The 72,089-nt window shown below is 32.8% G+C and overlaps 4 protein-coding genes across 4 annotated transcripts; 3 read left to right on the forward strand and 1 right to left on the reverse strand.

Moving 5' to 3' along the window:
• The first annotated feature begins 24,768 nt into the window (after nucleotides 1–24,768).
• On the forward strand, nucleotides 24,769–26,842 carry LOC131639844 (uncharacterized). Its single transcript, XM_058910291.1, has 3 exons — nucleotides 24,769–25,338; nucleotides 25,433–25,917; nucleotides 26,014–26,842. Exons 1-3 carry the CDS (start codon nucleotides 24,769–24,771, stop codon nucleotides 26,840–26,842), a joined length of 1,884 nt encoding a protein of 627 aa, XP_058766274.1.
• Nucleotides 26,843–28,466: 1,624 nt separating this feature from the next.
• Nucleotides 28,467–29,369, forward strand: LOC131639853 (uncharacterized). Its single transcript, XM_058910298.1, has one exon. It carries the CDS (start codon nucleotides 28,639–28,641, stop codon nucleotides 29,152–29,154), a length of 516 nt encoding a protein of 171 aa, XP_058766281.1. The 5' UTR covers nucleotides 28,467–28,638; the 3' UTR covers nucleotides 29,155–29,369.
• Nucleotides 29,370–38,689: 9,320 nt separating this feature from the next.
• LOC131639842 (uncharacterized protein At5g01610-like) lies at nucleotides 38,690–39,553 on the forward strand. Its single transcript, XM_058910289.1, has one exon. The coding sequence runs from the start codon at nucleotides 38,784–38,786 to the stop codon at nucleotides 39,273–39,275; it is 492 nt and encodes a 163-aa protein (XP_058766272.1). The 5' UTR covers nucleotides 38,690–38,783; the 3' UTR covers nucleotides 39,276–39,553.
• Nucleotides 39,554–55,246: 15,693 nt separating this feature from the next.
• On the reverse strand, nucleotides 55,247–55,870 carry LOC131639845 (AT-hook motif nuclear-localized protein 29-like). Its single transcript, XM_058910292.1, has one exon. The coding sequence runs from the start codon at nucleotides 55,868–55,870 to the stop codon at nucleotides 55,247–55,249; it is 624 nt and encodes a 207-aa protein (XP_058766275.1).
• Between the last annotated feature and the right edge of the window lie 16,219 nt (nucleotides 55,871–72,089).

Here is a 72,089-nt window from a genome sequence, read left to right on the forward strand (position 1 = left end):
CTCTCTATATTATTTTTTTCAGAATTTTATCCCCCCTTTTATTTAAATGTTATTTTTTATATCATTGCAACTAAGTTGATTATGTGGCAGAGGTTATGTGTCACGTTATCAAAAATTAGACTGAAATGAAATCAGAAACTAAAATTTTAAAAAAATTAAAATTGAGGATTAAAATTAAAAAAATTAAAAATAACAAGACTAAAATTGCAACTTCATCGTAAGTAAATCTATAATTTTAATAAAAATATTTTTTTCTTAGGTTTTCTTCAATTCTAAAACACACATAACCTTTCTAATTCAAACCAACAAAAGAAAAAGCTGCAAACTCATATATAAAACTTATATACTATGAGCTATATTGAGAAAGAAAGATTATCTTAAAGCTTGTATGTAAATTGCAGACAAAAACCTTACCCTTTTTTCTAAATAAAAATTTTAGTTAATGATTAATGCAACTAAGAATAAAATTAAGTGTTTAACATTCCATGCATTAAATAAATAAATAAATGCTCATTATGTAATATCGTGTAAAACACAAGAAAATATAAAGATAAAAAAAATATGAAGAAAAATAATTTAAAAAGTGGGAGGACGCCTAGTCATTAGAGGTAGAAATAAGCTAGGTTAAACTTTATAAGACTTGACCTATGATAAACTTGAAAGGCCTGAGTCTGACCTGTGGCCTATAATAGGCTCTCTTTTTGGACCTGACCTGACCTTTTTAAAAGTCTGACCTGACTTGAAAACCTATTTAGAAGCCTATTTGTCATTATGGTTTTCAATTAATCCAAATTATTTAAGAAACTTTATAAGTCGTCTTATATATGCATATATAGGCCGACCTATTTAGCATTTATTCTAATATATTTGCATATATAGATTTACCTATTAAGCATTTTTTCTAATATACATGCAAATATAGGCTATCTATTTAGCATATTTTTAATATACATGAAAATATAGGCCGACCTATAAGGTTTCATAGGCTTTTTTAATAGCCTAATTAGCCTGACCTATTTTATTAAATAGACTTTTAAAAAGTCTAAGTCTGACCTTTTTGTTAAATAAGTCTGACGTAGTCTTATATATAGGCTAGGCCATAGACCCTTATAAGCCGACCTGACCTATTCTCACCCCTATTAGCCATAGTCAATCATTTCATTGGTTTTTTCTAAACCTATTATTGAATAAAATTTAGGATAATTAATCTCACAATCACATTGAAAATTTATAAGTAGAGAAAAAAATTATAATTGACTGTTAGGGTCAAAAATAGCCTAAACCTCACCAATATATTGAGTATCAACTAGTTTTTTTATAGGAAACACAATTTTATTAAACGAAAAGCCAAGAGACATTACAAACATCAAGATACTTATGACATTGGATCTCTACAAATAAAAATTGTATAAGCATAAAAGATATTACACATAAATTGATTACAAATTAAAAGACCACAGCCTAACCAGAAACAACAACATATCAATCATCCATCAACTCTCTTAAGAACACCAATAATGACATTATAAGAATGAGAATTCATAGTCTTTTTCTAAATCCAATTAAGAATGATTTTTATGACTTGAGTCTGCACATTTCGACTTCTATTGTTCTCAAGATTGTCCATTTTCATGGAATGCTCATAACTTAGTTGATGACTAGAGATAGTGTTGCTCCAAAACACAAAAATTCTTTAAGGCTTTTTTATCAAATAATGAGAGCAGATTTAAATCCCAAATGACAAAAGCATAAAATAGACAACATTAAAATGATGTTGGATGAAAGAGGAATTGCCCTTCATAGATGGAAGGATAACCACCATAAGAGTGGTAGATGGAAGTTACCATGAAATTGGAGGTGGTCACCGACAAACCCTAAAGGTTTGGGGGAGGTTTTCTAGAGAGAAGAGAGAGCATGAAACTTGAGCTAAATTTCTATCTTTTATTGTAAGTTATTAACTTGTACATCTATAAAAAAAATTCCTACATGTTTGGTTTTAAGAAACACTAAAAACTAAGTAAAATTAAGTATTTATTAATAAGCAATTATTTTAAAAATATGCGATGCAATTATCAATTATTCTACAAGTCGTAAATCTGAGTGGTATTGTCTTTCCATATTGAACTAATAATATACCCGTACGTTCGTACTTGTAAAAATTATTTAGTAGTGTAAAATTGTAATGCAAATTGAAATTTATGTTTATGTATGTTTAGATAGCATATTTGGATTGACTTTTGGAAGACCTAGAATCAATTCTAGAGGTGTAGAATTGATTATGGATAATTTTAAAATGTTTGTTTTATCAAAAGTAGAATTGATTCTGCCTTCAGAATTGATTCTACTTGAAGCTAGAATTTGTATCTTCAGAATTGATTCTGGATGATTTTTATGTTGAAATTTATTGTTCAACTCACTTTTACATAAATGTATTCAAACATAAAATATGTGTTTAGATGTTATTTTTATATATTTAAATACTAACTTATTTTTTGACATAGTAAAATGTGTTTAGATGTTATTTTTATATATTAATATGAAACTATGTTTGACTTTCTTTTTTTTTTACATAATAAAAATAAATTAATAGTAAAATGTGTTTAGATTTTATTTTTATATTAATAATAAATTAATACTTAAATGAATAATTATATCATATATCAAAATAAAAAAATATGTGTTAATTGTGTTTGAATATATTTGGATGTGTTTTGTAAATTATTTAACCATAAGAAACTTTATTTTGGTTTATATATAAACGTATTTAATTAGATCGGGTTTAAATAATTCATACAATTTAAAATTAATTTTTTTTAAATGTAGTTGAATACTACCTCCGTTTTTTATTATAAGTTGTTTTGGACTTTTCACATATGTTAAGAAAAATAATAACTCTTATATGAAAATAAGAATTATGAAGTTTTTACAAAATTGTCCTTTATTAATGACATGTGGAAGATATATTTATATAATTAAAAAGAGAGAATAATAAATATTTAAGGATATAATAGCAAAAATATCATTAATTATTTATTGAAATTGTAAAACGACTTATATTAAAATACAAATTTTTTTCAAAGCGACTTATGATAAAAAAACGGAGAGACTAATATCTAAATGTGATTCGGTGGATGCAAATTTTATTTAAAAATTTATTATCAAAATCATTGTTTCTTAAAAATTATATATTTATAGATATTTTTTTAACACGATTAACATATTTATATATAAACACATATTTTATTAATGAATTAATACCATCCAAATATATTTAAATACTCAAATAAATATTTAACATGTAAAATATAGTAAAGAGCCCAAACAAATAGTTAACATTGTCAATAAAATTTGATTAAAGTTAGGAATGGTAGAAAAAAGTGAAGCGGAAGAAAAATGCAAACTTTGAGATGTTATAAAAAAATTGAAACATCATACTTTTTTTAAGAGACTAAGCTAAAAGTGTTGATATCACAATAGTTATGATTATTATAAGATTAACTAGAGCAAAACATATGATGGAGTATTATTTTCGTTATTTTTATTCTTCCATCTGCATAACTTTCAAAGGATAATATTAATACATTATGACCATATTACAAGTTAAAGAGTATTAGGCTTCCAATTAAAGCAATCTGTAACATTTCCCTTAGCAGTGGCCTTACAAGGTCCAGATTCTCTAATTAGCCAATAACAATTTTCGTCGCATAAATGCTGATCTCGTTTTTGGACATAAATATCAAAGTAGTGAGCTTCTTTATTCCATGAAAAATGACAAAAATATAAGGATCTTCTAAACATGTATGCAGGCACAAATTGGAAGATATAACTTTCGCCAGATTTTAATGTTTGAGTTCCCAAATCATGATTTTTGTCTTTACAATACATGGTGAGTTGTGTGTTGGTCATGTTGTTGGTAACATGAATCTTTACTTTTGCCCAAATGACAGTTTGGATACCGTTGGGTTGAGAAGCAACAAAAATTGTTGGTAGCATAAGAACAACAAATAACACAAATTTATGGATTGTAATCATCTTGCTTGTTAAGAGATGAATTTGATACAATAATATTCAAGTAGTTATTTTCTTGTTATATATATTTTCTTGCAAGTTCTAGAAACTTCATTTGAGACAAAATAGACAGAAAAAAAAAGTTAAAGTATGTTTTTTTTTAAAATACACTTTTATAATTTATTTTTTCTATTACAGTAGTATGAAAAAAAATTTCACGAAAAGAAATACAACGTATGGTTTTATAAATAATCAATCACAATTTTTTATTAATTAAAAATAAATATTTTTTTTCTCGTCTACTCGATCACAACTATTCCATGAATCCAATTAAAAAAAAAATTAAATTTAAAATAAATTAAAAAATTTATCTCTTAGTTGTTTCTAACACTAATGATTTAAGTTCGTATCCATACAAGTTTTTCTCTAAAAATATGCTCCTTTCATTTTTTATTATAAACAAATTTTAAATTTTTTATTCAATGAATAATTAGTATATATAATTTATATATATAATCTAAACATATAATTTATTCAATGAACATAAAAAATTAAAATTTGTAAAATGGAGGGAGTATAAAATATAAAATAAATAAATACTCAAGTTTTCTTTCAACGTGTTTATGTATTTTTTTTTTACAATGGAGGGTCGAGGCCCAAGGAAGGAAGGATTACAATGAGGCTAACCTCAGAACCGAATTATCTAATTTATCATTGTAAAGTAATTGCGATATGAAAATCAGATGCTCATCGTCGAATCTAAGTTCTTCTCCACAAGTGGCTATAAATTTAACTAACACGTTTGCACAATAATTTTCTTCTATATATCAGTGAGAGACTTTAATGTCTCTCGTATCCTTAACAATTAGTGATTTTTTAATGCAAGTTATTCTTTTTTATATTATTATTTATATATTTCAACAATAACTTATTTATATTAATATATAAATATAAATAAATAACTTTCTTAATTTATCTTCATTAGTGGAATTACCCCACACAAAATAAAAACTACCTCTTCAACTATTGATAAAATTAAAAAAAAAAAGTATTTCTATATTTCCCTATAATGTTTCAAATTCTATAAATATACTTTTTGATGAATATATAGTCAAAATATGTTTTCTAAAATAAATAAAAAATCAAACTTATAAAAATGCTTAAATAATTTAAAATCATATAAATAAAAACTCAAAAAAAATTAAAGTAAAAAGAACCTTCTTCAATTTGCTTACTTTTGTAAATGAAAATTGCTATTATCTTATTATATATATATATATATATATATATATATATATATATATATATATATATATATATATATATATATATATATATATATATATATATATATATATATATATATATATATATATTTCAATTCAGTATTTTATGAAAGTCATAAAATAATAAAATATAATAAGTTTATTCTAAAATTTTAGGTTTAAATAGTCTTTTGATCCTTGTAATTTGGCGTGTTTTTTGTTTTTTCGTCCCTGTATCTTATTTTTCTTGGAAAAGATCCTCAAATGTTAAAATCCTTTTGGTTTTAGTCCTTAAAGTTAAAATCCGCAGAAAAATATGCAGGTTTCTTGCGGATTTTCCTTTGAATTTTCCTGCGGATTTTAATTTTAGGGACTAAAACTAAAAGAATTTTAACATTCAGGAATCATTTCCAAAAAAAATAAAATACATAGACGAAAATAAAAAACACGCTAACTTATAGGGACCAAAAGACTATTTAAGTCAAAATTTTATTTATCCTTCCTCTTTAGTTGAAATTCTTTTCATAAATATTTGAGCTGAATTAAAAATCAATATGATAGATTATAAAAAAAATTATTGATTTGTTCATATACAGAAAATGATACTCAATATGATAAAAACCAAAAATAAATTGAAATAACAGTAAAAATTAAAAATTATTTTATTGAAATAAAATATTTAAAAATAAAATTACAAGAATAACAACAACCAAGTCTTATCTCGATAATGGGACTTTTCTTTTTATTTTATTTTTTATCTGTAAACTAAATAATCTATCCCTTCGATTTCTATAACAATTGATGGATAAAATAATTCGATTTTACTATAAAACACTCGTTAAATAGATTTTGACCTAATCCTTACTTATATATATCGTTCTTTGAGATAGATTGTAAGACAGGAAAAATCTTCAATGTTATGTGTTCTTCTATCTTGAACAAAATATTTTTTCTGCCCTTGCAATCTATCTCACATAATGGTGTTGATGTTGTTGTTGTATTTTTAGAATAACCTTCCTATCTTGTCAATCAAAGAAAACAACATTGCTTTCCTCGGTTGAAAATATTGAGAAATTTATTCCTAAATATATGGTGTAAATTGCACACAAAAAATGGTGACTGATAAAAAAATTGAAATGCAAACATGACATGTTACTATCAATTCTTTATCATTTATCATTTATTTTCATGAAATTTATTACCTCGATTTTTTTCTAAAACCGAGGGGTTTCCTTATTTTATTTTATTTTTCTATTTAAAAAATAAAATACTTTTCTCCTCGGTTTTTTTAACAAAATTGAGGGGTTTTGTTACACAACTACAACAACAAATCTCTACCCTACATTCATAAAGGAACAACACTCAAGATATTGCCAAGACATCAATCCACAACAAACTATCTACATCCACCACTAGTTCGCTTTCTTGTGAAAGCATTTGCCATAAAAAAAATTCTCTATGATAGATTGAAAGTGCAGAAAAAATATCTTTGCTTCAAGTTATACAAAGAAGGTAAACCAACCTTAAATAACATATTAGAAGTTGGATGCATACAAGGTATGCAACAAAACCTTGATTACATCAAAAATTTATTTTAATATTCTGTGTTAACAATGTAATATTTTTTTTAAAAGAAAAAGCTTATTCACCTCGGTTTTCAACTGAAACCGAGAGGTAAATACTTTTTACCTTGGAACCGAGAGGTAAATACTTTTTACTTTGGTTTTTGCCATACCGAAGGAATAATTAAGCGTGTTTATTGAGATATTCACCGTGCTTAAACAAATATTTACAATCCATTTAATGAGTATCAACGCTCAAGATACTACTATTAGAGATCCGCGTGAAACATAAAAAACTTTCATTATAAAAGTATTATGAATATAAAAAAATTGATAATCAAACATCATGAAGCCCTTGAAACTATCTACATCCATCACTAAAGTTCTCTATGATGGATTGCAAGAGCAGAAAATTATTTGGGTTTAATATTTATGTTCTTAAATATTTATTTGAGCAGAAAATTATTTAATTAGCTAATTTTTTTTATAACAGAAATAAATGCAAGCGAAAGCAATTGAAAATATTCTGGCACCCAGCATTTGTTCTTCTCCAAAATTCAATGATCCGAAGATCCAACTTCCAATCTTCATTGACAAATTAATTTTTACTTTAATATTTTGTGTAAACAATGTAATATTATGGGTAAACAATGTAGTTTGTAAACAATGTAATTTGTAAACAAATTAATTTATTAAAAATGAGTTAAAAAAACAATATATCTTACCCATCGACTTTATTGATAAATTGAGAGGTATAATGCGCTAGTTTTGAAAATAAGAGTGCAGATATTGTGTTTGAATCCATGTGCAGATAACTTTATTCCTCGGTGTTTTTAAAACTGAGGGATAAAGTGACAGCTTTATGCCCTATCGGTTTTATTGGTAAACTGGGAGGTATTATGTGTATCATATGTTTCAATTGATCAACCACCATGTACTCGCTCTTTTTGATAATCCTTAAAAACTCTTCCGCTTCATCTTAGGATACGACTTATTTAGAGGACCCTTGCCCCTTGTCTGAGCTAGATACCTCTATCCCCTTAGAATGTCCTATTGGTGCCTCAACATCCTATTTCTACGGCTGATCAAGCGCAAATACCCTACCACTGTGACACTACAATTAATAATACTTTTTATGACGAAGCTTTCATCTCGGACATGCTAAAAATTAAGAGTATATGTCCTGGAAGCGCCTCGTTTGATTTTTTTAATAAAATAAACAACATTTTACCTCAGTGTTATAAAAAGTGAGGTAACAAAGCTAAGTGAGCGTCATTTTGTATACATGAAAATAATGATAAACATGTTCTCTTGATTTTTTTTTGGGAACCAAAGTCATATAGCTATAAGGTATCTCGCTTCGAATCCCCTTTGTCGCATTTAAATTTTTTTTAACGATTTACCACTTGGCGTCTTTTCTAGATTTTATGTTTTTCTTTTTCAATTAGCAATTCTCAAAATCTTTGTTATCAATAAACAAGAATGAGAAATAATAGAAAAAGAAAATATTTCATTGATAATAAAAAAAACAAGACAACAAAAAAAATATATTCCACATATTCATTTTAAATGGGGTGGGAGTAGGTGTAGAGAAATCCAATTTTTAATTATGGAGCGGGAGTGGAGAATGCTAGCACCCGCCTCGTACGACCGCGTCCTTCCTCACCTATTAAATTTAATTATTATTCTTATTTTTAATAACCTTATTATTTATTTATTTTTCTCAATTTTAAGATATCAAATTTATTTAAATTATTATTATTATATAATTAAATATAGATTAAATAATAATGGTCAAGTATTATAATTATTATGAAAAAAAATAAAAGAGTGGGCGCGGGGCGAGCTAATTATTATTACTTTTTTATTTTTTTTTTATTTTTTTAATGTTGAGAGCTCTTGGAGTTCAAACTTTAACTTCAAAAACTTTTATGATAACAAAATAAAACATATAGATGGAAGAATTGTTGACAGTATTGTTCCACACCAAAATAAATAAGAAATTTTTTTGAGAATGAAAGATAGATAAAACTCACACTAGTAAAGATCAATATATTATTAACTATGGCAAAACTTAAGATGTATTATTTTCATAACTTTTAGTCTTCTATCTGCAGAAATTTCAATGGATAATACATTGACCCTAATACAAATTAAAGAGTATAACCAAGTTGTCTTCATCCTGTAATCATATTAGGATTTCCAATGAAAGCATTGTATAGCTCCAGTTGTCCCAGCTTTAATCTTACAAGGTCCAGATTCTTTTACGTGCCAATGACATTCTTCGTCGCAATCACTCTCATCTCGTTTTTGAACATAAATATCAAAGTAGTGAGATTCACTATTCCATGAAAAATGACAAAAATATAAAGATTTTTTTATGAGGAATGCAGGTACAAATTTGAAGATATAACTTTCTCCAAATTTTATAGTTTGTGTACCGAAATTTTTATTTTTGTCTTTACAATACATGGTGAGTTGTGTGTTGGTCATGTTGTTGGTAACATAAATGGTTATTTTTTGACCAATCGGAGTATTGATGCCAATGAGTTGAGAAGTAACAAAAATTGTTGGTAACATGAAAATAAATAACATAAATTTATTGATTGTAATCATCTTGCTTTCTCAAGAGATTAATTGATATAAATTGAAACTCATGGTAATTATATATAAACTATCGAGTCGGATGAAGATAGGCACTTTTTTAGATTCTTGAAGTTTCTAGTGAGAGTGGACCATAATTTAAAGAGAATAAATTTTTTAGTAATAGATAAATAATAAGTCAAAGTATATTATTTAAAATAGAAAAGAATCTGTCACATTCATAATTTTCAAAGATTTTAAATAAAATAATATAAGATTAATCAACTCTTCTTTCCAGTTGTTAATTACTTTGCTTTCTTATTAAGTTTGAAATTTTATTATATTTTTGGTAAAAGTTCTATTTTCTTTTACTAAAACAATTTTTATAATTATTACACTGTTTTTCGTCTTCAATTATCAATTTTATCTCATTCACCAAACAAATCACTCTATTTTAAATTCAAATGTTTTACTCATTCTCATGCATTTATATATTTAACATTGATGGTATATCAATTTTTTAATGACATGGACTTATATTTTTAGGTTTTTAAAGTTTCGCAAATGTTCGAATATAATAACAAGTCATTTTTGGTCAAAAAAAAAAAAAACAAGTCATTTAAAATTTAATTTATCGTTAATTTTAAATACAAATATTTGAGAGGAGATCAAGCTTGAATTAAGAAGACTAAATTCATGAATTGGATAAAAATATAAGGACCTAAAATTTCAAAAAATAGTTTTAATATTTTTCATTTAAAATTTTAAGTATTAATTAAATAAACAGTAAAAAAATATGTCTTTTAAAATACAAAAAACTAATTTAAATTTATGAAAAAATGATTTAATAATTTAAAATCATATATGAATAAAAATAAAGGTTTAAATACATTTTTTATCCCCCAACTTTGATTTTTTAAAATTTTTAATCCTCTTTTAAAAAAAATCAACTTTTTTTTTTTTGGAAATCTTGGTACTGACCCAACATAAAAATTGATAACACTTAGTGGGATTCGAACTCAGAACCGTAAGAGGAGCACACCATCAAGACCGAATTCTCCTTTAAAAAAATTTGCTTTGTAGGCCAATTTTTTTTTCCTTTCAAATTCGCAAAGGTGGCAGTGATGTGGCAATGCCACTTGGCGCCACGTCAAACAAATAGTATATAATATATACTCTCTCTGTTTCAAATTAAGTGTCACATTTATAACTTTTTTTTCCAGCCAATAGGAATCAAACTGATAAGAAGATTAAAAGGCCCATTAGGGAAAAGAAAGAACTTTTCTTAAAGACTATTATCATTAAAAGGGGTGTCTTTAGTAATAGTTTTATATTTCATGTTTATTTACAATTGCTGGCCCATGGCCCTTTTAATATTAGGAAAAACCCTACCTATATATTGTATGCATCTTCTTCATTAATGTTATGAAAACTAGGTAAATTACCCGTGCGTTGCACGGGTTTTTTCAGAATATATAGTTTACGTTTTTTTAATTATATAAAAATGATAATTTTAATAAATTAAATTAAATTATAAAGTAATTTTTTAAATATTGTAATGTACATGTATTTAATATTAAACTTTATAAAAAATATAATAAATTATTTAAAATTCGAGAGTGCATCTAAATATAGATTGTAAATTTTATAAATGTTTTAAAGTTAATTAACATAATTTTTGTTAACTATAAATTGTTCAATAAATTTAAATAATATATTATATTTAATTATAATATTGTACACATAAACACTTTAAGTATATTTTGGTTGTTGTAATTGTTTTTATATTTTATCTATTTATTATTATTTAAATTTTTAATAGTAACTCATTTGTGTTACAATTTTTTAGGAGACATTCAGTGTGCAGTGCATTACTTTTAACCTCCTATAATAAATATTAACGAAATAAATTACAATGTTTATTATTGATTAAATGATATGATATAATATTATAAAATAATAAAATAAAAAATAGAAGATAATTTTTAGGATTCCATATAAATAAAAGGCGGGAGTGAAATATTTAATGTTTTTAAAGATTATATTAATTTCTTTTAGTATAATAAACTTATTTGAACTTTTTTATTATCACTTCTCAAATGTTATATTGATCAATGTAAATAAATTTAATTAATGTTACTATTAAATTTTTTTAATAATCATTAAACTTTATTAATACTCGTTAACTTTTATAAATTTTATAACCATTTATATATTTCAGAAAGTGAATATTTCTACTCATTAAATTATGTGTTAAAATCCCAAAAATTTTACTTACATCATTATAAACATTTTTTAATGTAATTTAACATTTTTTTTTTCTTATTTTAAAAAAGGTAAGAAAAAATATTTAAGAAATTTTATTTCACTATTATAAGCCTCGATTATTAGAAATTTACAAACTTAAAAATTATAAATTTCTAAATATAGGTTACAATAAAAGTAATAATCAAAATCCTTCACTTTAATCGTAAGACGAAATCAAGAATTGAGCCTCATGATTAGAATATTTTATTACTGTGTCAATTTTGTTTATTATGTTATTCTATTTTTCTTACATATCCTTCTATAATATTGTTTCTATTCGTTATTTGATATGAACTCTTCATATTTTTAACTCTTAAATAATATATCAAAATTGTATTTTTTTTATTAATAATGTTATTATTATTAAATTTTTATTTTTCAAATTATTATTAACTTTTAATTTTAATTATCATTAAAATATTTAAGACCCAATCTCTTTACTCTAAGATCTTACTGTATCTGAATATTATCACAATTAATTATTAAAATACACACCAACTATACATTTTTATGCCAAATAATATATTTTGTAAATTAAAAATTAAAAATATTATACATGACATGACTCTTACAATGATAATAGAAGTTACAAAGAACAATTCATTACTAAAATATGGACCAATTATACCTTTGTATGCAAAATAATAAATATTAATAAGACGATAAATTTTATTAAAAATTATAACTCACAGTTTTATTAATTAAAATTTATTATTAATTAATATCATTTTAAGTGATTGATTTAATATTTAAAGAATAGAATTGAAAAATATTTAAAAATTAGTGTAATTAACAAATATTATTACTAAGATTTTCTTATTAATCATATAATAAAACACCAAATAGCGTTACATATATACCTGTAACAAAGTAACCAAATATTTTTAAAAATTGATATGTATGTATAAAATCAATGGAGAGAAAAAATAGTATACAAAAGATGGAATATATTAGCAACCAAAAGAAATAATGAATGTGTTATTTGATGATTAAAAAATAATATATTCTCACTTACCCAATTTACACTCATGCCAATTTAAAAAAATTAGTTTGTGATCATGTGATTCAATTCTTTTTTGTTGATAAATATGTAATTCAAATATGAAAAGGTTAAAAATAATTAAATTATAGTGTATTAAGTCACTTATATTTAAAATAAAAAAGGTAAAGAAAGACCAAAAAGGTAAATTTCCAGAATTACGATAATATTTCTACTTTGACATGAACATTTATTTTTTCTTCAATTGGGTTTTATATCAATGATAAACCGAACTACATATAACTAAAAAAAATTAATATATTTTGTATATAATAAAAAAACTATTAAATATAAGGCTAAATAGTAACACAACAAATAAATTCAAAAATGTAGCGAGAGGTTTTTCTGTAGTCGCATTTTTGAGCAGTCACTTTTGTAGCACCATATCATTGAAGCCTTGAAGAATTATTTTCAACATCATATTTTGTCTTAGTCTTTAATACCTTAAAACCTTCGATAACATAAATCATCTCTTCTTCCAAAACTTTTTTTTGCATGAAAACTTTCTTGGTATCATTGCATGTATGTAATTGCTAAAAAAAAATTAAAATTAAAAAAGCAAAAGAAAATATTAACAAAAAATAATTTAATAAAGAAATAGATGAAATGAGAGTACCTTTTCATCTATTAAGATCATATATGTGCTAATTAATTCTTTTCTTCTAGTAATGTTCATATTATCCCACATCTGACTGATTCTAACTTTAATCATAGTATTTGACGTAGTATTAGTAAGATTGTTGAGAAATATATGACGGGAATTCGTGGTGAGAATAAATAGGATAGTTGAGAAGCAGGAAAGATGTGACAGAATATATAGAATTGAAGAATAAAATGAGAATTCATTGAATATGTAAATGAATTTTGTAACCGAAGATATGGAATAAAAGGCCATCTTAATGAATAAGAGTAATTGAAGAATAAAATTGAAAATTAATTGAATATACAAATAAATTTTATAACCGATGGAATGAAAGGTCTAATGAATGGTAGGTGGTTATGGAATAGGAGAGATGAAATAGATTAATTAAAAAAATTAAAAATTAGAGATTTAAATAGATTAATAATATAGTACTATTTAATATTTTGTTGAGATATTTTATTAGAGATTAAAAAATAAATCAAATACTACACAAATAGCATATCAAAATAGTAATTTTATGATTTTTGTTTTTAAATAATTTGTTTTTAGTTTTATTAGAGATTAAAAAATAAAAAAAATTATTTATATTTAATAACTAATAGATTTAAGATTGTGGCAATAAATATATATTACTTAATTATTAATATTATTTTTGTTATTATTATTATTATTATATTATTATTATTATTATTATTATTATTATTATTATTGTTATGATTATTATTATTTTAATTATTTATATTTTGTCAATTTAATAACTAATAGATTTAAGATTGTGGCAATAAATATATATTACTTATTATTTATTTATATTATTATTAATATTATTTTTGTTATGATTAATATTATTATTATTTTTGTAATATATAGTACTTATTATCTATATTATGATTATTATTAATGGTATTATTATTATTATTATATTTATTCTTAATGCAGGGTTAAATTAGTAAAGTTAAAATTAGGGTGTGGGGTCAAATTAGTAAATTTAGAATTAGGGTTTGGGCTTAGAGTTGCTATCAGGTTGACATGTGGCTAGGGTTGCCATCATGACAACCTTGCATTTGTATATATTAAGATTAAGATTAAGATTAAGATATATTGTGGCAATAAATATATATTACTTATTATTTATTTATATTATTATTAATATTATTTTTGTTATGATTAATATTATTATTATTTTTGTAATATATATTACTTATTATCTATATTATGATTATTATTAATGGTATTATTATTATTATTATATTTATTCTTAATGCAGGGTTAAATTAGTAAAGTTAAAATTAGGGTGTGGGGTCAAATTAGTAAATTTAGAATTAGGGTTTGGGCTTAGAGTTGCTATCAGGTTGACATGTGGCTAGGGTTGCCATCATGACAACCTTGCATTTGTATATATTAAGATTCTGAAGTGTTTTATTATTTCTTCCTTAGAAATTTAGATCTAGTTTAATTTGAGCAAATATCTATCACAAACCCATGCTCTGTAAGGGAAGAAAAATGAACAAGTCTTTCACGTCGCCATATGTACCACAACACAATTCTGGTGATTTTATACTTTGGTTTATATATGACAATTGCCGCAGCATACCGGATTTTGAATAGTAGTAGCTTGCTTGAAGAGGATCTAATTCAATAATTGTAACATATAGTTTCATAAATATATACCACTGTCTTTAATATATAGTTTCATGAAACAAAAATACTAAGGATTACTTTGGATACGCCAAACATAAACCACTGCCTTTTTTACCAAAACATTACAATTAGAAGAAACTAAACATGATACTAAATTAGTTTACCAATTAGGTAATGGAAGATGGTATACGATGATACATTACTAAAGTTGTTTATAAGCCTTTCTTGGGCCAAAGATAATTCATACTTGTAATGATTACATAGTTACCTGCATCATTAACTAATAGGCTACCCATTGAAATTCCATACCAGTTTTGTTTCTTCTAGAATTTATGTTTGTAATTTGCAACTTGCTTTATGATAAAATCAACTCTATAATGTATTGTGGGATTTCACTTTATATTTGATAGTTGTATTGAGTACTCTTATATTTTAACTTTGCTAATGTTCTAATTTATATCATATGAATTTTTAAATTTGGCATTTTAAAAAGCTGGACTAAAAAATAAAATAAAAAAAAATCAAAGTTGGGGGACCAAAAATACATTTAAACAAAAAAAAAATTTAACTGTTCTTTAAATTAAAGTAAAATAATCCTTCATGCAATTTACTAAACTTTATAAAGGAAAATTGCTACAATCTTGTTATTATTATGTCTATTTTTTTTTTTTTGTAAATAAAACTCTTTGATGAGAAAGGCAAAAAGAAAAGAAACAAACAGAGAGGATGGGAAAATGTACTTAGCTCATCAACACTAACAAAAATTGTACTTAGTTAGACCAAAACAATCCCTAAAAAACCTATCCCATGCATATTTTGGAAACTAATCCACCACGTCGCATGATCCACAAAATGTCATGATATAAGTGATTTTAAATATAAATAAACGAACATTGTGCAATTGTGCAAGTTATTTCTCCAACTAGTCAAAAACTTTCAAATAACTAACTCAATTCTAATCATAAGTGATTCCATTCTCTTGTGTTTTTATGGTTGATGGCTAAGATAGTACCATGGAGCTCCGCTCTAAAAGAAGTAGTTATTCCTATTTTAGCCACACAAAAAAATTCAAAGGAAAGTGCAAAAATAATCTCTGAATATGCCACCACATGTTAAGGTCCTGATATTTCCTCTACAGGTCTATAAACATGATACTTAAATATGGGTTTTATGGGTTTTCCACATGCAAGCACAAATGAAAAATCATAAATTCAAAAGAGAAAGAAGGGAATGCCTTTGTGTAATGACATTAATCTAAAGAAATTGGATGAAGATGTATGTGGTTCTTTCAAATTCAAGTGAAAAACAATATGTGAAGAATCTCCAACAATAAAATAAGCAAATAAATGTTATCAGGTTACACTATTGAAATAGAAAATATGTCAAAAAGTGAGAAGGAATCCCATGTTCCCACTTTATAAGAACAATTGAATTTGAGTTCAACGGTTGTGATTCCTTAAAAGGCCAAAACCCACATACAACGATTCACATAGATTCTCGAAGCAATGTAAGCACTTGAGTACACTCATGTAGGCCTAGGCTCATCACTTTTTCCCCTAGACACGTGGGAGCACGTGGAAGCCATCGATGTCAAAATTTTCTACTATACGAAGTACATTAAATAAAAATCTTCCACATGCCAACGAATAACATTCAACATCATCCCAAAGTTCCTTCTCCTTAAGTCGCATTATCAACATAAAGTTTTCCCTAATGGACATGATTCCTATACTGGCTTCACTAACTTTTGCCTTAACAATCCTCATTTCAAAGTTGATAGTAAGGAAATGGGGATGATTGTTATGAGCTAGCAAGTAGTCAAAATAGATTGACCCAATCCATGAGCAAAATTCAATTATGACGCATCAATGCATCAATTTACTATAGTAAGAGCTAACTGAAAACCAATTATTATAAGGCCAAACAACAACTTCACTTTATTGTAAAATGGGATTTACTTCCAAAAGTAGACTTTATAAAACCTTCAGTTGAACTTGCTCATCAGAGTCAACATAAATAACAATTCTTGCAGCATTTCACGACTAAACCGCCCCAACCAATCCCTTATCTCAGCCATTGTCCCGTCTTTGACTTATATTGAAAAGTTTCACCTCATTGATATATTGACTTGGGCGTCATATTGCTAACCTTTTGCAACTACCTCTCCCCCATCCTCAGATCACCAGAGAAACATAACTACAATTATGAAAGTCACACCACCGTGGTCATCATCAAACTATCATCTATTTTATACTCCAGTATGAAATATTATCTAACCAACCATGGGATCCTAAATATAGTCCACACTATCAGTATAAAACTCTAAATACCAAGAATGCACACATTAAGATAATCAATTAATTGTTGTTCCTCAATGTGTCTTTTCATAAGATAAATAATATAAAGAAAAAATTCTTTGGAACTTAAATAAAACCTAATTTTTTTTATTATCATCCACACAATCATTTTTACTTGCACTTTATACTTTACGCATTGCATCAAGATTTTCTTTTGGAATTATGTGAAAACAAGTTATCTTTCCAAATTGGTGACTTGTTCCATAATGACAGGCTATTAGTACACGTCATTTAGCAATGAAAGTCGTCGTATTTTGATAAGAATTGAGCAAGTTAGAAGTACTAAAGTGGAAAAAGTTTGAAAAGGCACTTCTGAGTGGAGAAAAGAACTTAGTGTGGAAAATTAGAAAAAAATAAATAAAAGCCTGTTGTTTATGAGTGGAGTTCACGTGCCAATGCTACACGCCAACGCACCCACGTTGCAAGCTAACGCGCTCGCGCCTCTAAGTTTTTACATTTTTTATCAAAGAGTAACGAGCACACTAGGTGTTATCTATTATTTACTTTTAATGTTTTTTGTATGTCCAGGAGTAGCTTTGGAGACAAGTTTTGTCACGTCAGAAATATACGACCACTACTTAGCATGCCTTGAGCTAGAAGATGGTGTTGGGAGTTTTGAATCTCAATGTTAGGACCGATATGGCAGAGTTTAGAGGAAGGTAACTAGGATTGAGTTGTAAAGATAAAGAGAAAAGGATGGGGGCTATGCGACAAATGTCTAGAAAAAAACTGTTTTAGAGCACTACAATAGCCACCCTGCATACCGATCTTGTTGTAAGATGTGTTGTCTCCTGCATGTGTTGTCTAATACTGCTAGTACCCCTATAAGAGGATAAATAATAGAGTATGCTTTAATCCTTAGGAATAATCAAAGGATAATCAGAAGGTTCAATATCCAAAGTCTAAAAACAATCGTATAGCTTAAGAAGGCTATAAAAGGACTTACGTTGGGAAACAGAAAGAAGTTTAGAAGTTGAAAATATTTAGAGAAAAATAATTCATCAAAAAGAAGGGAGGCTAAACCAAATTATTACGTGTGTCTCTCCCTACCTTTCTTGAAGAATGCTGCTCAATCAAGCATAACATAACTCACATCTTGTTGGTTGAAAACTGGCAGTAGTATAAGTGGCACTACTCGGTTTATATTCTCTTTTTTTTTTGTTTAGAAATGTTAAGCTAAGGATCATGTGTTTTTGTATTACTTTTGCTCACCATGACCTAAACTCCTTATGTTTGTCAAAGTGAAGTTTAATAAAAAAAGTAACCTTTTTGTGTAGTGTGTTTGATTTTAGTGACTTATTTAGTTATATGTATTAATGCTATATATTTATTTTTTGATTGATCATCTTAGAAATAGATAAAGTATATTAATGTTTAGGAATCCTTTAATAAATGGACATCATAAAAAATATGGATATGAAAAAAGTAAATAAGAATATTTTCCATTTAGTTGCTTTAAGTTGCTTTAAGGATAAAGAACTAAAATCATAAGAACAACATAACTCAATAAAGAAGTGCATAGATTTTATTGTGAGGCATAGGAATTTTTTCCATATCTATTTATTGCATATATTCTATCGTTGTAGGCATACACCACTAGCTCATGTTCACACCTTATGTGTCACGACATATCTTATCACACCAACACACTAGGTGAAATCATTAAATAGATCATTGTCCAACATTTATCTCATCTTTGTTAAATATTCTTACTTCTTAGTTGCTATTATTTATAGTGAACCAATGACAACAACCAATTATTATTCTTTACTCATGACTATTCACAATCTTTTAACTTGAAAACCAGTTTAAGTTAATACAACCTATGGGAAATCGATATTATTACTTTTAACACTTACTACCACTTTGATTGGGTATACTTGCACATACCAATAGCCCATTAAAAAGGGAAACTATAATCACTAAGACTCGTTAGAAATTCACGAACAACTCGATTTAACTTGTTAGGTTTATCTCAGTAGTTCAACTTTTTTGCTTCACGAACTTAAAAGTCATTTTTTTAATGTCTATTTTTTTTATATTTGACATTTTAAATTATTTTGTTTAAAAATAAAAAATAATAAATTCATTTTTATACAACGTTGATTTTATATGTATAATAATTTTTAGAAATATTTTGCTCAGTTGAGAATATAATTTATCAATTAAAATTGATAGATTAAAAGAAAATATATGGCTTAGATTTGGAACAAATATTTAAACTTACTCTTAAAAACAATATAATGCATCTCATATATAATCGATTTGACTCATAAACCTAGCGATTTGAACTATGTATAGCTCAAGTTCAGCTAATCTAGTTAACGAACTTATTTTTAGGTCATATTCAGCTCATTTGGTTCATGAACCTAGTTCAACAATTTAATTATCGAACCGAGTTTTGAACTGTTCTCGAGTGGGTTCGGTTTATTTTCATCCCTACTTGGTACCCATGCTTTTTGCACCCTTGCTCATTTGTTTTCACCCATTTCTTGACACATGGTAAAAGCTCATTTATTTTATTAGTGAAAATGATTTTAAATCAATGAGTAAATAATAAAATAACTTATTTAAAGGGTTATTTTGAGTTTTCTGATTATTCGACCTTTGAACAATGTACTACCTTAATTATAAAGTGACCTTGATAAAAACTCCTCCTTTCGAGGAAACATGTTGTCGTATGTCCTTCTCTACAAATTGTTGGATACGGGGGTTTGTTAAATACGAGATGAACAAATCCACTATAGACTTATCTTCGCAACATATTAAGAGGCCAGTTGACCATTAAAAATCAGAGATGTTGAGACCATCCTCAAAGAATATTTTCTTTAATCACGATCATTGACATACACAATTAATGGTCATCCTTAGATCACCAACATTATTTCAAAAAGTACTATTGTATACTCTTAGGTATACACTTTGCTTTGTAGAGATTAATTTGATATGCACTAAGTTTTCATTAAAGTTGCAAAGCACACTAGGTGTTACCTTTGGCACCTAAATTTTTTTGGGTTATGGTGCGCTAGTGGTTCTAAGTGGTCTATAGTTACCACATTTAGATATTCTCAATTTATTAAAACAAAATGGCTCTAAGTGGTCAAGTTTATCATAATAAGAATATTTATAGACAGTTTAATTCAGTTTCTTTCTATTAAACACTTTACTATGTGTTGGACCTGTTTTAAACCCTAATACAATTTTATTTAAGGAAGACATTTGACTTGATAAAATCAAGTCAAGATTTTCTTCCCTCTTAGTGAATTTACTTAGGTTTTCATGCAAATATTTTACTTCCTTTTTCAACGAGACACGAGTCTCACATGTTCCAACTAGGTTTCTAATATTGGATATTTCATGCTTGAGCGTTTCATTACTCTTTTCTAGAAAATCAAGATAATCTTTAAGATCTAGGTTATGTTTCTTATTCCTATCATTTTCTTCGATTAACTTAACATTTAATTTAAACATCTGATTGTATGATAACTTTGTTACCTCATGGTCATCTTTTGTGTGAGATGTTTTCAAACAAACTTCATCTTCCTCGTTGGAAGAAGATTTTCCGAAGGTTCTACTAGATGTTGACTCTTCAAGATTTATTCTTGATGTTGAATCTCTAAATATATTGTTTATTGGGACTTCATTCTCCTTTCTTCTCTCAAATATTCCACCAGCCCACTTCCAAGTTCTGATCACCCTCCGGATTAGTGGCGCCGTTTGGAGGAACCCTCTATTCTCCCCATTTTTTCTCCTTCAGTAACAAGTAACCAAAACAACTTCCAAGATTCACATTATCGCCAGTCACGACGACGACCACAATGTTCTTGCTATAATTATCTCTCCTGAGTGCAAATCTAGTCTCAGACCCGCTAACCCTTTTCTTGAGGACGCTATCCCTCGGAAAATGGACGGTGCCACCGCGTCTCCCTCCTCGAATGATGCCCAGGACCTTGGCGTCCAGATCGGAGACACCACCAAGATCAAGAAGACTTCGGACTTCAGAGGACTTACCTGGAACTTCTCTGCAACTCTCCATACCGAACAACGCCGATCCCTTACTGGCGGCCCTGGTTAAATCGCTCAACAAGACAAACTCCATAATTCTCCTGCAAAATGAGAGGATCATGGCGTTAGAAGGAGCATGTTCGTCAACATGTCCCCAGCGGAGACATCATAGATAGTCCCGGAGTCCCTCTCTACGACCCATGGAGTGCCGTTAAACTCGGGGATATCTAGATTCCTCGACGACCAAGAACCGTGACCGCTACTCTCCCCATCAGAGACAACTCTCTTCTGTAGTCAAGAAAAGTAAAGAAAATCCTCGAGCAGGAGATCGACGGACACCTCCCAAGGGCCGATCAAGAAGCCCATCTCCCCATCGAGATCGATGACACCACATGTCTCCTGCCCGTTCTCCTAGTTCCAACAACGACGACGAGCCCTGAGGCCCGTTGTCCTACGACATAATGGCTACCGTATACCTAAAGGTCTGGAGATGCCACCACCTTTGGGCACCTACGACGGTACCACCGACCCTAACAAGCATATTGAAAACATTGACGCTCTCCTTGGCTATCGCGGCGTCAGAGGCGCAACCAAGTAAAAGCTATTCCCTACCACTCTATGGAAGGGGGAGATGGCCTGGTACAAGAGCCTCCCGACGGGTCCATCACATCTTGGAGACAGTTAGGGAGAACCTTCACCAGAAATTTCACTGCCTCTCGTCACTAGCCAAAGTCAGAGGCATCGCTAGAAGCAATCATACAAGGGAAGGATGAATCTCTCCAAGCGTACATCGAGAGGTTCAATAAAGAACTTGTCCAGGTCAGAAAGACCGACAACATGAAAAAGTACCTCCTCGAACGTGGCCTGCGTCCTTGCACCAATTTCGACAAAGATGTGGGCATCGAGACCCCCATCACCCTGGAAGCCCTCCAACTCAAGGCCCAGGCTTACATTCAATACAGGGAGAAAGAGGCGCACAACTCTGCCCGGGACTCCAGGCACCAAGAGGGTGCAAAGTCCTCCGGATCTGACGACCCCTCGATATCTCGTCGAGGAGACAAGAAAAAGAAGATAGGTCTCGTGACTCCTAAGACTACAAGGGGCCAGGCGATGGCTTTCCTGATTACACGTCCCTGGTCGCCTCCAGAGAGAAGATTTTGTCTTAAATCACCAACACAGATTTCCAGCAGACCAGTTTTTCCTCGACAAACACCTGCCAAGCCCAACGCGGACAAATCCAAATACTGCCGGTTCCACAAAAGCCATGTGCGCACGACAAAAGACTGCATCCACCTGAAGTATGCCATTGAGATCATGATCAGAGATGGTCACCTCAAGCAATATACCAAGAAGACAGACGATGCTCGGAGGATACATGCATGCCCATGGCTCTGAGCGTCACGAGACCAGAGGACTTCTACGTCCCCGATGAAGTAGCATTCCCCACGTACCTAGCCGCGCACGGCCTTTGGGAGAACTTTCCCTCTGCCCTAGTCTTATTGGGCGGGGGGAGCAGCAAAATGACTGTGGAATCAGTAAAGAGAAAGTTCGAGGAACTGATCATCTTAATCGACCAGGACAATTCAGTCGACATTATGTATTCACAACTCTTTTCCAATCTAGTTTGATGGACACGTTTTATTTTATTATTGTAAGATTTTAATATAATATATTTAAATAAAAAAAATCATGGTAATCTATTAATTATAATTTAATTAAAAATAAGGCTAAATACCTTTTTTCGTCCCTTATCTTTAGCTCGGGGTCCAGTTTCGTCCCTTAATTTTAAAAAAGTGCAAATAGATCCCTTAACTTTTTAAAACGGCGCACGTTTATCCTTCCGTTCCCATCCGTTAGTTGTGTTATTTATTTATTTTCCACGTAGGCAATTGTTTATCCACGTGTCTAACTCTTTTTAAGTACATTCTAAACATGCTTCAAACCCTAAAAAACAAAACGTTAGAGTTGCAGAAGTAAAGAAGAGAAAAAATCGAGCAACTGTGTATGCATGCGACGCTCAACAAAGATTCGAGTCAAGATTCACGTTTCGGTTCGCAGGTATGTCAGTTCATTATTTTTCGTTCCTGTTCTTCTGATTTGTGCTGTTAGGGTGATAGTAAAATTAGGGGTTTGATAACATTTGGGGATTATCACAATGTTTGTTATTTAGGGTTTGTATCACTCGATTCTTATTCAGTTTAGGGTTTTTATGATTTAGGTGTAATGGAGGAGTATATGGAACTAACCATTTATCACAATGGTCGCTTCGTTGATGATGACCATAGTGTGTATGAAGAAGGAGCGATTTCTAACTTGAGAATAGATGCTGACACTTGGTCATATTTTGAGTTTGTTGGTGTGCTTAAGGATTTAGGATATAGGGAATTCGAGAAAATCTGGTACAAAGTCCCCTCATTAGGCATGTCTGAATTGGTTGATGACAAAGGAGCATTATAAATAATTGATATTTATAGGGTGCATACAAAATGTGACATCTATATTCAACACACGATAGCTGAGCCAGAATACTGCCAGTTTCTTATAGAAGAGGTTACTAATGCTGTGGGTGAAACTGTTGAAGAAGAGGTTCATGTGGGAGGTGGTGAAACTGATGTGAGGGAAACTGTTGTATAGGAGGTTAATGTGGGGGGAATGAAACTGTGAAGGGGATAATGTTGATGAAGATGTTAATGTGGGGGGTGGTGAAACTGTTATGGGGGATAATGTTGAAGAAGAGGTTAATGTGAGGGATACTGTTGAAGAAGAGGTTCATGTGGGGGATACTGTTGAAGAAGAGGTGCATGCTAAAAGTAGTAATGATGAAAGCAGTAATGATAGTGAGGATGAGAATTATGATAGTGCAATAGAAGTAGCTTTTGATGATTCATCTGATGGTTTGGATGATTTAGAGGAAGAAGACTTGGCAGATCTAACTGAAAACATACATATTGCTGAGGAGGGTCAAGGCAGTGGTATTAGAGATAAGTGTGAACAAGACAAAGGTGATAATGAGAGTGAGGAATTAGTAAGTGGTTGTGATAGTGATGAGAGCAGTGGTGCTGTTAGAAGAAAGAGCTACCCAATGTTCAAATTGCAAAAGAATATGGCAGATTTTAAATGGGAAGTAGGTGTTTATTTTAGTTCAAGAGAGGATTTCAAGGAAGCCATTTCAACTTATGTTGTACAAAGTGGTAGAAATATGAGATTCACTAAGAATGGCAAAGTGAGGGTTAGGGTTAGATGCAAGGATGGTTGTGCATGGGAAGCTTATTATGCAAAAATACCAAATGAAGAGTCATGGTAATTAAGGAAAGTAGTTAACAAGCATGACTGTAGTAGAAACTATAATGTGAAGATGATGACTACCAAGTGGCTTAGCAAGAGGCTTCAAAACTCTTTGAAAAACAATCCAAGGTTAAGGATAAAGGATATAAAGGCTAAGGCTCAAAAGAAATGGAATGTGGGTGTCAACAAGACCAAGGCTATAAGGGTAAGAGTTCAGGCTAGAGATATGGTTGATGGCTCTTTTTTGGGAGACTATGCAAGAATCCAAGACTATTGTCATGAGCTGCTTAGGGCAAACCCAGGATCCACTGTGAAGCTCAACCTTGATGCTGTTCCAGAAGGTACAGAAGACCAAAGACCATATTTCAGTAGGGTTTATATATGTTTTGCAGCATGTAAGCGAAGTTTTAAACTGTCTAGACATGTCATAGGGCTAGATGGTTGTTTCTTGAAGGGATTATGTGGTGGGCAGATCCTGGCAGCAATTGGAAGGGATCCAAATGATCAAATGCTACCAGTTGCTTTTGCTGTTGTAGAAGGAGAGAATAGGGATAGTTGGACTTGGTTTTTGCAACTATTGATTGATGACCTAGGAGGCAGAGAAGAGTGTCTGACTTACACATTCATCTCAGACCAACAAAAGGTGTGTACATCTGAATTAAACATGATTATTACTTATTGTTTGCATAGCTGTAATGTGACTTATTGTTTGCATAACTGTAATGTGTCTTTTACAGGGTCTGCTCCCAGCTATGGATGAGCTTTTGCCAAATGTTGAGCAAAGGTTTTGTGTCAGACACTTGTACAACAACTTCAGAAAAAGATTTCCAGGGAAGGTCTACAAAGAGTTAATTTGGAAGGCTGCAAAATCAACATATGTCCAGGCATTTGGAAGAGAAATGAGGGCAATTAAGCAATTGGATAATGATGCTTTTGTCAACATGATGAAGACACCTCCCAGATGCTGGAGTAGGGCATTCTTCAAGACAACTAACAAATGTGACTGTGTGCTTAACATCATGTCAGAATCATTCAATAGTGTAATCCTTGATTCCAGGTCAAAGCCTTTAGTCAGTATGCTGGAAGATATCAGAATTTATTGTATGGAGAGGTGGGCAACAAATAGGATGAGGTTCCATAAGCTGAGTGATGATGTAGTATTACCAAACATCAGAAAGAAAGTTGAGAAAACTAGTTGTTTCACCAACTCATGGATTGTTAGGTAAACCAGTTGCAATTTTATTTGAGAATACTAGTTGTTTCATATTATTTGAGCCTTTGCAATTTTGTTAATGTCTGGTATACATATTTAATGTAGGATGTCAGATGAACATTACTTTAAAGTTAAAAATGTTAAAAACCAAGCTGATATGTTAGCTGTCAACTTGAAAGACCACATATGTTCTCGTAGAAAGTGGGAACTTACTGGATTGCCATGTGTTCATGCCCTAGCATGTATGAAAAGTAGAAACTTTAAGTATGAAGATTACATCCCTGAGTGTTTTAGAAAGAGTAGGTACATTGAAGTATACAAACCCGTGCTTTATCCTGTTAATGGTTCCAATTTATGGGTAAAAACACCATATCCTGATGTTAGGCCTCCAAAGCATAGAAGGATGCCAGGTAGACCTAAAAAGAAGAGAAATCGTGAACAAGGTGAGATTGATGGCACAGACAGAAAAATAAGGAGAACAGGGTTGATTGTTAGATGCAGCAGGTGTAAGAAGTCTGGTCATAACAAAAAAACTTGTAAAGTACTAGGGCCTGATGCTGACACTTCTCAAGTGACTCAGAGTGACACTTCTCAACAAGCTCCACCAAGGTATGATGTTGACACTTCTCAAGTGACTGCTACTCAACAAGCTTCTCAAGTGACTCAGAGTTCTCAAGTGACTGCACCAAGACAAGCTAAAGCTTCAAAAGGAAAGGCCCCTCAACAACCAGCTGCTCAGAGTTCTCAAGCTTCCAAAGGAAAGGCTGCTCAACAACCAACTGCTGCTGCAAAGTCAAAGAATCTGGGTGTCAAAAAGACAACAACTCCATGGGTGCCACCTGGACCTGCCACCAGATTAAGTGCAGCAAAAAATGCCATTGGTCCAACAACTAGGAGGACTACCCCTACAAAAAGATCCAAGAAAATTGTTTAGTCTGTCACATTTAGTTTAATTTGTCTTTGTTGGTTTTATGTCTTTTGTTTAATGGACCACTTTTGGTATTCTGATGTACTATTATGAACCACTTTTGGTAATGTGGTACCACTTTTGGGTTACAGTACAATGTGGAACCACTTTTGGTAATTATGAACCACTTTTGGTTTGTGTATTCTGGTGTAATATTATGACCAATTATTAATGTAATGTTTTTACAGTATTGTGTTATATTGTTGTGATAATTCAGCTTAACTAAGGCATATTGTGATACATTCAACTGGTACAATAACAAGGAATTGGATACATTGAACTGGTACATGTTGTCTTATAATAACAAGGCATTGGATGCACTCAACTTATACAATAAAAAAACATAATTCATTACATGAAAAAACATGGTACATTCAACTTGTACAATAACAAAGTATTATTCATTACATGAAAAACCACAGACCTATGAACACTATAACAAGCATCATAATCCAAAATTTTTCCAGTTTGATCATCTTGTTGTTCAACTGCCTCATATTTTCATACATCTCTTTCCTTATTTCTTCACTTAACAGCTTTATTTTGTTAACATCCATCTGCAATTCTTCAAATTTCTTATCAAGCTTTTCCAACCTAGACATCAAATATTTGCCCTTAGTATCTTCACTCTCCTCATAAAACCATTCGAAGAAGCCACACCCAGGTTGCCCTTGTCCCTGTATTCACGGGTTCCTTTCTTCATCAGTTTGAATGACGAAAAAAATTCAAGGAAAATCTAAATTATAAACATACCTTATAATAAGGACATCCCCAGAAATGTTTCCCAAAACTCTTAGCTGTCGTCGCCCTTCTTAGAATTGCCTTATCTCCACAGTGGCAAACCGGTTTCCAATTCAAACTTTCATGACAGCTTTGTATCATAGATGAAGAATCACTGGAAGATTTCATGGAGAAAGATGAAGAAAATTCGTTCGTGACTAAACCCTAGCCCCCAATTTTGCAGAAATCGTTTCACAAAAATATGACCATGGAAGGCGATGAAGAAATATAAATATCCAACTCATCATGCCACGCAAGCTTAATTAAACGGCCGTTTACACAAAATAGACGGAAGGACTTACGTGCGTCGTTTTAAAAAGTTAAGGGATCTATTTGCACTTTTTTAAAATTAAGGGACGAAATTGGACCCCGAGCTAAAGATAAGGGACGAAAAAGGGAATTTAACCTAAAAATAATTTTATCACCCATAACTAATATTTGTTGAGAATTCTTCTCCCAATAAAATTTCAACCTACACAAAAGTCAGAAATCAAGTTCATATCATTTTACTTTAAACTTTTACCACCAGAACTAATTAGTAATTACTAATTACACATTGACAAGTCAAAATAAACTTATAGTCAATACATAATTCAACAAATTAATTAATATATCAAATAACCATTGTCATATAAAAAACAAAAAACATATATATGGACAGGCTGTTTTTTTATCAACTATCACAATTATTATTTCAAAAATATTTAAAAAAATTAATAATAATATTTATAACCTTGCAACAATCAACCTAAAAATAATCGCAATATTTAATTTATATAATTTTAATTTATTTTAAACTTTTCCTAACCTAACAAACAGAGCATAACATAAGAAGAATCTTGTTCTGACCTTGATATCCACCGCATCTTCAAACAACAAAAACAAAAACCAAAACAACCCAAAATTGAATCCTTCTAAAGTCCCCTTTTAACCAATTTACAAATCAAAAGCAAAAATCAAAATCAACTATTGATTTCGCTACTATGGATTCAATTAAATTGATTCTGATTCTCTTAATCTCTCTAACACTATCATCATCCTCATCATCGACGTCATCATCATCATCATCATCGCATGCATTGATTCAACAGAACAAGCTAACAGCTTACGATCTTCTCGAGGAATACGGTTTCCCAATGGGTCTTCTTCCGAAAGGCGCGATTGGGTACACCTTGAACAGAGAAACAGGTCAATTTTCAGTGTATTTCGAGAAAACATGCAGTTTCACTATCGAAAGTTACACGCTTAGTTACAAGTCTACTATCTCGGGTGTGATTTCGAATAATAGGCTTTATAAACTCAAGGGTATTTCCGTCAAGATTGTGATTTTGTGGCTCAGTATTGTTGAGGTTTCTCGGAATGGAGGTGATATTGATTTTTCTGTGGGTATTACTTCGGCTAGTTTTGGGGCGGAGAATTTCCTTGAATGCCCTCAGTGTGGATGTGGATTCGATTGCGATACTAAGCTTCGTTTAAACGGTGACGTTTCTTCGATTTAGGTTTTTTTTAAATTGTAGTTGTATTGCATGATACAATTATTGAACTTTTTTTCTGTTGAAGATTTTAGATCTATCTTTTTTGTGGTATGTTTTTTTAAAAATTGAAATCGAATAATATTAGGTGAATTTTATGAGGGTTTATTTTGTTTCCCCTAATGTGAATCATGACTATTTGATGATTTGCAACCTTTGAATCCAAACTAGGGTTTCTGGCATTATTCTATTGTTTTTTTGTCTTGAGTATATCTTTTTTTAATTTTCTGTCTTTTTGGGTCATAAAGAAAGTATGATATAAGAAAATATCAATGATTGGTGATGTTAATAATATTATCATGAAACGGCTTAAATAAACACCATATGTGTGTTTGTTTATGAAAGTATATTCGTGGCATTTTATAAACCAAATGTTGAATGTGGGATGGAATGTGTAGTTTCGGGTGATTTTTTGTTGGCGGACAGATAGTTTGTCCTCAGCAATAAATTTTCTATCTAACTTTTGTTGTGATATTTATAGAACACATATCAATTTAAGGGATTGTGAATTTGATCATCAAGCACGAATTTAAATTGCAATTATTTATTATGTGATATGATTGGATTAAGTCATGTTGTCTGATCTGCAGATTAAGTTTGTTTATTAGGTAGAGCTTAGTTTAGATTTATAAGGATGGATGAGAGACATAGTGCTAGGTAGGTCCTAAAAATCATAACCAAAAAATGCATCTTGTAAAGTTACACATGAATTGTCCCTGCGGAGATATGTGATTGCAGGATAATTTTATTTGATATATAATTAGCAAACTTTTCATGTTTGGATGTATAATTACCCAAGTTTTCCTCGTTAGATCTAGCGCATTTAACAGATTGCATATGTATGTGTCCGTTATAATGTACCTGAAATCAGTGGCTTGGCAATACTATTCCTCTACCAGTCTTGTATTGCATCAAACCAAACAGTCAAAAAGAAAGAAATTCAGTGTGGATCATTCACACACCCCACCAGTTTAGTTTCAACTCACCAAGGAAAAAAGGGGTTTAAATTTTCAAATGAAACTGATCACACCAACATCAATTCCATGGTTGGCTATGAATTGGGCAGCACCCCCATATCATGAATTCAGGGTTGTGAATTGGGCAGCACCCGCTGCAAATTCAAAGTGCATCGATAATTGTAATGGTGAATAAGATTGCTATTGTTATGATATGTTGGATGTGCGGGTCCCTATTGCGTGTAACATCGTATGTAGTGGACCTCCATTTATTTATGGACAAGGGAAGGGGAAAGTATGAAAGATGGTGTAGCTGTCGTTGTTTTCCTTATTTTCATTGATTTTTAATGCATTAAACTCTGAAGGGAAATTGTTGAAGTAGGTTTTATATTGACTATGAAATAGAAATATTTATGTATTGGTGAATAATAAAAAAAATGTGTGAATATTTGTAATGCTAAATAAATGTCAACTATTACAAAAGTAGTGTGGGTAATTTGATTTTTGCTTAGTTTGGGAATGGTTCATGGTTGGAACTAGAAAAGAACTTCGAGAGAAAGATACTTGCAAAATATACCAGACTTGTGAAATACAATAATGGGGAGAGTATGCTACGTGTATGGTTGCAAGAAGCAATGTATGAAAAGATTTGCATAATTAATGAATGAATATTCCAAAACTTAGGCAAGAATATATATAAAGGGGATCTTTTGGACTGGATAGTGCGGAGGAAGAAACAATTTCTCTTGCTTTCCCTACGAAGGCGTGGAAGTAGGGGAAGATCGACTCTTCATCCATTATAGGGGAGCAGTTTCCTTCTTTTTAGTTGTGTTTAAGTGACTTCTAAGGAGTAAGGAATATTGTGCATGTCACATGTTGTCTTCATGGATCAAACAAGAAACATGGGTCTGGGTCGGGCAATCTAGGGCATAGTCGGGCGACCTATGGTGACGCATGTCTGGTTCTCGCTTGGCTTTCGAGTTGTTTCTCTTCAGACCCCTTAGGATACTTCTTTTCAGGCCTAATAATTTTTTCCAATCCATAGTCCCTCGAGCACGAAGCCACATAGTGGTGAAGTGATTAACTTTGAAAGAGAATCAGTCTTAGTGGCATCTCTAGTAATGAATCCTTCAAAAATTGTTAGGGACGAGTCCTTCAAGTGTTGCTTGAGAAGCACGTGCAACATTTAATGCTTATGCACATTAGCTTATTTCTCAAGTGTTGCTTGAGAAACACGCGCAACATTTAATGCTTATGCACATTAGCTTATTTCTCGTGAAGGCGCGATCATTATGAATCAATCATAATATGCATACGAACATATTCAAACGTAGATGCTTTCTCTTTCCAATTGTTGGCGCACATCTAAGTTAGGGTAATGATAGCCTATATGACATAAGTAGATTCCTTTTTAGTATTAGGGTTCTACCTTCTTCCTCGCACTATTTTCATACTCACTTGCTTCCCCAAGTACGAATGAGCATTTCCTCAAAATTATTCCCAAGCTGGATCGTGTCTCCACCCTTCCTCCTTGCAAACATGGGTATTAAGTTTTTCCCTTATCCTTTTCTTTTTCTGGAAATGACAATAATTAGGGATTTAGACAAGCGTTGCAACATAGTTGAACCTTCCACTAGTATAGAGCCCACGAAGATGTGGAAATATTGTATGAAAAACGCTAGGCGGCCCAATGGTAAATACTAATCTATTAACCTTTAGAATCTATCTTGTTGTACTAGTTTATGCAAGGTAAGATTTCTGTAGAAAAATTATTATTCGATCCTAAAATTGAAAGAATTGCACGCAAAAACCTTAGTAAAAATAGGAAAAAAGAAACAAAGAACCGAAGGGCTGAATCTAGAAGAGTCTTTTGTCTTAACACAACAAAGAACAACGGATGAAGTAGACAACAACACCAATAATAATGGAGACAACAATGGTGATACGCCGTGTGATCCGCTGTCGCGCGCGGATCAAAAACGAGTAGTTTTGAATAAAACCGTAGAAAGCGACAAGTGACTCGCGTATCGTATCACAAGGATTCTCGTTGATTATTAACCAAAGGTAAATCGATTTAGGGGGGTTGGTTTAGGTTCGAATTATAGAAAAAATGATTATCAAAAGCGATTAATGAAATAAGTTGTTTTGAAAAAGTGATTATAAAATTAAGCCAATCTACTGTTTTCGGTTCCGGCTTATCATGGGTTTCTACCTTACCAATTCCCTAAGCGGCTTCGATCTCTATTCGATTTCAATATCAATTGACAAGCGCAAAAGATATTAAACAGATTGGATTCCTATTCCGAATTAAGCAAACGGGTTAATACAATCGCGAATTAAGCAAACACGATATAGAAACGCAATTTAACGACGAAGCGACGTAAACAACGATTAACAGTTGGGAATACAATCATACGAAATTAATCAAAATATTCCACGAAATAACAGATTAAGCAAATGCAAATTCATAGAATATAATTGAAAGAGAAACGAAATTGAATTGATAAAATAAAAACCTCAAAGCTTTTGGAATTCGATTACAGTAGATCGACTCTGGATGTTTAGTTCTCCATTCAAGCGTACAGAGCAAAAGAGTGGAAACAAAATTGTGAATAGTAAAACGTGATAAACAGTAACACGGCTGCTAGACCTATTAGGAATCAGCCAAAAAAACGTTTATGACCCAACTGGGTCGAATGACAAAACCAGGCCCACTACTAAACGACCCAAAAACTGAAAATAAAATAGTGCTGCAGCTTCAAACGCAATTCTGGGAAATATAGGTTCCAATTCTGACTTTGACTCCAACACAAAAGTCGTAGCTCTCTTTCTTAGCTTTCCGTCGATTATTAGAACGCCTCAATCGGACTCCTGGAACTCCAGATATGATCGTTTCCGTGCAGACTGTTAAAGCTGAAAATTAAATACGAAAATCAAATAACAATAAAAATAAATTAAAATATAAAAACATTATAAAATACAAAAATAAGACAAGCAAACCATGGAAATGTATAAGTACAACCGTAGAGGAATGTGCATCAAAATGCACTGATCAAATTCCCCCACACTTGAACTTTTGCACTCCGAGCAAAATGAAAAACAAAACAAAGAAAGCAGAAATACATCAACAGTTACTCATCCTAGGCTACCAATCTTCTTCGGGTAAGTTTGCATCGACAGGTACTAATCTTGCACACTAAGGACATCGTAAGAACACTAACCACAGATATGCAGACATAAGCCTCCTAAATACACAAACCAATTCAAATCATATTATTATACCATAGCCTAACTTACTCATCCTTTTTGCTCTTTTTCATTCAGGCGCAATCACATTAAGCCCGTTATCTCCACACACTTATTGCAGGACGACCGGTTAGTGACTCTGATCCTTTTGCACGGGGTTCCGGTACTTGCGTGGCATAACCCTTTGCTTACTCAGACGTAGTTGCGCGGGATCGGACCGTAATCCTCCCTACCAAGTTCAGCACCAGAAACCGCTGAACCAACTAACAAAGAGTTTTGAAAACTTTTTTTTTTTGAAGATTACACAACCGTTGGGTTAAGTGACCGGGTGAGGATCACCAAACTTAGAAGGTGTATTACCTTTTTCTTTTCTCTTTTTTTCTTTTCTTTTCGGAACATTCACTTATATTCATCGGCTTCCTGCGTAAAGTGTGTGAGAGATGGTGCCGACTGCTGAAATAAACTACTCAAGAGCTGTCAGAGAATGAGAATTTAAGGCTAAAACATAATAAAAAATTCAAATCGATTTCCATATGCAGGAGACTTACGGTGTTAGAACGATACCGATCTTGTGAATTTTTCCCACGTCTCCGCAAACTCGACTCAAATCAGTCTATAGCCTAAAACTTTCAAGAAGATGCATTTTTTATTGGTTGAAATTAAAACAAAAACAAACAAAAAAATTGAAAGAAAACAAAACAAATAAATGATTTTCTCCCCCACACTTAAGACATACATTGTCCTCAATGAAAGAACATTAATATAAAATAAGAGTGAGAGAAAGGAAAGAACACACCCGAGTAGTCAAGGGGGATAAGTGATCACATAAGCTGCCTTTCCCAAAGAGAGGTCTTCTATATTCTCTTCTTCCAAAGTGGAGCTCTCATGGAGTAGCTTTCGGTAATGCTCATCGTCCTTAAAAAGTGGTTTAGCTCCTTCTCCTTTTATTCCAGGATCAAAGAATGTTCTTCTAAAAGTAAAAGTGTCAAATGGGCACGTGAAGGTGCTCTCATCTTTCACAACATCAAGGAACCAAAGGTGGGGCTGCCTCACTACTTTTTCTTCATCTTCAAGTGAGATCCTATGCACACACATGGACGAACTAATATCATAAATGTCATCCAAGATCCATCCAATTCCTTTCTTATGCTTCTTTAAAACCTGCAAAAACTTACTTTCTTGATCAAAATAAAGTTTAGAAGAAATTTTAACCGGAGGTTTTTCATTCATCTCTAAATAATCATATCTAAGATTTTCAGGAAGTTGCTTCAGCTCGAGGAAAGGTGGTTTCTCAATGGAATGAGTGCTTGAGGTTTTCAGGATGTCGAGAGTATCAGCTGCATGAACAGCTTCATCGATAAGAACTTCACCTGTAGTAAATATGTTACCCTGTAAGGCAACATCAATCTCAGCACATACAACACAAATGTTAGTGTCAGTACAATCAGAACATGAGTAAACATCATCAAAATCAGACAGTGATGGAAAATCATATGCAAGCAAATCATTACGAGTATCATCAACATTTTCAGAAAGAGACTCAATTTGAAAAATAGAGTGCTCTTCCAAGGGTTGTTGGTTTGATCCTTGAGCTTGCTGCATGGCATTCATCAAAGTGGAAAGATGTCCAATCTGTGTTTGCAAAGTCTGAAGACTAGAATCTATTTGTTGTTGATACTGGAGATTATTCATAGCCATTTGCTTGACAAGGTCCTCTAGTGAAGGTCCGGAAGATGCAAAAGTGGTAACTTGGGGAGGGAAGAATCTTTCTAAGAACACTTTTTTGAGATCATTCCAGCTTGTAACAGAGTTTGGCTCAAGGCAGTATAACCAATCTTTTGCAGCACCTTGAAGTGAGAACGGGAAGACTCTCAGCTTGATATGGTCTTCTGTTATTCCTTTAGGTCTCAATAATGTAGAACAAACAATATGGAATTCCTTTAGATGCTTATGTGGATCCTCACCTGCAAGACCACTAAACCTTGGCAACAAGTGTATTAAACCAGATTTCAATTCAAAGGGAACAACAACATCAGCATGTTCAATATATAAACCATTAGAATTAACATCAAGCGTAGCTAGCTTCCTTAGTGTTCTTTGATCAACCATGTTATCAAAATCAAGTTCAGAATCAAAATCAAGTTAAGAATCAAAATCAATTAAGCAATGCAGCAACAAATGCGAAACTGACAACAATGTCTTATAACAGCCATAAACAAATAGAATGAAGGAACACGATTAAAATAAGTTCAGAAAAATATAAAAACACGAAATTTAATCTAATTAGATAAAATACGAATTTTAGGAATTTTTTTGGATTTTTTCGAAACAGCAAAAACAGTAAAACATTCATTAAAAATAGAAAAACGATGAATTTGGCGATTTGGAGTCGAATTCCCTTACTCTTCTAGAGTAAGGGAGTATTGATCGCACAATTTTTCTGCTCCCCGTAGGCAAAAATGTTTTACAATCGAACACAATTTTTCCAAAAACTGAAATTTTCGATTCTAAACGCGGATTGGCCAAAACCGTGAGGAAACTACGGCCTCAACTCATGAACACTAAATCTAAGACTCTAAAATCAGTTAATAATAACAAGAATCCCCGGCAACGGCGCCAATTTGATCCGCTGTCGCGCGCGGATCAAAAACGAGTAGTTTTGAATAAAACCGTAGAAAGCGACAAGTGACTCGCGTATCGTATCACAAGGATTCTCGTTGATTATTAACCAAAGGTAAATCGATTTAGGGGGGTTGGTTTAGGTTCGAATTATAGAAAAAATGATTATCAAAAGCGATTAATGAAATAAGTTGTTTTGAAAAAGTGATTATAAAATTAAGCCAATCTACTGTTTTCGGTTCCGGCTTATCATGGGTTTCTACCTTACCAATTCCCTAAGCGGCTTCGATCTCTATTCGATTTCAATATCAATTGACAAGCGCAAAAGATATTAAACAGATTGGATTCCTATTCCGAATTAAGCAAACGGGTTAATACAATCGCGAATTAAGCAAACACGATATAGAAACGCAATTTAACGACGAAGCGACGTAAACAACGATTAACAGTTGGGAATACAATCATACGAAATTAATCAAAATATTCCACGAAATAACAGATTAAGCAAATGCAAATTCATAGAATATAATTGAAAGAGAAACGAAATTGAATTGATAAAATAAAAACCTCAAAGCTTTTGGAATTCGATTACAGTAGATCGACTCTGGATGTTTAGTTCTCCATTCAAGCGTACAGAGCAAAAGAGTGGAAACAAAATTGTGAATAGTAAAACGTGATAAACAGTAACACGGCTGCTAGACCTATTAGGAATCAGCCAAAAAAACGTTTATGACCCAACTGGGTCGAATGACAAAACCAGGCCCACTACTAAACGACCCAAAAACTGAAAATAAAATAGTGCTGCAGCTTCAAACGCAATTCTGGGAAATATAGGTTCCAATTCTGACTTTGACTCCAACACAAAAGTCGTAGCTCTCTTTCTTAGCTTTCCGTCGATTATTAGAACGCCTCAATCGGACTCCTGGAACTCCAGATATGATCGTTTCCGTGCAGACTGTTAAAGCTGAAAATTAAATACGAAAATCAAATAACAATAAAAATAAATTAAAATATAAAAACATTATAAAATACAAAAATAAGACAAGCAAACCATGGAAATGTATAAGTACAACCGTAGAGGAATGTGCATCAAAATGCACTGATCAGCGTGTCAACATAGTCTTAGACGTCTAGGTCACCACATTAGAAGAAAATGAATGTCCGACAAAGTGAAATAAAAACAAGATTATTACAAATTTTGTATGCTAATATTTTTGCAGATTTAGACCATAAAAACTCATAAACACACCTTACAAAATTCTACAAAATTGTTGAAGGCTGAGAAAAACACAAGAAAGGGGGATTTGAATTGAGTTTTCAAAACTTTTTCCTTTAGAAACATTATTCGTACAAGATAACCAATAACAAATGCCATAAAGAGAAAGATGACTCATTTAATTATCCAGGTTTCCCTTAGAAAAGGTTAGTCTTGTCCAATCGGCAAGGTGATTTTGCCTTAAAAAGGGCCTTAATTCATTAGTCATCAAAATGATTACAATTGCACGGGTCAATTGTCGGTGACTAACAACAAAAGCATTTATCAATCTATTAGGGATCTCTTAAGAATTCTGACCCAATTGGTCTCCTAAGAGATATAACAATCAATGACTCCTGTAAGAATTCTGACCCAAATGGTCCCCTAAAGGAGATATCTCCATGGTGACAAGCTGTCAAAGTCTTCTTGAGTATACAGACTAAGACTAGTCTTCTTGGTTTTACATGATTATACAAAGATGTATTTGATAAGTGTTTGGGTAGCATCTTGTAGTAATCTTCTTTCTCTTCTTTCTTTTATTTCTCTTCATTAAAGGAAGATCAAAGGAAGATCTGCATTACGAATCCTGTTAGATTTTTCTCTTTATCTTGTAGCATCTTGTAGTAATCTCTTCATTAATGATTCTACAAAAAAGTGATTTCTTTTATGACGACGGTGATGATCAAAGGAAGATTTGTATTATGAATCCCGTCAGCTTTTTCTTACTCCAAAAGCTATAAGATCGATCTTCCATCTCTCTGTCATCCGCTAGCAAATGCATTGACTCCCGAAGCTTAAGGGACAAGACTGGTTTGATCAAATAGATTTTCTCCAATGAGATTGATAAGGAGTACTAAGATGCAAATTAGTTCAAGAACCTCCATAATCACATCCATTTGGTGCAACTATCGAATTCGTGGAGATCTGAAATGGAAAGGTTTGAAAGTGAGACTTAGTAAAAAATCAAATTTCAATTTTCACGTACGATGTCATTGTTCTGCTGAGGAACGAGAATTGGGGAAGCAAGTTTTAATGTTGGTGACGATGCTCACAACTTCGATGCGGAGGCAAAAATAGACTTATAAAATTAGCACTCTAATCACAAATCAGTTTATTAATCGCTTAAGATGGAGCGAAATTCTTTTTAAAAAAAATGAAATCATACCTACTTTAATGCAAAGAGGGTTTATAGGGTGAATAGCTGAGCTTTTATAACTCTTTCTTGGGCCTTCGGCATGGTTTGGAACACAAACCTTACGAGCTTGTTAGTTTTTTTTTATATATTAAAAAGAATAAAAAATAAAAAAGTTATGGAGATTTTTTCACGTGGAAAGAGAAGATGATGAGATCATAAAGCGTCCATCCACCGAACAACTCTCGTGTCCCCACCCAACACTCCTTATCATCTCAAACGCTGTCGTTTAGACCCATTTCACAAATTAAAAACGACACAACCCAAACAAAGCCAAACGATTGTAAATTCCATTTCCAACAAACAGGGAAACACCGCACCGCACCGTATGACCAACCTCGCCGTTCCCCTCCTCCTCCTCCTCACGGTGGCCCTAACCATCTCCTCCGCCGCACCGACAGCCTACGAAGCCCTACGAAACTTCAACTTCCCAGCGGGGATTCTCCCACAAGGTGTAACAAATTACGAACTCGACGAATCTAGTGGCAATTTCCGCGCCGATCTGAACGGTTCGTGCAGTTTCTCCTTGGAAGGATCTTATCAATTGAGTTACAATTCAACAATCACGGGTCACATAGCTGATAACAAACTTACCGATCTCAGGGGTATAAGCGTCAAAGTGTTATTCTTCTGGGTTAACATTCTTGAAGTTGTTAGAAAAGGGGATGCCCTTGATTTTTCTGTTGGAGTCGCTACGGCTTCTTTTCCGTTGGACAGTTTCTTTGTTTCTCCACAGTGCGGTTGCGGTTTGGATTGTGGTACTTTAAGGATAAGGAAACTTAAATTGAATGCAAAAAACCCTTCTCTTTCATCTGCTTAGAATCATAATTTAGTTGCATAATGAATAAATCATTATGTATGCATATATGTATGTGTCTCTATGTTGTTTTTTAATTTTAAAATTGCTATATATAGTTGTATGTTTGTATTCAAAGGGAGAGGTCTGATTAGTATATCTGGCTGTGTAAAATTAATTGGTTTTTTATTTTAATGGAGATTGAAGACCTTAGTGGTGGTAGTGGTGTATATGCTATGCTTGATTATAGATTGGTAGTGGATTATGGTAATTGAATTGAAATGTTTTGACTTCTTGACAAAGTATTGATTTTGATTCTTCATGTTATGGGTTCATGAATTGGTTGGACTTTGGACACTATTTTCACTGTGCATATCTCATAAGAAAGGATCTTTGTAGAAATTTATCTATCTTTTGATTTACATTTTATGTTTAAATGCTATGCTTGATTACAGTTAGAGAGGTGCTAACTTGTTTTAGGGTAGGACAAAATGACATTGGAAATTCAACAATAATTTAGATGAAATGGAATTCACATTCAAGGATTTTGTATTTGGATGTTAGTATATAAATCCAAAGTGAGTTTTATTTGTAATAGATTTTAAAATTTGAGATTAGAGAAAAGTTAGTTGTATTTTTCTCTCTCAGCAATTCTTTCAACTTCATCTTTTTGTGTTTCAATGTTAACTCCAACAATTGATATCTAGAGTTCCGGTTCAACTCACAAGAAAACACGAGTATATATGAGGTATGTGCTTGATTTCGTTCTTTTTCATACTAAATTGAAGATTGAAATAAAAGAGAATCTCATTTCTTGATTGTTAAGGTTAGGGAAACGCGAGTCTTAGTGAGAACTAAGTGATTTGCACAAGAACGAAGATGAATGGCGAAAATGATAGCTTGAACACAGAGTTTATAGTTTTCAATGAAAAGAATTGGAATCGGCGGTCGATTCAGATGTGTGTGTTGTTTGGAGCTCAAGATGTTCTTGATCTTATCAATGACGGTTACACGCAGATTGTAGAAGACACAAAAGAAGCGCAAAGAAATGTGCAACGTGATACGAGGAAAAAGGATCATAAGGCATTGTTCTATATCCATCAGTGTGTGGATAAGAAGGTGTTTGAGAAGATTACCAACACGACGACAACGAAAGTTGCGTGGGATACACTTGTGCGGTGCTATGGGGGTGACACATCAATGAAGAAAGTAAAGTTGCAGACCATACGCAAGCAATACGAGAACCTCAACATGAACAATGAGAATGTGCCTGATTATATCTCCAGAGTGATTGTGGTCACGAATGAGATGAAAGTTTAGGGAGAAACGCTCTCTGAACAAGTAATCATTGAGAAGGTACTAAGATCTCTTACTCCTTAACTTGATTACATAGTTGTAGCTGTAATACGGTGAACTGACTTTTTTATCGAAATGTCGCGGTTAAGCATGAGTCGCCACCGACTTTTATTTTATCCACTTATAGAAAGGCTAAAAGAACAGGAAAATGCCTTTGAAAGATCTTGAGTTCGGGGGTAAGTTATACAAAGGGAAGGTGTAAAGCACCCTTTGCATCCATGGTTATCCATGGGCTCTTAATTGCTTAGCTCACTTTGTTTGAAATGTTTGATTTGTTTAAAAGAGTAGTGTAAATAGAAAAAACTTTGAGGAAGAACTTTAGCTTGTAAATAAGCGTAGTCTTTTTGAAAAGTTTCTTTGAAAAGAAGTGGGAAAAGATTTTAGAATTTAGAGCAAGCAATTAGTAGCAACTACCCTAAGTTTGAAAAATCGTTCTTTTAGCTTTTCGGGCGAAAGGGTCTATCCATACCATGAGAGGGCAGGAAGTCTTTCAATTGGATGTGAAAGGGTCATCGAGTAATCGTTCGCCATAAGACTGTCCCTTGCCATAAAGAGGGCAAGTAGTCTAAGGGAAGGATATAATAGTCATTTAAGGCATCATGCGAGGATACCTTAGCAATTGGGACAATCATCACATTTTTACCTAGGCAACTTCGGGGACCACGCAGTTTAAAATGTGCAGAAATTAAAGGCAGAAATTAAAGTTCCTACACTATTACAATAAACACCTGCGGGGATGAGGAAAATTAACAAACGAAAAAATAAGAAGGATCAATAATTAGTTTTAAACATTGAATGCCTTGATCTTCCTCGAACCTTCGATTGACCCTGAAAATTAAAATGAAAATAATAGGGGTGAGTGTAGGCGGAATTCTTTAACATTTGAAAGTAAACCCTAATTTACATTCTATAAGATAAAAATAAATAATATTTAAAATAATTATTAAATAGGGACTTAGCTTTTTTATTGGCATGGCGCGTAGTCGGAAGATTTTCGATTAACCCTGAAAAAAATTAAGAATGAAGAAAAGAAATAGTTAGTGCATTAACTGATCTAACCCTGACCCTAAAAGGGTCATTAAGAAAATTTATTGTGACCCAAAAGGTTTATAAGGCCAAAATGCGTTAATGGACATCACCTACCTGAGCTAGGGTTTATAAATAAATCAGGTTAACAAACCTAAAACCTAATTATTAATTTAATTAATTAAGTATATACAAATAATAATTTTTATTGTTCAAAAATAATTATTTGATGAAATTGTGGAAAAATCGAGTTTTCGATTAAAATAAATAAATTATAATTTTATGAAATTATTATAAAAAAATAACATTATTTAATTAGTAAAAACAAATCTTTAGAAAAGAATAAATCAAAAGATAAAAAAAACAATTTTTAAATGGAATTTAAAAAAGAGAGAATAGAATTAATTAGAAAAACTTAGCTCTGGCTTAGGTGTGGTGAGCTTATGAGGGTGTATGATAGACCGCATTCCCAAGGACCTCAGATCTGGCGCTGATGAAATCTGACGGTGGCTACCGACGGTCCATCGTGAGGGCGCGTGGACGAGAAGTGCTGGATCACAAGACTTCAAAACAAATTAAAAAATCACAAGCGACCCCCCTATGGATCGAACTCAGCCTCGCTAGGTTGCAGGCTTGGCTCCTTACCATTTGGTCTATTATTATCCGGTGTTTTTTGATTACCCTAATAAAAATAAATAGGCAGATAAATGTTATTTGGAAAATCAAACATAAGTCAAAACCTGGGGCCCACGTAGCGCAGGAGACAATGAGGAAGGAGAGAGAAGCGCTTCAGGTTTGACCAGCCAATAAGCATGGCGCGCGTGTTCCCAAGTAGTCAAAGAAGACTGCTGATTGTCTTCTTCCTTGGGCTTGTACGTCAGCTACGGTTTTGGCTAGGAATTTGCAGCGATCTTTCCATAATATCTCGTAGCTAATTCTATAAATTGAAAACCTGCAAAAATTGAACCAAACACAAACGGAAGTAACCCAGATCGACCTAGAAACATCTCCTGATCACGATGGTGGTACCGGTTTTGCCTGCAAACGCATGTACATGGTGGTTCGAAACATGAGACCTTGAAAGCCCTAACAATGGTGAAACTTGTTTCACACGTGCAACCTTCAAACTAATGGTTCTAATCCTCTCCAATCGTCATTATAAACACATTAGTAGCGTTAGTTTACATTTAAATACCGTAATTAATCAAAAACGAAAGATAAACGTATAGAACATGATGAACATGAAACATGTATTTTATGCATTATGGGACTCGACCAATGGTTCATCCTTACCCTATACTACCTTGGGAAGATGGTTGAATGAATAAGAAGCTTTAAAATTGCTTGAGGAGACCACACGAAATTCACACCTTTCTTTAAAAATTTGCCTCTTTGCAACCCTTATCTTCCTCCACCTCTTTTCGTCCCCTTGCCTTATGAACATGCTGAGAATATATATGAGAATTGAGAAGCTTTTAGGTTAAGATTTGGGCTTGGACCTTGGTTTGTTTAGAAAGAAGAATTTTGTGTGAAAATTAACTAAATCTTTCTATTTTTTGCCCTAATGTGTATCTCTCTCTTTCCAATCCCTTAAATCACGAAATTTGGTCAATGTCATGATGTTTAGAGGATTGGATTTGATTGGGGAACAAATCTTTTGATTAAAATTAATTTTCTATATTTTATAATGTTTTATTATCACTTAAATGAATTAAAATTCAAATAAATAACAATAAATATTATAAAAATAAAATAATTAATTAAAATGTATTTTAAAGGCCCATGGTCCTGTTTAGAATCCAAAAGTTAGGCCCAAAGATTCAAAACATCAAAATTCTTCATTTTGTATTAAGTGCATTTCCTCAAAATCGCCCAACTTGTGCAAGTCATAACTCCTTCATTTTTTATTGTATGGAAGTGTTCTTGAGCTTTTTAGAAAGCTTAGAGTGTCCTCTAAATGATGCTTTTGGTTTCATCTCAATTAAATATTCCATGCTCAAGTTATGAGCTTTGACCCAAAAGGTGTTTTCATTGATCTTTTTGGAGGACCTGTAATGTATTGGCCCATATCTCCCAAATGGTGCATTTCTAGCCTTGGCATGTGAGAGACAATTGTAGAGAATTAAATTTCCTTCAAATTGAGCTTTGGATGGAAAATTTATGGTGTTCCATGTGAAAGTTATGGCTGGTCAAAGTTCAGTTGACTTTAGGTCCAAAAAACCCTAATTTAGAAAATTTGAGTTTTGATGATTTTAGAGCTTTCCTTGATGAATCATGATCAATCCTTGATCAAATGATGAATGATACTTCACAATAAGGATGTTGACCAAAAATCAGGAATTTTGACTGTACTTTGATCGCAGTTGTCTTTTAGGTCAAACTAGTCGACTGTTGACTATTTGAGCTTTTGTTTAGGCAATCTTGTGAATCAGAGTTTGAATCTTGGCATGAGGACCCTTTTGAGCGTATGAGAGGCCATGGAGTCCACTTGAGGTATCAGAAGTTGATTTCTCTTTGAGAAGATCAAAACCCTAGTTCAAAGGCATCCGTTTAGGAGGTAGGTAGCTTTGAGCAATTGGAGATCTTTGAGCATTTGAAAGTCAGATGGACTGAAATATGATTAAATATGATGGGAAAATTTTGGGGTATGACAGTAGCCATAGAATATTTGAAAGACACTAGCACCATGAGAATTGAAGAACTTTAGAGTAATTTAGAGGCACAAGAATTGCGTATGATTGAAAGGAACTCTGAAAAGGAAACAAAACAAGCTTTGAAGGCTTCTTTTGTCAAGAAGAACAAGAAGCAAGCATGGTTAGAGAATAAGAAAAAGAATAGTGGTGGTGCTCATAAGTCAGAATCCTCCAATCCAGATGATAAGAAACATAAGAATATTCAGAAGAGAAAGAAGAAGTTTGATAAGAGAAAGGTTCATTGCTACAACTGTAAGAAGTTTGGCCACTTAGCTGTTGGTTGCTGATTAAACAAAGAAATAAAGGATGAAGAAGCCAACATAGCTAGAGCATATTCAGAGGATGAACTTGTTTTATTGATGGCATATGAGAATGAAGGTGGAAAATGGTGGACTAGTGGTATATGGACATTGGCTGCTCAAATCACCTAACTAAAAACGAGCAATGACTGGTTGATTTTAACTATGATAGAAAGACCAAGGTCTGACGTGCTGATGATAAGTATCTTAATATTGAAGGAGTGGAAAATGTCAAAGTAAAATTGAAGAAAGGTAAAATTTTACATATTAAGGATGTATGGTATATTCCTGGCATGGAGAGCAATCTGATGAGTGTAAGCCAGCTACTTCAAAAAGGTTTTTCAGTAATCATGAAGGAAAATCTCTTGAAATTATATGAGTGTAATCAAAAGTTGATTATGCAGTCTGAACTAGGAAGAAATAGACGTTCAAGGTGAATGTTGAAACATCAGATACTCAATACCCTAGTACAACAAGTGTTGCAAGGGAGAGTGAGTTATGTCATGGGTTCAAAGAATATGATACATGGAATTCCAAAGATTGTGGCACTAGAGAAATCATGTGATATATGCATGCGAGGGAAGCAATAAAGATTTCCATTCTCATAAAAATGCCTCCAAGAGCAACTCATGCTTTGGGTGTGGTACATTCTGATGTATGTGGGTCATTTTCAATACCTTCACTTGGAGGGAACAAATACTTTGTGTCATTTGTGGATGAGTTCACAAGAATGACATGGGTAGCACTCATAAAGTTCAAATATGAGGTGTTTGGTGAGTTTAAGAAGTTCAAAGTGAATGATGAAAATCAAAGTGGACAAAGGGTAAAGATCCTCAGAGGTGACAGGTCCATATACTCCACAACATAATGATCTTGCTGAAAGAAGGAATAAAACTCTGTTTGACATGACAAGAAGCATGTTGAAAGAAAAAAATTCGCCTCACACATTCTGGGGAGAAGCTATTGTCACTGCATCATATGTGCTCAACATATGTCCAACAAAGAAGTTAAAGGAAGTAATTCCTCTGGAGAAGTGGACTGAAAGAAAGCAAAGTGTAAGCAACTTCAAGGTGTTTGGTTTTGTATGTCACATACACGTTCCACATGCTACTATAAGGAAATTGGATGGCAGAAACAATGTTATGTTGGTTATAGGTTATCACTCTACAGGTGTCTATAAGCTTTATTGTCCAATCACAAACAGAGTTGCTGTCAGCAGAGATGTGATAGTGAAAGAATCAGAAATATGGGATTGGAGTTTCTGAAGGCGGTCCTGCCTCTGGAGGTTGAGCTTCTAAAGGTGGACCTGGCTTTGAAGGTGAACTTACGCAGTTCCAGAGGCCACAAAATAATCATATAGATACCAAGGAGACTTGAAAACTTTGAGTTGCTACATGACACTGAGATTGACTCTGAAGGTGAAGTCATACAATGTGCCATGATGGTGGATGCTGAACCAATCAACATTGACGAGGCACTCAATAAGAAGGTGTGGATGAACGCCATGAAGGAAGAACTTGAGGCAATCGAAAGAAACAAGACATGGGAATTGACTGTTCTACCAAAGAACAAGAAAGCCATCAATGTGAGATGAATTTTCAAAACAAAGCTGAAAGCCAGATGGGTAATTGCCAAGCATAAAACAAGGTTAGTAGCTAGAGTATTTCCGTAAAAATCTGGTTTAAACTACTTTGAAGTGTTTTTAGCTGTAGTTAGACATGAAACAATCAGACTAGTGAATATTATACTTGCAAATAGGAACTGGCCTCTGATACATTCATATGTAAAGTCATATTTTTTGAATGGCCCATTACAAGAAGAAGTTTATGTGTTACAACCACATGAATTTGTGATAGAGAACAAAGAAGGGGTGGTGTACAAGCTGCATAAAGTTTTGCATGGACTTAAACAAGCTCAAAGGGTTTGGATTTTGGAGATTGATTTATTTTTCAAGCTTTAGGAATTCGAAAATTGTGAAATGGAGTATGGTGTGTATATGCAACATACCTCTAATGGCAATGTGATTCTAGTGTGTCTTTATGTAGATGACATATTGCTAACAGGTAGTTGTACTTCTGAGATAAATAAGTTCAAAAGGGTTGTTTGTTATGAATGACCTGAGAAATATGGTATATTTTATAGGAATGGAGATTTTACGCTCTGATAACGGAATCATTGTGAACCAGCTGAAGTATGAGCTTGAGTTGTTGAAGAGATTTGATTTGATGAATTGTAAATTTGAAGTCACACCTGCAGAGACAAACCATAAACTGGATTCTCATGCTGATAAAGAGGATGTAGATCCTAAAATTTTCAAATAGTTGGTTGGCTCTCTGAGATATTTGTGTAACACCATGTCTAACATATGTTATGCAATTGGAATGGTACATTGGTTTATGAATAAGCCATAATTGTCACATTATCAAGTTGCTGTCAGGATTCTCAGGTATGTAAAGGGAACTATGAGGTATGGAATCATGTTTTCATCTGAAGTGTCAGATGATGCTGTGTTGATATGCTATTCAAGCCCTGACTAATGTGGAGACAAGGTAGACAAAAGAAACACAATATATACATGTTCACGTATATGGGAACTCTCATTTCATGGTGCTCCAAGAAGCAACTCGTGGTTGCATTGTTAACCTATGAAGCAGAATACAACTGGTGCATTATCTGCTTGTCAGGCTATTTGGCTGGTGAATTTGCTGCAGGAACTGAAGTTCAAGGTGAGAAAACCAATCAAGTTGATGATTGACAATAAGTCAGCAATAAATGTTGCTAAGAATTCAGTGTTGTATGGGAGAAGCAAGCACATTTTGACACAAAGTTTCACTTTCTACGCATTCAAGTTCAGAATGGAGTGGTTGAGGTGTTTCACTGTAGCACTCAGAAGCAAGTTGTAGATGTGATGAAGAAAGCAATCAAAACTAAACACCTCGTCAATTTGAGAGATGAAATTTGTGTTGTTGATTTTAACTTGAATTTTAATTAAGGGATGGTGTTGAAATGTAATTCACATTCAAGTATTTTGTATTTGGGTTTAATTTGGTTTTGCATTCGAGTGTCATTTCATTTGGACATTAGTATATAAATCCAAAGTGAGTTTTATTTGTAACAAATTTTATAATTTGAGATTAGAGAAAAGTTAACATTTTTTCTTTCTCTCTCTTTGCAATTCTTTCAACTTCACCTTCTTGTGCTCCAATGAAAAACAATTTGTATTTTGGAAAAAAATGAAAAATAAGTGTTTGTTTGTGAATACAGGCATTTCGTTGCAAAATTAAGCCATTAATGATGCATTTTGTCACTAAAATTCATCAATATTTCATATTCACTCTTTAGTAGTCTCTTACTACTAGTGACTTTACATTAAAATTCAGCAATAATTTAGAATGGCATCAACGTGCATATTAATTTTGCCCATATTTTTTTCAGGATAGATTGAACCAATGTTTTAGTGCCACACTCTCAACTATATCTGTTCTATACCGTTTTTGTGTGGATTTTTATGGATGTCAACCTTAATATGAATATTTGCAACTTTTAAATTGTAGAGATTTAGTGTCTGTCAGCTCTGCCCTATCTTCATTTATTTGTGAGGATTGAGTTAGATCCAATCACATTATTTTAATATGGTATCAGAGTCTGATTTAAGATTCGGTGGACCACGTGATATCAGATTTTCGCTATCGATCCACCCACCATTTATTTTCACGCTTTAAATGTTCAATCCTAGACGTGAGAGAGTGTGTTAAGAGTTTCACACCCGATAATATATTATCTGAACATAGGCTTATAAGTGAGAGTAATTTTCACCCTACAAACAAATTTTGTAAGGTTGAATTAGACCCAATCATATTTTTTTATCTGGTGAATCAAAATTTTAAGTTTATTGCACCTCGTTTGTTTCGTTTTTTTACAAACTTTTGTATAATAAACCTTTATCGGGAGGCATGCTTGTTTGTCTCTAATTAATTATGTTTAATATATAATCAAAGAATATAAAATATGAAGAAAAAAAATAGAAAATACAATGTAAAATAGTTTTACAATGATATTCAATTCAATGAAAAATATTAGGGTTAAATATATTTTTGGTCCTTATAAAATTATAAAATTTTGTTTTTATCCAATATAAAAAAATGACATATTTTTGTACCTACAAAATTATTATGCATGTAGTTTTAGTCTCTGGTGTTAAACTAATTTGCATTTTTGAATGATTATTTTGCAGACATGTTTAGAAAGTTATAAAAAGTTCTTAGAAAAAAATTCAAAATTAAATTTTTAAGTCGAATTTTTCATTATTTTTATCATTATCTTTTGAAATTTAAAAAATTTATATTTAATTCTTATTTTAAAAAATTTTAAAATTGGAGAAATAAATATTTTACAGTATTCTTAGCATGTATAAAAAAAATTCAAAAATTTTTAAAAGTTAAAGGATATTAAATAATTTTAAAAATTTTAAAAAAATAGTAAGGATTAAAACTGGATGCATAAAAAATTTATAGTAAACCAAAATATATTATTTTTTAATAAAAATTAAAAATAATTATTAGTAACAAAAACATTTTTACCCATGATGTGAAGATTTTTCTTTAAATAACTAAGTTTAAAAAAAAATACAAAACAAACTAATATTTCAAAAAAATACCCATCTAACCATGTTTGGAGTGTTTTTCAGGTAGGTTTCATCCCACATGGAGCCTCCTACTTTTTTAAAAACATTTCCAATTAATTGCGGATTTGAGATCACCTGCGAATTTATCTGCAGATTTACCTTTGGATTTACCTGCAGACCAAATATTAAATATTTTTGTAGGTAAATTCGCAGGTAATACTAAATCCACAAGTAACACTAAATCAATAGAACTGAAAAAAGGAAAACGCCAGTGAAAAACATCTCCAAACATGGTTAGATGGGAAAAAAATTATATTTTTTTTAAAACTTGGTTATTAAAAAAAATCTTCCCATGAAGTTTAGTCTATCAAATCACAAAGTATGGATAACATGCCATAATTTTTTAATCATATAAATTATATAACACAATTAGCTAATTTTGAAATTCATTTTTATAAATATAATAATTTTGAATGTTATTAGTCCTATTTTTTAAATATATATTTGAATTTAAATTTCGCTAAATATCATGCGTACTGGAATATTTAAATTTAATAATTAATTAACAATATTTTATAATATTGGTTAATTGTGTTTATGAATGATTACTAAATTGTGATGTCCCATTTTATTTTTGTAGTTGAAACCTTGTTGAAAATTTTAATGGCAAATTTGTGGCATCTTAAAGGTGAGATTACTACAGACTGAATAGCTATATGCTCCGGTAGTGCTTCCGCTTTGCATATGGCGAATACTTTTTTTTAATTTTATTAAAGTGCTCCAATAGTAGAAGAATCTGTGACTAGAATTACACAAGGTATGGCCACCACACCAAATTTGTGACTGGAACTACACATGCTTTCTTTCAATCTTGTCATCACATCTTACTTTTTTTTATAAGCAAAATATGTCCAACTCATGTACAATATGAAATTCGAATTTAGGAAAACTAAATAATACCATAACTCAATTAAATAATATCATGAGCATGATCAATGAATTAAAATTTAAGGAAACGGACATCCAAATAATATCATAAATCATGAAAGGCACAAGCAACTTGATTATCTCAGACTAAAGGGACAAAAACAAAAAATATACCATGTATTTTCAAAAGATCGACTTCTTAATCCAGTCAAGCAAATCTGAACAGATAATTTCGAGAGATTGATTTAGTGGTGAAAATTTGAGTTTTAAAAGTGTCTTTTTAAAATTGCAGGTTCATAAAGCTGGTAGCAAGGTTGTATAACATGATGACCAACACAACTTCAAGTCTTCAACTATTGGTAAACTTAAAAGGGTTATTCCACCAAGAAATTGATTTTATGACTGCCACTGTTGGAGTTGGTTGAAAATATACATGTTGAATAAGTTTCGTATTACTTAGTTTTGTAAAGGAAGAGAAAATCAAATGCTATATATAAGATTAAAGTTCTTCTAAGTCCCGCATCGCTTAGTTTAGTGATTGAAGAGAGAATCCAAGACTATATATATATATATATATATATATATATATATATATATATATATATATATATATATATATATATATATATATATATATATATATGATTCAAGTTTTTCATTGCAAGATGTATCAATCAAAAGCACTTTAAAATTGTATTTGACTTTGTTTATTTTCTTATGCTCTTGTATTAGAGTATTGTGAGGTGTAGTTAAATATTTGTTTCGGAGGGTGTGAGTGTATTGGGGTTTAGGTTAGTTGAGGGTATATTATGTGCTGTAAAAATTTACACATAGTGTTATTCTCTAGTTATCTATTGACAACGACCGTGGTTTTTTCTCCGATTTTGGAGTTTCTACGTTTTGTTCTTGTGTTGTTATTATGTTCTTTTATTTTCTCTATGTCGATTTTTCCCAACAACAAGTATCAGAGCTTTTGGTTCGATCTGAGATAAGTGTTCTTAGTATTCTTTGTGGTTGCACATTTGTCTAATCTTTCACATCAGAAAAGAAAGGTAGTCTTTTGAAAGAGTTGTTGAGCAGCAGTCACAAGTTTCGCTATGCAGTTTGGGCTAGAGAAAATTGATGAAGAATTTTTTTGACTCGTGAAAAGTTCAAGTCAAAGATGTGTTACAATCAAGATTACATAAGGTGCAAGATTATGTCGGTGGTTGAAGAACTTCCTGCCAACAAGGAAGTTGCACCATAACTTTTCAACCAAATTTTTGACATGTGAACTTCTTGAAGTGGTTTACCTTCAAGTGAAACTTATTCTTCATGATAAAATAAATGATTGCCGGTGATGACAATGTGCAATTCTTGAAGTAGTTTATCTTCAAGTGAAATATATTCTTTAAGAGAGAGTATGATAGTTTTTAAAATTATGATTGTCGGTAAAGACAATGTGAAAATTACAGAGCCTAGGGGAGTTTTTTAAGGAGTCCAGAGTGGGAAATATGAACTTGGAGTTGAAAATATTGGAGTCGCTCATGAATGAGGAATGTAGATGGGATGCTAGTGTGGAATCGATCCAAACTTACAGGGCTCTTGAGAGCCAAAGAAATAAGCTTCTTCGTGCTGAGGAAGTGATTTTGAGACAAAAAAGAAGAGCATTATGGCTTCAACATGGTGACAAGAGAAGTTTTCCATGAGAACACAGATCAGAGGAGAAAAACTAACACGATCATGAAGCTGAAGGGCGAGAATGGGCATTGGTGGAGGGGTGAAGAAAATTGTGAGAAGGTAGTTGTGAATTATTTTTCTAATCTCTTTTCCTCTTCCTTTCCTAAAAAATATCTCAGAGGGGTGTGTGTTGCGGTTCGGGGCAGCTAAAACCTGAGCACATCAGTTAGTGTGAGGGAAGTTCTACATCTCAAGAGGTTAAGGAGGAGTTATTTCAAATGAACCCACTGAAAGCTCCGGGACCCGATGGTCTGTCGGCCCTATTTTTTTAGAAGTACTGGGACATTGTGGGAGAGGAGGCAAGTAATTTTGTGTTGGAAGTTCTCAACCATAACATGGACCCGAGTTTGATCAATAACACTCACATTGCCCTTATTCCAAATTGTAAAAAACCCAGTTTCTCCAAAGGATTTCAGGCCAATTAGTCTCTGCAATGTGGTGATGAAGTTAGTCATGAATACAATAGCAAACAAAATAAAGCATTTCCTCCATGAGATAGTGGATGAAGAACAAAGCACGTTTGTTCATGTCAGGGTGATTTGAGATAATGCGGTGGTGGCTATGGAGTACTTTCACTTGATTAAGAAATAGAAAAAAAAGGAAAGTGAGGTACAATGGCTCTTAAACTTGATATGTCCAAGGCATATGACCGATTGGAGTATCCTTTTGTTTTAAAGGTGCTTTCCTCCATGGGTTTCCCAATTCACTTGGTAAACCTCATTGGAAGATGTATCTCCTCTGTTTCTTACAACGTTTTGATCAATGGCCGACCCATCAATGGCTTTAATGAAAGGGGACTCTGTCAAGGAGATCCACTTTCACCCTATTTATTTATTTTATGCGCTGACATTCTTTTAGTTTTTGAAGAAGGAAACTCAGTTGGGAAACATTTATGGCATACAAGTTGCGAGATAGACATCAGTGATCATACACTTGTTCTTTGTATACGATAGTTTATTGTTTGCTAGGGAAAATATCCAAGAGGCTGAGAGGATAATGGCAATCCTGCAAGTGTACTAGGTGGCTTCGGGTCAAGGGGTGAATCTTGATAAGTTGGAGGCTTTGTTCAGTTAAAATGTGGTTGACATTGATAAAGATATGATCTGGTCAAGGATGGGAGTAAAGACAGTGACAAGCCATTCCAAGTATCTAGGTTTACCAGTTGTTTTTCGGAGATCTAAGAAAGAAGTGATTGCTCAAGTGGTTGAGAGAGTTTGGAAGAAAATAAAGGGGTGGAAGGAGAAATTTCTCTCAAAGGCGAAGAAGGAAGTCTTCATAAAAGCTGTGGCACAAGTAATTCCAAGTTACATAATGAGTTTCTACAAAATACCCGAATCTATCTGTCATGAAATTGAGTCGATGTTGGCCAAGTTTTGGTGGGGTTCAAAGAATGGGGAGAGGAAGCTGCATTGGATGAGTAGGGAAAAATGGAAAAGGCAAAAAATATAGGAGGTTTAGGTTTCGAGGTCATTAGTGAGTTTAATACAAGCCTCATTGGGAAGCAATACCGATGTTTGTTAACAGGTCCCTATTCTCTTGTTGGGAGAGTCCTAAAAGGGAGATACTACCCTAGGTATTCTATTGATAGCAGTACCACGGGATACTCACCTAGCTACTCATGGAGGAACATCATAAGCTCTAGGGATCTTATTCAGAAGGGTGCTAGTCCCTCATGTCCTCCTAACCAAAAGTTGTGGAAGGAAATCTAGAGATGCCATGTGAACAACAAAAAAAGGAACTTCCTATGAAGGTTAACTAAGAACATCCTGCCCACCAAAATGACTTTGCTGAAAAAAGGTATTAATTTAGATGTTTCTTGCTCTTTGTGCCACTGTGAGGCAGAATCAGTGGACCATTTATTTCTTCATTGCGAGTTTGTTAAGCAAACTCTCTTCTCCTTCATTATTTCTTACCGATTTCGTGTTGGTATTAAGGTTCTGGTTATTAAACTTGCTCAGTTGTGGTGATAGACTCAGTATTCAGCATGCGTGTTATATCATGTATAAATTTGGCTGGCCATGAATGCTATACTGTATCAAAAGAAAGTGCCTAATCTAGTGAGGGTGGCGGAGAATGCTCTTGACCTTGTGGTGGAATTTAATTGCAGTCAGTCCCCAAAGAGCAGTCAAGGAAAAGAGTCGGTGCTGGTGGAGACAAGTTTCTCTAAGGTCCATGTTCTACACGTTGATGCATGGGTGTTTGAAGAGGGTGTGATGCTATGGGCTGTGTCATAAAAGACTTGTCGAAAGAGGTTTCTGTGGCAACATGCAAGAGGGAGATGGTATCTGTCAAGCCAGAAATTACAGAGATGTTGATGGTTAGATGGGGTCTGATTTTGGCAAAAGAGTTGAAGCCGGATAAAATCATTATTCATTCGGACGCGTTGGTTGAAGCATGTTGTCCTTGAGCCTCTTGCTATGGATTGTAGAGAATTGCTTAGTAGTTTTACTTTATCTTCAATCATACATGTAGGTAGAGACTTAAATGTTGAAGCACACAATTTAGTTAAGCTAGGGAAATTGCATGGTAGTAGAACTTGGTTAGGGGGAGTCCCTTATGATGTTCCCAATTTGGTTGTACCTGTTCCTTTATTTTAATGAAATTATCTTTCACATAAAAAACATATTATTATCCTAATAAACATTAAAATTGCTATATTATTTGAGAAAAAACTATAATACGTTTGTGAGTGGGAAAATTAAAGATAATTGAGTTATAATTCCAAAAATAAATGGTCATAATTAAGGTACAATGCCAAAAACTTATTTTTCAGAACATTGATTACTTTTGTCATCTTTGTCCAATCACTTCATTAATCATTGTCATTGGTCTAACTTGTAATTCATCTCATTTGGCTCATTAGACCCATCCCATAATACCTGCACGTATAGTTTCTCTCTAATTTTAACAAATCATATATTTCACTTAAATCACATTTCGACCACTCTCGGAAAAAAAAAAAGATTAGATCTTTGACTTGTTCAAGACCATAGCCTCCACCTTTAAATAATTATAGAACGATACATAAAAACAATTTAAGTAATATAACAGACATTTGTTAGTTATTATATTATTGGAGAGATCCATAACCAAAAAATGAATAAAAACTAAGCATAAAATAACAAGACAAGTACTAAACACCAATTATTCATATAGATATATTATAATTTTTTGAAATCAAGCATTAGTGATCCACAGTTTTATTAATTGTATGTCCTTGTTGAGCACTAATATGTGAATCATTAGTATATCTAACTAGTAAAAAATATTTTTGGGCGGTTAAGTTGAACTTGAAGTCTTGTCTTGTCTTGTCCAAGGATAATCGAAGATGCTGCTAATCATGTTCCTCATTTAAGTTGTTGATCCTTCACCATTTAACAAACCACCACCACCTTTTGCCACATGTCCATTTGCATCACAGCTAACTTCTTTTTGTTTATTCTGGTTGTAAGCTTCCAAAGACACATTTTCAAATACAATTTTTGCAATAGGAGTTCCAACCAAAAACACGGAGTTGAAAGCCACCAAAGGGGGAATCACATTACCCCTAGCCACTTGTCCTTCAGTACCAGACAATAAAACTTCCAATCCACACTCCATCCTTGGTGCATGCGAAGGAAAAATTGTTCCACATATCGCAATAATTTGGAATCTTCCACGAAGAGTTACAACTTTTCCTGTGGATTGACGAAGTGTAGCTTGCGCCACCTCTCCATTTCCACTAATGATGTTTATGCGTCTCCTTCGACGACAAACATAATTAAAGATACTCTTTGAGACATCTGCTCCAGCAGATATCTCAAAAACATGGCCATCAGGATTGCCACTTGTGTTTGTGACAGGAACCTTAGACTTATTCTTCGACCCAAGGGGACGCCCTCGGGGGCGAGGACCGACAACCGAAGATGATGTATGGTTACTGTTTTCAGTGGTGTTATTAGTGTTTGGTGTTTGAATTTGCATTTGTGGTGCCATGTATCGTGGAAGCCCATGGTCTCTCTCAGTATCATGACCGGACATCATATTTTGTTTCTTACTTAGCTTTATTTTCTTACCTTGCCTTCCCCATTTTAATAGCGGAGATGAAGGATATAGGGCTATTATTTTATTGATGTTTTTGACTTATTTTTAAAAATAAAAAACTATTCAAAATTTAAGAGATAAATTTATGAGATGCAAAATAATCGTCCAATCAATTGACCAAAGAATGATGTATATGTTATTCATATCACCACCATTCACGAGATTCACGCACTTACTCTAAAACCTTCAATGTTATCTTTTTGCTAATCACGCACGAGATTCACACACTTATTCTAAACTCACCAATGTCATTAGATTCACACACTTATTCTAAAATCACCTACGTTATCTTTTCCTATTACATTTACTTACCCATTTTACCCTTCTAATCCATCACCTTAAATAAATAAACAAAGCAATATATATATATATATATATATATATATATATATATATATATATATATATATATATATATATATATATATATATAAATTAAACTATATATTTTATTTTGAAGTTTAAAATTTATTAAAGAAAAAAGATTTAAAAAATGAGATGATATAAACCAAATTCATAAAAATAAAAGACAAAAAAAAAGTTCAAATTAAAATCATCTTTGTATTTGAAATTCTACGACTATGTTTGTACTGCTGAACTAACATTTTAAGTGTTGAGATTAATTTTTTTTTTTGGTCATAAGGAGGGCCGAAGCCCAAACAAAAGAATCTACTGCACTACAGGACTAGCAACAAACACACCCTCTAAATCTACCTTAAGATTCTGAAGCACAAAATCAGGGGGATCCCAAAATATTTGGCACTCCTCTTTCAAAATTCTCCCTTCTTGAGCAAGAGCATTAGCACAACCATTTGTTTCCCTATTCTTATAAACAATCTCAGCAAAATCCAGAGCATCTATCAAGTGAAGAATTTGGTACTGTAGACTCGAAGTCCCATTAATCTTATGCTTGGCTTTAGAAAGAAGATCCACTGCAGCAGAAGAGTCAGTATTAACCTCCACACGTGAAAAACCAAACTCCACAGCAATTTTTAAGCCTTCGTAAATCCCCCATATCTCTGCCATTAACACACTTGTCTTGCCAATGAACTTAGCAAAACCTATCATCCACTTCCCCCTAGAATCCCGAATGACACCACCACAACCATCTATTCCATTTTTATCTCTAGATCCATCGGTATTGAGCTTGAAAACACCATCAACAGAAGGCCTCCACTTCTCTCGAACTTGCATATTTCGGAAATCCATGGTGTTATGACTTGTAAGCATAGCCTCCCTATAGTCATGCAAATTCTTCTCTATATTGGCAATGCAATTAAGAGGTCGCTGAAACTCCACCGAGTGCTTCTCTTTGTTCCGCCATGTCCATAGAAGATGACAACCCGTCGCCCAAAAGTTACACCACTCAGTATTCTCCGTCGGGTTAGCCATAATATTAATGTGCAGCCAATCCTGCAAATTTGATCCGAAAAAACCTTGCTTGATGCTGCCAGGAACTCTGTGGTCCCAGATTTTACGAGCAAATTTGCAGTCACGAAGCAGGTGGAGAGCTGATTCGCAAACATTACCACACATGCTGCAGCTAGCGCTACCAAGACCCCAAGAGCTCAATCTGTAATTGGTTAACAACCTATCATGCATAAGAATCCAAATGAAACTTTTCACTCTTTCAGGAACCTTCATGGACCAAATATGCTTCCAAATGTTATTCCCATCAACAGCTCCCTCTTGCGTCAGTTTAATATACATATTTTTCACAGAGAAAGAGCCATCCTCTTCACTATCAATCATAAACTTATCGTCTTCGTTCTCCACCATCGGAGGTAAAAGAGCATTAATACAGAGCTTAAGATTTGAAGGGAGCCACTCGTCCATCAGCTGCCAGTTCCATCCTCCTTCCATATTAACAAGATCACGAACAGTAACATTCTAGATATCATTAGGAATGTTCAAGTCATACTCCGCTATGCACTTATCTTCCAAAAGCCATCTATCACTCCACGCTTTAATCCTCGAACCATCACCAATCCTCCATCTGCCACTCTCTAAAAGCTTCGGGCATGTATGAACAATAGCCTTCCAAACATTGGAATCCGTACTTCTAGCCTTCACACCACCTAACAAATTGTTGATGTCGTACTTCCCTCTAAGAACTTTACACCATAGTTCAGGTTCATGATTAATGATCTTGCAGCCCAACTTCATGATACAAGACTGGTTCATAACCTCCAAATCTCTAAGCCCAAGACCTCCATCCTTTTTGGCCAGAGTAACCGTATCCCAACTTACAGCATGGTATTTTCTTTTCGTGTCGGTATCTCCCCAGACAAACTTCCGTTGGAGCTTTTGAATATCCTTGATACACTTCTTAGGAAGAATGTTGGTCATCATCGGATAAACAGGGATAGCCTCCATCACACTCTTTGCTAACGTTATTCTTCCTGCAAACGAAAGCTGCCTAGCCTTCCAACTAGAAAGCTTCTTCGAGATTTGCTCAAGAACATAATCAAAATCCTGGCTTCTTAGAGCTTTTCCAGTAATGGGAACACCCAGATATTTACCAAGTCCATTAATTTCTCTATAGCCAGAGATATTAACAAGCTTAGTCTTCAAATCTCTAGAGACATTCTTGGAAAACAAAATTCCAGACTTCTCACTACTAACATGTTGACCAGACATAGTACAAAAGTGTTGAATTATTTGCTTGACACACGTCATTTGTTTCTCCGTTGCTTCCCCAAAGAGGAGCAGATCGTCCGCAAACATTAAGTGCGAGATATGCACACCATTCCTACCAATTCGAAACGGTTTCCAATTTTTATTACGCACCTCATGTTCAATTAAGTGAGAGAGCTTGTCCATGCAAAGAACAAAGAGGTATGGAGAGATCGGATCGCCTTGACGGATACCACACTGAGGACGAAAGTATTCACCTCGACTACCATTCCAGTTAATGTTCATGTCAACACTAGAAACTCCATGCATAATAATATTTTTCATACTGTCAGGCAGCCCTATCTCCACAAGAATATTCTAGATAAAAGCCCAATTGATTTTATCATAGGCTTTGGTAAAGTCAATCTTGATTGCAAAATATCCTTTCTTCCCTTGCTTCTTATTCATGTCATGGATAATCTCCTGAGCAATAATAATATTTTCATGAATTGATCTCCCCGGAACGAACCCCGATTGATACGGAGAAATTAAATGGGGCATGTAGTTCTTAAGCCTTCCAACAATCACTTTGCTAACAACTTTGTAGAGAGTGTTACAAAGGGAGATAGGTCTAAATTGAGACACATTCTGCGGATGCTCCACCTTGGGAATAAGACACACATCTGTCTTATTGAACTCACTAACGACACTAGGATTTTTCCAAGCCAACTTCACAAAGTTACTGACATTCTCTCCCACAGTATCCCAAGCTTTCTGGTAAAAGCCAGTTGGGAATCCGTCTGGACCAGGGGCCTTCCAGGGCTTCATCGAGAACATAGCATGCTTCACTTCTTCAAAGGTTATGTCCTTATTAAGCCTCTCAATATCATTTTCGTGTAAGGCAGGAAAGGTGATGGAGGTCTGCTGCCATTGGTTCCAAGAATTTGGACAAGCAAACAGGTTTTTATAAAACTCAGTGACATGCATTTTAAGGCCTTCAATATCCTCTATCCAATTTCCCTCTTCATTTTTCAGCATAATAATTGTTTCTCTTGCGTCTGGCAATCGTTTTCATATGGTAGTATTTGGTATTGCGGTCGCCGTCTGCCAACCACAAGGTTTTTGATCTTTGGTACCACATTAATTCTTCTTGTTGAAGAATATCACTAAGTTCCTTTTGCAACTTCAATTCCATTCGCTTCATGCCTCCGTAATTAATATTCATTTGAAGCCTCCGCTGCACACCATTCAACCTTCTCACAATTTCTTTTTTAATTCGTTTGACCTTGTCAAAAGTATTAAATTTCCAGTCCTCAATTCCCAACTGAACATTCTTAAGGTTCAAACTCATGCTATTCTCTTTCTTCCAATAATTATTTAACATAGTTTGATAAGAGTTATGGAGTAACCATGCATTCTCGAATTTAAATGGTCTCTTTGCTTGCTGAATATAATCCTCCTTTAAATTAATTAGAAGAGGATGATGATCTGAGAAGGCAACCCTCACCAACACCTTAACTGTAAACTCTGGAAATTGCAATCGCCACTTATCATTGCTCATAGCTCTATCAAGTTTCTCATAAATATGTTGTCCTCCATGAAAAATTGGACCTCTCCAAGTAAATTTAGGTCCATATGTTTCTAGGTCATTTATCATGCAAGCATGCGTTCTATCTCTAAACCCAGCACAACGATTCGCTTGGGCCGGAACTCCACCTCTTTTTTCAGAAACATGAGCAATATCGTTGAAGTCACCAGCTAGCATCCAAGGCTCATTGATATTACTAGCCAAATTCTTCAACTCTTCCCAAAGAAATTTCTTGATACTCTCCTGTGGGCTTGCGTAAATAGCTGTGAACAACCAATCTGGAACGTCCTTCATCTTAACTCGAACATGAATGAATTGAGAAGCTTTCCTGCATAGAGATATTGCCATCTCACTAGACTTCCAAGCCATAATCATTCCTCCCGCAAAGCCACGATTGGCAACAGTTTCCAGCATGTCAAAGCCCAATCTATTAATAGTTTTACTAATCTTAGTTGGATCACATCTAGTTTCTACAATGACCATCATAGAAGGCTTGTATGTATCCACATATTGCTTGCAGAATCTATAAAAAGACTTCCCAGCTGCTCCTCTACAATTCCAAACTAGAAACTTAATATTTGCGTTCATCATAAAAAATTAGAAGCGTAAAGTTCCCAGATCCTCTTTATAAATTCTCCAACTGAGTCTCGGACACAACCTCCATAGAAGCTTCCAAATCCGTTTCTTCGTTATCCTTGCTGCTAGCTGTTCCTTTTTCTGTATGCACTTCATCACAAGCTGTTTGTTGAGTTCTATCTGGCGGTTTATCTTCAAATTTAGATTCAACAGCATGTGCATGTTGATTATCCAATGAGAGATTAGCACTTTGAATGTCTCTCTCCATTAGATAATTAATTTTATGACCTTTTTCCACATCCTTGCCTCTACTTTTCAGATTATAGAGTGCTGATGTGCCCACTAATATGTCATTGTCTAGGTTTGAAATTCCAGGAATGCCCTCTCTTACTCTTTTGTTAATACCACTTGTTTTATCTTTGTTCTGACTTCCTCCACGTGGTGCAAGTGTAACCTTTTTATTTTCCAAGGATTGCACGTGTCTTCTTCCCCCATCACCTGTAATAACTATTGCCTTTTTTCCTTTATTATTGTCATCATTTTGTTTCCCATTTAAGCTCAGATCTGTTAGAGACTCTGTCACATCAATCCTCCTACTGCTCCTTTTATTTCCAAAGGTAAAGATCCCATTAGCAGCATCATCATTACTCATATTATTGTCATATCTCCTATTGCACTTTCTTTCCCTTTTAAATTCAGCCCGATCTCATCATCATTTGCATCATTATTAATGATTGGATCCTCATTAATATTATTTTCATTCCTCATTAATTCCATATCATCCATAATTAAGGCATTATAACGAGATCCACCTAAACCGCTAACAGCATTGATTCTTGCCGGAGTGATGTTTTTCCGGCCATCAGCTTCTTTTTTGCCTCTTCTTTGTTTCTGCACAATCTTCCATGGCCCATCATCCTCTTTTCCTGAGTGTCTAACTTCCGCAGAGATACTTATTTCATGCCCTTTTCCTCCATTCTTACTGTTTCCCACATTCCCATCATCATTAGCTATATCACGCTGCTTACAACCTTCTTTGTAGTGACCATAACGCCCACAAAGGAGGCATAAGAGGTGCAGGCCTTCATACTCTATTTGATATTTGTTTCCATCAATACTGATCATGGCTAAAAGTGGTTTGGATAAGTTGATAGTCACACAGATTCTCGCGTATTTTCCTCGTTCTTGTTTGCTTGTCGTCTTATCCACCTTGATAGTTCGTCCAATTCGGTTGCCAAAGACAGTCAGCGTCATAGGATCGTAGTATTCTATCGGTAATCCAGAGATTCAAACCCACACCGCCACTTCATCGATAGATTCAATATTAGGTTGAAAGTTTGGTCTCCACTCTTTCACAGTAAGGTAATGATCATAAATAAACCATGGACCATTCACAAGAGCAGCTTTCTTATCCTCTTCATCCGAAAAGGCTACCAAATAGTATTCATTGCTTAGATCAATAATGTTAATGACACCCTTCCGCACCCACATCTGGTTCAATCGATTTTCAAGCGCCTTGTACCCAATCCTCCGTCCCAAAAGTTTAACAATCACACCTCTCTTCCACGGTTTTTGGATCCGCTTCTTCTCCGCTTCAGAGAATATAAACGTTGGGCATTCATATCCTCCTATTCTTTCTTCTTCTACTGTGATTCCGCCTGTGTAGTTAACCATCTCCTCATCAGCTTCATCTTCCTCCCCATAATCCTCCACCATATCCACCAATCGTTGGCCAGTCATGAAATCACGGAATGACACCACTTTCGTGCTCCCTTCAGGATTCGGCTCATTAAGGACTTCCTTAATCTTCTTAGTGCTTCTCTCTTGCAGGTCTACCTCCGCCGTGCTCTTCCCAGAGCTGGCCTGAGAGGAGTTATCGTTTGAAAACCCTAGCAGAGGATTCGAGTCCATTTCCTTCAAAATTTTGATATTCTAAATAACATTCTAAATAACATTTTTATTAATAATGAAGAACTTATGATGATAATGCTTTTATTTTTTTGTTATATACCTAAAAACAAATCACTACCAAGTAACAAGTAATTAAATTAGTCATAAAAAATATTTTAGTAACTTACTACTTTTTCGATTCATAAAAAAAAAAAAAACTTAGTATTCCCTAGAATTTAATTATAAATAAAAATTACTTTATAATATTCACTTTCCTTTGAATCATTTTAACTGGTCAATTTTTAAGGAACTCATTTGATTTTAAACACTATTATGTGATTTCAACAACATCAAATAACTTTATGAAATTCATACATTAATCAATGTTTTCAAAACCGGAATGGAGATCGAATTGACAAGATTTTCGTTTTTTTAGATTTAATTGGTTCAAGCAATTAAATCTATGATTAAACTATGTATTAAATAAATTAACAATAGATGTTTATGAATAAATTATACAATATCATATATTCATATTTTAATATAATAAAATATTTTAAAAATTTATTACAAATTTAATAAAAAGAGGTCGGTGATAAACATAATAACACAACATAACAGTAGACTTAATTCCAACCTTAGTTCAAGAATAATTTGAATAAATTAAAATTTTATAATAAAATAAAATAAAACATTTAAAACCAAAAACAAATTAATAGAACATAATACTTTTAAAAAATCAAATAAATTAGAATACCTGAACTAAATAGAATATAATAAAAATAAATAAATAAATAATATTTTTTGAACGAACAAAATAGTATAATTAAATTAAAACTAAAGACAAAGAATACCTAAAAAAGTAAGACCATAAATTCAAGAAAAAAAACAAAGAAACATGAAACTATGGCTAACAATTGTAAATTGAATGACTAGTGATAACTGATAAGAAAATGATCGATATTAAGTTGGACGACTTAGTTATTTTGAAAGGCACGGTATGATGATTATTGAATAACAAAACAAAATTATAACAAAGAGATATATAACTAAGAAGCTTTAGAAAAAATAAACAATAGCTACTTTTTTATGAAGGAGAAATACTAAAATTTGGCCACGGACAAGTCTATTTTCAATTTATTTTTTAAAAAATTGACATTTTAAGTTTTTTTTTAATTTTTTTACATGCAAAAGATTTAAATTGGTCGGTGACAAGTATTTATTTAAAACAGATGGTTTCACAAATTTGGATCTGGTTTTTGGATTCGAACAGTTTTAAACTATTCAATTTAGTTTTTCCAATTTTATTCCACTTGCAACTTTACACGGCTGATCGGACCGAACTCACCATCAATTCTCGATCCAATCGATTGAACATACATATTCAATCTGATTGTCAAAGTTATTTTATAAAATCTTTGAAAACTTTATAAAATAATATTTTTATAATTTAATTTAAATAATGCAAATGAGTGAATATTAAAAATATCTAAGTATTTTCTATTCCACGTTAATATTATATGAGTTGAATTTTATAATTTTTTTAAAATAATCCACTTAAATTTTGTTTCCGCGTTTGAAAAAGAAGAGAGAGAGGAGGATTATAAAAAAAAGGATTGAGTGAAAAGAATAATAAAATATAAGAGTGGAGAGGGTTTTGAAGAATTTATTTTTAATTTCATAAAATAAATTTTTTTTTAATTTGAAAACTAAAAAATTGTATTGAAGAAGGGGTTTTGAGGGTTTTAGAGAGTTTAGACAAATTATTCAAATTTAGTTTATGTTGTTATAATGTTTTAAAAATAAAAATATATTAATAATAAACACTCTTTTATCATTTTACACAAAAAAAATTGAAAAAAAAACTCTATATTTTTTTTAAAAAACATTATTTTTCAAAGTCCTCCATTCATTTTTCTCAAAACTCAGCTTTATATATACAACTCAAATGATATACAAACACAAGTTCAAATAGTACAAGTTCAAACTTTAATTAATTTCATCCAAAGACAAACTAAATATTAAAAAAAAGTAAAGATTTATCGTACATATTGAAACTTATAATTACAACCAAACAAAAATACATGACTAAATAAAAGAATGCCCATTTTATTTCTTTTATAGAAAATTAAACTTAAATTTTATTATGTAAATAATATATTCTGAGTTGTACTTAATTACATGACTAATATTCAATACTTTAATATATTGCTTATTATCTTATTTTCCTTATTTAAATAAAATGATTTTAGTTGTCCTTTTTTTCAAAATTTGAAAAGTAATCATTATGCTATTTAAAAATATTTGAATTTTATAAAAATAGAATGCGACTTTATACACTATGCACCTTTATTTGAAAAAAAAAGATTATCTTCTATACCATCTTTTTTAATAAACTCTTTAATATACAGATAATTTTATGGAAACTATTAAAGTTTAAATTTTGGATAAAAGTTTAAAATAAATTTTAATTAGATTTTATTTGTTTTTTAATTCTTGCATGCCACAAGGTCCAAAGGATAAGACCTAATAGATGAATAAGGGGTAGTCACCCAGAGAGTCTGTCATTCCACTGTTTCCTCTATGGTATAGAATTTTTTTTCCAGTGAATCACCATGCATTATCTCCTAGAAAAGATTCAACAGTTAGTCCCATCATATGCATATATATGCCAACTATCAATCCTATTTAAAGTAGAATGTGCTTCACTACGAAGGCGCAATTCATTTTTTCATTTGATTTTTTTTTCTTAATCTCTTACTAACTTGAGCGTTAGAGTGTTAATCTTGCAGGCCATCCTTCATCTAACCATATTGAAAACCCAAACCGCTGCAACTCGGTGGAGATATGGTCAGCTCGGATCCTCATACAATTATAGAGTAGGACATTGGCGCCATCTACGAGAATCAATATTTGCATGATTCTTACATTTGCCACTACTCATCGATTCTCAATTCAACTGAATTAGATCTCGATCTCCTTTTATTGAAGCATAGATATCCACCTCCAAACTAATTCCTCTAAGTTCATAACCAAACTCTTTTCATCTGACGCACCAGATGATAACAGCTTCTAAAACAACTCGGTTTTCCATTTAACTACAAGCAACCACAGCCGGCGAAGCATTCAGGAATCCTCGACATTCTTCTCGAGGGATGGACGATCAAGTCTTGACAATGACTACCTCTATTCCCCCACCCTTAAGCCTAGTCTAACCTAGGGTAGATCCAGGAATTTCTCAACCTCATTTTTTTTCTTCGTAGCCGTTCCACAATTCCATCTAGGTGAGCCATCCTTCAGACTCACGTTACCACCTACTATGACTGGATGTGAAGTACTTCCCGCTTCCAGCTTCTATGACCTACTCTTGACTAGAAAGAAGTTAATGAGTTGTTGAACAATATGTATTGAACGGTTAAAGAGCAAAATTCCCATCCCTTTATAGAAAGGTTAACTCTCATCAAAGAGATCCTGCACAATGTCATTCTAAAGAGCAACATAGTGTTCGAGGCGACCTTGCATAAAGGCGTTAAGCTAATAAAGGATTCGGGAGAAGTCCACAAATATCCCAAACACCGATGATACAAGCATCATAATCCTTCCCCAGATCCTGAAGAAAGAAGAGGCAACCACATTCCCCCTAGTAGTTCGCTGCCCAAGGAGAATAAATAAGGAAGAAGAAGCACCCACTTAATCATGGAAGAAGAAACCTTTATCTTTTAACATATTGGACAACAAGATCCCAAAATCTCTAGAGAAGTATCATAAGTTCAAGAGTTACAACGGAGACGGAGATCTGGACGAACATATTGAGCATGTGGACGACCAACTAGACTATTACCACGTCGATGGAGATGTGAAGTGAAAACTCTTTGCGCTAACCCTTACTGAGTCCACTCAAGTCTGGTACAAGTCCTCACAGATAGACACATAGAATCTTGGTCTCCTACAATCTCTGTCAAAGCACAATGCTTTTTGATGAATGTGCTGTTAGCACTTTTGCTGAAATTGAATCTAGGTTTGGTCTTGGTGAGGGTTGAGGGCTCAAAGGAAAGACCGACAATAACACCAACATCGAAGAGTGTGGGAGTTATCATCCCACAAGGCAGATGAAAGGTGTTAGTGGTGGTTTCCTAGAAGCACATGGCTACAATGAGCATATGTAAGTTATACATAGGAGCAACTCTTGAAAGTTGTATCAAGTCGAAGAAGCCTTGGTATTGCCATATGTATTTCTCCTTCTTATCAATCCTATTCAACCATTTGATATATGGGGGGATGGCCTAAAAACCATATTTTTCAATAAGCTAATTTTGAAAGGTTGGTCATTGAAAACCAAGGTTTCACATGAGGGATGGCTAGAGAAGAAATATTTCAAGACATAAGGTATCCTAATACGCATGGGAAGGAGACTCATAAAAGCATAATTGGTACCTGGAATAGAGTAGGGTATCAGCACGTCAGAGTACCAAACTTTTCTTTTTTATCTTCCATGGAAGGTTTTGGGACATAGGTGCAATCATCTAAGAGGAAGGGTTCTTCAATACAAAAGCAAAATGAGCTCGTGGAACGTTGCTGGATGCGCTTTTAGAAGCCATTGTTGGTTTCTTAGAGGTTTTGGAAGAAGAATAAGTAGAAGAGATAACGAAATTAACAGGAAAAACATTGGTGTTTTTTCTTTCAGTGAAGAAAATGGCGAAGGAGAAGAAAATTTGAAGAAGATGGTGTTTAAATAGCCGAAAGGAGAAGAAAGTGTTTCGATTTTTTCCTTCAAATTTTGGATAAATGGCATGTCCAAATTGACAAATGGCATGACAGTTTATGGGAAAAAGTGAAATTAAAAGAATTTCTTTTAATTACATTTAATTTAGTGGCTCATTAATTTCCTTGGAAATCAAAGATAATGGTTATCAACTACATGCACGTATGTGACGTGACGATTTGGTAGAAAGTAGTCGTGATGACTATGACGTGTACAAGTTACCCTAACAGTGTTGAGCAGTCACAAACAAAACACCACCTTTCTTCCATCCGACACATATGATCGAAAACGGTGTTTTTGAAGGGCATTTATAAGCCAAGAAATTCTAATTGGAGACAGTCAACTAATAAGACTAGCTAATTACGTTGAAAGATGGTAAGTATTGAAGAATCTCGACAAAAGGGGCTTCAACTTATCAAACACGTATACCGAAAAGCGTTCGACAAAACGTGGTAAGCTTGGTTTGGAAGAATCTCAAGAACAAATAATAAAATTAGGATCACTCTCTCCTCTAAACATGTCCAAAATCTTGAAATGGGGATTTCGATGAAATGGTAGATTCGACAAGGTTACCAGTTGTCGAGGACTTAGCATAATTTTATAAGTCCAAATATCAAATAAGCAAGGAAATGCTTCAACAAGCGCTTCTAAAACTGAATCAGATAGGCTTGAAGGCGGTTGGGAAGTTCAAAAGCATGTTGAAAGAAAGTTATTAGCATGATGTCTATTCCTCAACAGTTATTTCTCTGAAGATGCGGGAAAGCAAGTCAGAAAGCAGATATTCAAGTAAGGGGAATCGTGTCCGATCTTATAGGGATTAACTCATGTTGACAGTTATCTTTAGAGTAGTATAAAAGCAGATTCATACATTGTATTGGAGGTCGCAAAAATTCATACATATCTTTATAAAACTAGAGTACACGAGCCAAAGAGAGAAACCATTTGTGAGGAACATGTATGGGTCTGCGTCCCTTTATTACATTGCCTTTATGTTTCCTTAATTTGAACATTCTTATTTTAATGTCATTGACCGCACACTCTCGTTTAATGTCACTAATTTCACTTTTCATTCATCGCCTTTATCCAAAATCTTTATCAATTAAAGTTTTTATCGTTTTGAATTTGTGCAAACGTGCATATTCAATTTGCAAACACACTTTCTGTTAGAAAATTAATTTAAACCGAATGGAATCGAGGCTAGAATCGTGTACGGAACACTTTCCTTATAGTATTTCAAGCACTCCCAATTTGTCTTGGAGTTTCTACGCAGGAATACCCAGGATAATTCAGCCTTCTCGAGTTTGCGCAAGACCGACGAAAACTCGAATGTAGCGAAGAGTGCTCTGGAATTATTCTAAAGGATTTGCATTTTTTCTGATTAAGAATTCTGAATCCAAAGTTATGATTTTATAGGCCATGCTGATATTGTTTCACAAGGTAGCGACCCTTGGTGAAACAATTTCTTTTCCAAGAGTTATGACTTTTGGCCCACAGCATGGTTCACCAACAGTTGCAACATTCCATGAAGAGTTACCACTCTTCGAATTCAAAATTCAAATCATAACATATTTTCCTTGTCATTTTGGAACACAATCATATTATTAATTATCATTAATAATTTGCAACAATCCCCCACTTGTTCTAATAATGACAAGTCTAATTCCAGAATATAGAAAGCAAAAAAGTGTTAATACAGTTAAGTATCTTTCGATTTGAACTTAACCTTAGTAAAGACAACGCAAAGCCTAATCGGAATGTTAGGTAGCTATGCTTTGAACCGTTATCCCATGTGATCAGACCGGCGTTACTATACACACACTCTTTAAAGGTTCTTCGCCTACATATCTCGCCTAGCACTATTTATGGCCATGTGCTTTTCCTGTTTTCATGAATTTTTCATGAGAGAAACTCCAACTCTCATTTTAAGACGGAACCATCTAGAAATTCATATAGGTGAAGTTTCATTTGTATCTATTTCTTGAGATACATATCCTCCTCGATATAAAACTTCATTAAGAGTTTCTAAAAACTCAACCCTCAATTATGTAATAGTCAACATTGTCACAAAATGTTGCACCAACTTCCAAATCAACGACTTGTTGTTACCCATTGAATCTTAGGTTAAGATGTATTAACTTCAGATTGGGTTGCTATCATTGTTGGAACACTTATTCAAGGAGTTTCAACCTCACACCTTTTGAGATTGTCTTTACTAATCCATGACCATTGGTTTAGTAAATGAATCATTCAAATTATAGATCGATCGTATATATGTGAATGAAATGATTACATCTTTAATCAATTTTCTCACGAAAGAATGTCTAAGGCCTCAGTGCCCAAACTTTTCATTTTACACTTATCTGAATTCTTTTGCTAAACTGGCTTAAGTGTCACGTTGTGTTAACACCTTTGAAACACAGTGTTTATAGCCAATGGAACTTCCAACAGAAGGTCCCTCAATCATTCAACTTCTTTGACCAGTGGTAGAGATATCCACACACTATGGCTTCATGGTCAAGATAGTGATGCATCTTTATTTATTGCTCTTCCAAGAAATCTCACCCCAACTAGTGTACATATCCACTTAGTTGTAAATATATGAACTCCAACACTTGATATCCAACTCATATTGGTATATCCTTCTACTATGGTAGGAAACCTACCATAATGGAGGTCAAGATTTTGTTTTGAAAGATAATCAAAATCCTTGTGATTTCCTTGGAATGCTCACCATTTGGATTGCTAGTAAATCTACTCATTTACTATTTGCAACTGCTATATCGCATATAGTACATTGCATTAGAAAACCAATTTCACTTGTGTATTCTAATATAGCCATAACTCTTCCATCATTATTTTGACACTAAGATCAAATTGAATATTCACCTTTTGAAACGTGACAGTTTGAACTTATCAAGAACTTTCTCAAAGTGTCTTTGACTAAGTTCATAACCCCCACTATTTTTGCATTACTTTGATCTCCAAAAGAGTGTCAACTAGTCCAAGATCTTTCATCTTGAATGTGGTTTTCTCAACCCCCACTCTTTCGCTTTACTTTGATCGAAAAGAGTGTCCACTATTTCAAGATTTTTCATCTTGAATGTGGAAGCTAGAAACCTCTTTGTTTCTAAGATTTCATTCATCTCGTTGCTAATGATCAACATGTAATCAACATAGAGACAAAGGAATATCACAATATTCTTACACAACTTTGTGTACAAACACTTATTACAAGAATTAGATGAAGAAGCTTTTTAGATAATCATGCATGATGATGCAAGAAGGTTTTTAGATGAAGTGAGAGATAAAATTATGAGCAATTTAAAATAAATAGTATGAATTGCAATGAGTACCTTAGTTATATTCTCTTGTCTCAAATATTCACTTGAATTTCTATGTTCAACCTTCTTGATTAACTTCATCATTGACGTGCATGAAACTTTTGATCTTTTTTCTTCTTTGATAACCTTTGTCTTCATCAAAACTAGATATAAGATATATTCTTCACAATCTCCCCCTTTTTGATGATGACAAACTCTTTGAATTCTTGTTTTGATTAGATTGAAAAGTCTCCTTCTAAGTTATGTGTATCACTCTTAATTTGCGAACCTTGCAATGACAAAGTCAACCTTTTGATGTCATTTTTTCGATGCTTGTTTAATCAATACAAAGATTTGACAAGCTTCCACACCTTTTGTTCATTACCAAGAAGCACATAACCTTATGATTTTTTCATGTAAATCTCCTCATCGAGATATTCATTTAGGAATGTCGTTTTGACATCCTTTTTGATGAATCATAAGGTCATGCTAGGAAGTCAAAGCAAACAAAATTATAAATTTCGTTGTGCTTCCTTCTAGTACATATGTGTTAAAATAATTAACACATTCATTTTGTCTAAAACCCTTGGTTAATCATCTATCTTCGTAGATGTTTAATGTACCATCACTATGATACTTCTTTCTAAACAAACACTTGCATCCAATGGGTAGATCGACAAATTCCCAAGTATGATTTAACATACTCAAATCCATTTCTTCTTGGATAACATCATGCCAAAAGGATGAGTCCTTTAAAGTTATTCCTTGTAACTCTTAGTACCATCTTCCACTTGAAGAGTAATATGAATCTTACGAACAAATCTCTCACTATTTCCTTCTACACAAGAGAAATAAGTCGAAAAGCGATTTTGTTCGATTTTAGATCCTTAGCATTTTGGACTTTCTGCTTATTATAAGTTCGATTTGTTTTTCAACAACCATTGACGAACTTTCGGTTTGTACTCCAACAATCCGCGGAGAACCTTCCTCGTGAAGTTTTTTATTTGTGAGAATCTTGAATTTCTTTATTCTCCGTGATAAGGTTATCAAAATTTTATATAAAAGAATTTAATAAGACTCCAAATTCAAAGAAGTCATGAACCATCTTTAAATGATTTTCATGTGTCTTGTAATAAAAATTCTCAGAACATAAACATTATAGTCACATAGAATACAAATCAAAACTCAATTTCATAACTTAAAATCATCAACTTTAATAAATAATCAACCAATTCATACTATTTATTTTAAATTTTTAAATTTCAATTTATCCTTTATAGATTTACATATCACTACATGATTATTATCCTTTACACCCGAACCACCGAAAAATATTGAACAGCAGAAAATATGCAACAT

The sequence above is a fragment of the Vicia villosa genome, unplaced genomic scaffold (genome assembly GCF_029867415.1).
Source record: "Vicia villosa cultivar HV-30 ecotype Madison, WI unplaced genomic scaffold, Vvil1.0 ctg.002804F_1_1, whole genome shotgun sequence".
In the NCBI taxonomy this organism is placed as follows: domain Eukaryota; kingdom Viridiplantae; phylum Streptophyta; class Magnoliopsida; order Fabales; family Fabaceae; genus Vicia; species Vicia villosa.

What these genes read in the sequence shown, in the direction of transcription:
- LOC131639844 (XM_058910291.1), top strand. Translation starts at nt 24,769, where the DNA reads ATGACTACCAAGTGGCTTAGCAAGAGGCTTCAAAACTCTTTGAAAAAC. An exon ending in TCATCTCAGACCAACAAAAG is followed by an intron (nt 25,339 to 25,432) that starts GTGTGTACATCT and finishes TGTCTTTTACAG; the next exon opens with GGTCTGCTCCCAGCTATGGA. An exon ending in ACCAACTCATGGATTGTTAG is followed by an intron (nt 25,918 to 26,013) that starts GTAAACCAGTTG and finishes TATTTAATGTAG; the next exon opens with GATGTCAGATGAACATTACT.
- LOC131639842 (XM_058910289.1), top strand. Translation starts at nt 38,784, where the DNA reads ATGACCAACCTCGCCGTTCCCCTCCTCCTCCTCCTCACGGTGGCCCTA.
- LOC131639853 (XM_058910298.1), top strand. Translation starts at nt 28,639, where the DNA reads ATGGATTCAATTAAATTGATTCTGATTCTCTTAATCTCTCTAACACTA.
- LOC131639845 (XM_058910292.1), bottom strand. Translation starts at nt 55,870, where the DNA reads ATGGCACCACAAATGCAAATTCAAACACCAAACACTAATAACACCACT.